This window comes from Mirounga angustirostris, unplaced genomic scaffold, assembly GCF_029215605.1.
Source record: "Mirounga angustirostris isolate CCGP_5_RB_7025 unplaced genomic scaffold, mMirAng1.0.hap1 SCAF_3, whole genome shotgun sequence".
In the NCBI taxonomy this organism is placed as follows: Eukaryota; Metazoa; Chordata; class Mammalia; order Carnivora; family Phocidae; genus Mirounga; species Mirounga angustirostris.
The window spans coordinates 76,303,488-76,364,435 of record NW_026991711.1 but is presented as its reverse complement, the minus strand read 5'-3'; the positions used below and the strand labels follow the sequence as shown (position 1 = coordinate 76,364,435).

Genomic DNA, 60,948 nt, shown 5'->3' with positions numbered 1-60,948 from the left:
TCAAGTCATGATCTCCAGGTCCTGAGATCAAGCCCCATGTTGGGCTCCCTGCTCAGTGAGGAATCTGCTTCTCTCTCTCCCTCTGCCTGCCACTCCCCCTGCTTGTGCTCTCTCCCTCTCTCTGTTAAATAAATAAATAAATAAATAAATAAATAAATAAATAAATAAATAAATAACAATTCTGAGAATAAGAATTAATCCAAATTATATCTTCTAAATAAAAAAGATTTTGTCGAAGATGGCGGAGGAGTAGGAGACCTGGATTTCGTCTCCTCTCAGGAATTCAGCTGGATAGGGATCAAACCATTCTGAACACCTACAAACTCAACAGGAGATCGAAGAAAAGAAGAGCAACAACTGTCTCAGCAGAAAAGCGACCACTTTCTGGAAGGTAGGACGTGCGGAGAAGTGAATCCGAGGCGATATTCGGGAGGATAGACGGCGGGGGAGGGGCCTCCGTCGGCCGCTTCTGGCAAGTGATAGAGCCGCGGAGCACAAAATCGGAACTTAAAAGTCAGCTCCGCCGAGGGACGTCACTCTGGTGGCTCAGCGGGGGGTGGAACCCTCCGGGACAGTGTGGTCTCAGGACCCTCGGGGTCACAGAAAGACCGGGGGTGCCTGAGGGCAGCAGAGCTCCCAGGTAACGCAGCAGGGAAGCCGGCTGCAGAGGCGGAGCCCAGGCGCGGGCTCTCAGCTGGGGTTGCCATTAACCGCGATCCGCGGCCCAGTCGGGCCCCTGCTCCTCCAGCAGGGACCCAACAAGCGGCAGATCCGGGGAGACTCACCTTCCTCCCCCGGGAGGAGCCGCGCGGGAGTGCACCGCAGGGATCTGCTGGGTTTGGAGACTCCAGACCGGGTCCGGTGCCAGAGATAGAAAGGCGTGGTCACAGGCCGGTTGAGCACGGAGTGCAGCTGCAGACCGGGGAGACGGGAGTGACTGGCGGCTTTTCTCTGGGGGCTCACTGAGGAGCGGGCCCGAGTTCTCGGCTCCTCCGGGGCGGAGATTGGGAGGCCGCCATTTTCACTCTCCGCCTCCAAAGCTGTACGGAAAGCTCGCAGGGAACAAAAGCCCCGGAGAGCAAACCCGAGCAGATTACTTAGCCGGGAGGGGGCAAGGGCGGGGCTATTCCGCCTCCGGCAGAGACATTTGGAAACCACGGCAACAGGCCCCTCCCCAGAAGATCAGCGAGAACAGCCAGCCAAGACCAAGTTTACCGATCAATGAGACAGCAGAACTCCAGCGCTAAGGGACTACTGCACATAGAATTCACGGCTTTTTTACCATGATTCCTTAGTCTTTTAAAGTTAATTTTTTTTTAACTGTCTTTTTGTCTTTTTATTTCTTTTTGAATTTTTCTTTTTCCCTTTTTCAAACAACATCTTATCAATCCCTTTTTTTAAAAAAAACATTTTTATTTTTCATTTTTAGAGTCATATTCTATCCCTTCATAGTAGTTACCCATATTTTTGGCTTATATATATAAGTTGTTCTCTCTTTAAAATTTTGAGATAGTTTCTTCTAACAGATTAAAATATACCCTAAATCTCTAGTATATGGTGTTCTCTATTCCCCTGCCTGATCACATCCTCTCCCTTTTTTTTTCTTTTTCTTTTTTCTTTTTTTAAATCCTCTTTCTTTTTTCAAACAACTTCTTATCAATTCCTTTTATAAAATTTTTTATAATTTCCATTTTTACAGTCATTTTCCATCCCTTCATCATATCAACCCTTATTTTTGTACATATATAAGTTTTTCTTTCTTTAAAATTTTGGGAGACACTTTCTTCTAAAAGACCAAAACACACCCCAAATCTAGTGTGTGGCACTGATCTATATACCATATAGATCATATTTGATCACATTCTGGTTTTTCTTTTGTTGTTGTTCTTTTGTTTTGTTTGTTGTTGTTTTTATCTTTATCTTTTTCTTTTTTTTTCTTTTTTTTTTTTCTCTCTTTCCCCTTCTTATCCCACTGCTTCAGGTCTTTTCTGATTTGTTTAGAGTATATTTTCTGGGGACGTGGTTACTCTGCTAGCATTTTGTTCTCTCATTAATCTATTCTCCTCTGCACAAAATGACGAGACGGAAAAAATCACCTCAACAAAAAGAACAAGAGGCAGTACCGACTGCCAGGGACCTACTCAATACAGACATTAGTACGATGTCAGATCTAGAGTTCAGAATCATCACTTTAAAGATACTAGCTGGGCTTGAAAAAAATATGGAAGTTATTAGAGAAACTCTTTCTGGAGAAGTAAAAGAGCTAAAATCCAACCAAGTAGAAATCAAAAAGGCTATTAATGAGGTGCAATCAAAAATGGGGGCACTAACTGCTAGAATAAATGAGGCAGAAGAGAGAATCAGTAATATAGAAGATGAAATGCTGGAAAATAAAGAAGCTGAGAAAAAGAGAGATAAACAACTACTGGATCATGAGGGCAGAATTCGAGAGATAAGTGATACCATAAGACGAAACAACATTAGAATAATTGGGATCCCAGAAGAAGAAGAAAGAGAGAGGGGGGCAGAAGGTATAATGGAGCAAATTATAGCAGAGAACTTCCCTAATTTGGGGAAAGAAACAGGCATGAAAATCCAGGAAGCACAGAGAACCCCTCTCAAAATCAAAAAAAATAGGTCAACTCCCCGACATCTAATAGTAAAACTTACAAGTCTCACAGACAAAGAGAAAATCCTGAAAGCAGCTCGGGAGAAGAGATATGTAACCTACAATGGTAGAAACATTAGATTGGCAACAGACCTATCCACAGAGACCTGGCAGGCCAGAAAGGACTGGCAGGATATATTCAGAGCACTAAATGAGAAAAATATGCAGCCAAGAATACTCTATCCAGCTAGGCTGTCATTGAAAATTGAAGGAGAGATAAAAAGTTTCCAGGACAAAAAAAAACTAAAGGAATTTGCAAACACAAAACCAGCCCTACAGGAAATCTTGAAAGGGGTCCTCTAAGCAAAGAGAGACCCTAAAAGCAACATAGACCAGAAAGGAACACAGACAATATATGGTAACAGTCACCTTACAGGCAATACAATGGCACTAAATTCCTATCTTTCAATAGTTACCTTGAATGTAAATGGGCTAAATGCCCCAATCAAAAGACACAGGCTAACAGACTGGATTAAAAAACAAGATCCATCGATATGCTATCTGCAAGAGACTCATTTTAGACCCAAAGACACCCCCAGATTGAAAGTGAGGGGGTGGAAAACCATTTACCATGCTAATGGACACCAAAAGAAAGCTGGGGTGGCAATCCTTATATCAGACAAATTAGATTTTAAACCAAAGACTGTAATAAGAGATGAGGAAGGACACTATATCATACTTAAAGGATCTATCCAACAAGAAGATCTAACAATTGTAAATATCTATGCCCCTAACATGGGAGCAGCCAATTATATAAGGCAATTAATAACAAAAGCAAAGAAACACATCAACAACAATACAATAATAGTGGGGGACTTTAACATCCCCCTCACTGAAATGGACAGATCATCTAAGCAAAAGATCAACAAGGAAATAAAGACTTTAAATGACACACTGGACCAAATGGACTTCACAGACATATTCAGAACATTCCACCCCAAAGCAACGGAATACACATTCTTCTCTACTGCCCATGGAACATTCTCCAGAATCGACCACATCCTAGGTCATAAATCAGGTCTCAACCGGTACCAAAAGATTGGGATCATTCCCTGCCTATTTTCAGACCACAATGCTTTGAAACTAGAACTCAATCCCAAGAGGAAAGTCGGAAAGAACTCAAATACATGGAGGCTAAAGAGCATCCTACTGAAGAATGAATGGGTCAACCAGGAAATTAAAGAAGAATTAAAAAAATACATGGAAACTAATGAAAATGAAAACACAACTGTTCAAAATCTTTGGGATGCAGCAAAGGCAGTCCTAAGAGGAAAGTATATAGCAATACAAGCCTTTCTCAAGAAACAAGAAAGGTCTCAAGTACACAACCTAACCCTACACCTAAAGGAGCTGGAGAAAGAACAGCAAATAAAGCCTAAACCCAGCAGGAGAAGAGAAATCATAAAGATCAGAGCAGAAATCAATGAAATAGAAACTAAAAGAACAGTAGAACAGATCAACGAAACTAGGAGCTGGTTCTTTGAAAGAATTAACAAGATTGATAAACCCCTGGCCAGACTTATCAAAAAGAGAAGAGAAATGACCCAAATCAACAAAATCATGAATGAAAGAGGAGAGATCACAACCAACACCAAAGAAATACAAACAATTATAAGAACATATTATGAGCAACTCTATGCCAGCAAATTAGATAACCTGGAAGAGATGGATGCATTCCTAGAGATGTATCAACTACCAAAACTGAACCAGGATGAAATAGAAAACCTGAACAGACCTATAACCACTAAGGAAATTGAAGCAGTCATCAAAAATCTCCCAAAAAACAAAAGCCCAGGGCCAGATGGCTTCCCAGGGGAATTCTACCAAACATTTCAAGAAGAATTAATACCTATTCTTCTGAAACTGTTCCAAAAAATTGAAACGGAAGGAAAACTTCCAAACTCATTTTATGAGGCCAGCATTACCTTGATCCCCAAACCAGACAAAGACCCCATCAAAAAGGAGAATTACAGACCAATATCCCTGATGAACATGGATGCAAAAATTCTCACCAAAATACTAGCCAATAGGATCCAACAGTACATTAAAAGGATTATTCACCATGACCAAGTGGGATTTATCCCTGGGCTGCAAGGTTGGTTCAACATCCGCAAATCAATCAATGTGATACAGTACATTAACAAAGGAAAGAACAAGAATCATATGATCCTCTCGATAGATGCCGAAAAAGCTTTTGACAAAGTACAGCATCCTTTCTTGATCAAAACTCTTCAGAGTATAGGGATAGAGGGTACATACCTCAATATCATAAAAGCCATCTATGAAAAACCTACAGCAAATATTATTCTCAATGGGGAAAAACTGAGAGCTTTCCCCCTAAGGTCAGGAACGCGGCAGGGATGTCCACTATCACCACTGCTATTCAACATAGTATTGGAAGTCCTAGCCACAGCAATCAGACAACAAAAAGAAATCAAAGGCATCCAAATTGGCAAAGAAGAAGTCAAACTCTCACTCTTTGCAGATGATATGATACTTTATGTGGAAAACCCAAAAGACTCCACCCCAAAACTGCTAGAACTCATACAGGAATTCAGTAAAGTGGCAGGATATAAAATCAATGCACAGAAGTCAGTGGCATTCCTATACACCAACAACAAGACAGAAGAAAGAGAAATTAAGGAGTCGATCCCATTTACAATTGCACCCAAAACCATAAGATACCTAGGAATAAATCTAACCAAAGAGACAAAGGATCTGTACTCAGAAAACTATAAAATACTCATGAAAGAAATTGAGGAAGACACAAAGAAATGGAAAAACGTTCCATGCTCATGGATTGGAAGAACAAATATTGTGAAGATGTCAATGCTACCTAGAGCAATCTACACATTCAATGCAATCCCCATCAAAATACCATCCACTTTTTTCAAAGAAATGGAACAAATAATCCTAAAATTTGTATGGAACCAGAAAAGACCCCGCATAGCCAGAGGAATATTGAAAAAGAAAAGCAAAGCCGGTGGCATCACAATTCCGGACTTCAAGCTCTATTACAAAGCTGTCATCATCAAGACAGCATGGTACTGGCACAAAAACAGACACATCGATCAATGGAACAGAATAGAGAGCCCAGAAATGGACCCTCAACTCTATGGTCAACTAATCTTCGACAAAGCGGGAAAGAATGTCCAATGGAACAAAGACAGTCTCTTCAACAAATGGTGTTGGGAAAATTGGATAGACACATGCAGAAGAATGAAACTGGACCACTTCCTTACACCACACACAAAAATAGACTCCAAATGGTTGAAAGACCTCAATGTGAGACAGGAGTCCATCAAAATCCTAAAGGAGAACACAGGCAACAACCTCTTTGACCTCAGCCGAAGCAACTTCTTCCTAGAAACATCGCCAAAGGCAAGGGAAGCAAGGGCAAAAATGAACTATTGGGACTTCATCAAGATAAGAAGCTTTTGCAAAGCAAAGGAAACAGTTAACAAAACCAAAAGACAACCGACAGAATGGGAGAAGATATTTGCAAATGACATATCAGATAAAGGGCTAGTATCCAAAATCTATAAAGAACTCATCAAACTCAACACCCAAAGAACAAAGAATCCAATTAAGAAATGGGCAGAAGACATGAACAGACATTTTTCCAAAGAAGACATCCAAATGGCCAACAGACACATGAAAAAGTGCTCAATATCGCTCGGCATCAGGGAAATCCAAATCAAAACCTCAATGAGATATCACCTCACACCAGTCAGAATGGCTAAAATGAACAAGTCAGGAAACGACAGATGTTGGCGGGGATGCGGAGAAAGGGGAACCCTCCTACACTGTTGGTGGGAATGCAAGCTGGTGCAGCCACTCTGGAAAACTGTATGGAGGTTCCTCAAAAAGTTGAAAATAGAGCTACCATATGATCCAGCAATTGCACTACTGGGTATTTACCCCAAAGATACAAAAGTAGGGATCCGAAGGGCTACGTGCACCCCGATGTTTATAGCAGCAATGTCCACAATAGCCAAACTGTGGAAAGAGCCAAGATGTCCATCGACAGATGAATGGATAAAGAAGATGTGGTATATATATACAATGGAATATTATGCAGCCATCAAAAGGAATGAGATCTTGCCATTTGCAACGACGTGGATGGAACTGGAGGGTATTATGTTGAGTGAAATAAGTCAAACAGAGAAAGACATGTATCATATGATCTCACTGATATGAGGAATTCTTAATCGCAGGAAACAAACTGAGTGTTGTTGGAGTGGGGGGTGGGGTGGGAGGGATGGGGGGACTGGGTGATAGACACTGGGGAGTGTATGTGCTCTGGTAAGCGCTGTGAATTGTGCAAGACTGTTGAATCTCAGATCTGTACCTCTGAAACAAATAATGCAATATATGTTAAGAAAAAAAAAAAAAAGAAGAAGAAGAAGAAGGTAGCGGGAGGGGAAGAATGAAGCGGGGGAAATCGGAGGGGTAGACGAACCATGAGAGACGATGGACTCTGAAAAACAAACAGGGTTCTAGAGGGGAGGGGGGTGGGAGGATGGGTTAGCCTGGTGGTGGGTATTTAGGAGGGCACATTCTGCATGGAGCACTGGGTGTTGTGCACAAACAATGAATCATGGAACACTTCATCTAAAACTAATGTTGTAATGTAAGGGGATTAACATAAGAATAAAAAAATTAAAAAAAAAAAAAAAAAAAAAAAAGATTTTGTCAATTAAAATGTCATTTTTAAGTATAACCATAAAATATAAATGTATCGTACAACACAGACTTTATATAAATGTTTGTAATAAAATATGAAATTCCAAGGGAAATCTAGAATTAGTTATACTTGAATAGAGACCCTCCAGGCTTTGTCTTCAGCCTGCACAGTTTCTCAGCTCATGATATTCTGCTTCTGTGGAAGCGTTAGAAATAGAAGTGTGGATTTCAGTGGAACACTGCACCTTCATGCTTATTAACCTCACTCATTGAGTTTCCATATCTAATTCCAGTTTCCCAATATCTTTTAAAACACATACTCTGAAATCTACAACATTAATTAGCTTTATATCACCTGGCATGTTTGGTAAAATTGCTACACAACGTAGAAACCTGTGGCAAATTATTATGACCTTCCTACAGATGGGCAATGATAAATTCATCACAAAACAATCTTCGAATAGTTTTTCCTACATAACTCTGAACCCTAATGAAAGTGCTATCATCAAACACATATATTTCTCTCAATGATAACAGGATACAATGACTTTGCCCAATATATCACCAAGGCCAAGATACAGTCTTTCTCCTGATCCCTCCGCGGAGCTGTCAGTCTAAAAATTTTGTCAAAGGGGAAAGTATATTAACATGACATGGCATGCTCTTGATGAACCCATGCTGGGTCCTAGGGATAACTGTGTCCTTCTCTAACAGCTCCTTAATTCTCTCTAGTAGTACAATCTTCAGTTTTAATATCACTTCTATAATTAACATCTAACCCCCAATTTAGAATTCCAAAAACTATTATTCCCTTTTGGGCACTGAAATATTTGTACATGTGCATCTCTCCAGGACTTGTCTTCTCCTCTAACTGTTCCAAAATTACCCCCTGGGAAAAGGTAGAGAATAGGCAATGTGCTTGATGATACTGTAACAGCATCATAGGATGACAGTTGGGAGCTACATTTGTGGTGAACACAGCATAATGTATAGACTTGTTGAATCACTATGTTCTACACCGGAAACTAATATAACATTGTGTGTCAACTATACTCAAATTTTAAAATTAATAAAAAGAAAAAAAGAACTTACCCCCTGTGATTAACGATTGTATATGCACGTGGATGAGAGAAGACGGTGTGTTGCCTGGAACACCAGTTTCCCCAACACCAGTCACTGAAGAGTCATCCTCATGATTTTGTTCCTATTTGAGATACAACATACCACTTTGGGGATCTTTGGCCTATTTGTGTGCCACCTATTTGATCATTACTTAAGATTTTTCCTTAATTAGTCTCTACCTAAATAAGTGTATTATGAAAGGAAACTCCCTGTTCACAACATAAATGGAAACCTAGTACCATGGGCCACAAATAGAGGGTAACTCTAAAGATAAATAAAATGAATACAAAATGAAAGGAATCTTTCAAAATTCTGGTCAGATCCAAGTGCCTACAAAATCACTGAGTCTTTGGGGCGCCTGGGTGGCTCAGTTGGTTAAGCGACTGCCTTCGGCTCAGGTCATGATCCTGGAGTCCCGGGATCGAGTCCCGCATCGGGCTCCCTGCTCGGCAGGGAGTCTGCTTCTCCCTCTGACTCTCCCCCCTCTCATGTGCTCTCTCTCATTCTCTCTCTCAAATAAATAAGTAAAATCTTTAAAAAAAAAAAAATCACTGAGTCTTTGACCTGCTCGCTCTTCATTAAAAAGAGGGTTAGGAAATGTATGAGGACATTTAAAGCCTTTAACAATTTCATTTAGAAAGTTGGAAGATTGAAAATTAAGTATCCACTTCAAGAATTTAGAAAAAAAGGTAATGGGATAAAGCCCCCCAAAATAGGAAATAATGATGAGAGCAGAATTAATGAAATGGAAAACAAAGACACAGAGGAAATTATCAGCAGAGTTCTTTATATATTTTTTTAAGATTTTATTTATTTATTTGAGAGAGAGAGAGCACAAGAGAGCACAGCGGGGTGGGGAGGGCAGAAGGAGAGAGAGAAACAGGCTACCTGCTGAGCAGGGGTGCTGGATCCCAGGACCCTGAGGTCAGGACCTGAGCTAAAGGCAGACGCTTAACTGACTGAGCCACCCAGGCACCCCAGGAGAGTTCTTTAAAAAGACACATTGGCAAACTTGTGGCAACGCTGATCAAGATAAAACAAAGTTACCCACACAAAGAGAGTGCTGGTAGTGAGACATTAGAAATTTAGGAATTAGAAAATAAAAGATTAATTAAAAAGATAACAGATTATAAAACCTTTCAGGTAATGAATGTTTAAATTTTGGACATGGACAAATTCCTGGAAAAATATAAAGTACGAAAATTAATTCAAGAACTAAATCCATCCTGTGAAATAGATTCAATCGCTGGTATTGAAAATCTCACAGAGAAAGAACGAGGCTGGCCAGTTTCACTGGTGAGCTGTACCAAACGTTCACTAAACAGCTAATTCTAATATCTTACAGATTCTCCCAGAGAACATAAAAACAGACAGTATGTCCAAGTAATTTCATGAGGCTGATTATATTTCCAAATTAAATGATCGACACCAAATTAGGACAACATGAAAAAGCAAAATCCCTGGCCAATCTCACTCATGGACATGGATGCAAAAATTCAAAATACGTATTAGCAAGTTGCATCCAGCAGTGTGTAATAAACATAATACCTTACGACCAAATTGATTGGATTTATCAGAGGATAAAATTCAATAGCCATTAATGATAAAAAAATTAAAAAGGGAAAGGAAACAAAAAAACTTTTAGTCAATGAGAAGTAGATGAGAACTTCACTAAAGTGCAGACATACTTCCCTGTCTTCATTTCTAGTCCACATTTTACTGGAGGTGCCAGCCAGTGCAAGACAGCAAAAGGGGGAGAAGAATGAGGAATGAGGGGAGCAAGAGAGGAAACAAAACGTCACTATTCACACACGGAATATTAAAAAAAAAATTTTAGACAAATTACCAAAGTTAGTAATAGAGTGTATCAAGATTACTGATATAAGTTCAATTGCATTTCTACATACTAGCAAGTTTGGTTTTTTTTTAAAGGAGCTCTTTTAAATGATAGCCATTTACGATAGCCAGAAAAAAAATAAGTTACCTTGGAATAGTTATAATGAAAAAACTTGTACAAAACATTTAGGAAGAAAAATCTATAAACCTGAACAAAAAACATTATAGAGGTTCTTTAAAAAACAGAGATGATGAACATGATGAAAAGGAAGGCTCCATATCATTGAAATGTCAACTCTCCTCAAACTGATCTTCTCATTCAAAGGAATTCCCAATAACTTTTTAAAATAAAACTTGACAAGCTGATCCTCAGAGTTTCATGGAAGAACAAAGGAACAAGAATTTCTTTAAAAAGACACTCCTTCAGAACAGTAAGGGAAAAGACTTGCTTTTCTAGATACTGAATCTTAATGTAAACCTATTATAAGTTAGTAGGGCATTCACACAAGAACAATCAGAATAAAAAGCTTAGCAACAGAGCAGGGCATTCATAGAAACTCGGTACGTGACAGAGGTGTTTGTAGAATTCAGTGGGGAAAGAGGACCATTCAGAAAATATTACTGGGATAAGCGGTTATCTCCATAGAAACAAACTGTATCTGTACCTTCCACGGTGCACAAATATCCAAGCCAGACATAAGTGAGAAAATCAAACCTTAAAGTTTTTAGAAAGAAACATAACACAATATCTTTATGACCTCAGAGTAAAGAAGAATTCTTTAAAGAACAAATAGACGCCACTAACCATAAGACAAAAGATGATTACAGGGCGCCTGGGTGGCTCAGTTGGTTAAGCGACTGCCTTCAGCTCAGGTCATGATCCTGGAGTCCCGGGATCGAGTCCCGCATCGGGCTCCCTGCTCGGCAGGGAGTCTGCTTCATCCTCTGACCCTATCCCCTCTCATGTGTTCTCTCTCTCATTCTCTCTCTCTCAAATAAATAAATAAAATTTAAAAAAAAAAAGATGATTACAGTCAAACCACATTAAAATTAAGAACTGCTGTTCACCTAAGACAAGCTACAAAAATCAGGAGAACATATTTGCCTCACAGATAATTGACAAAAGTCTGTGTCCAGAATACATAAAGAACTCTTGAAAATAAAAAAAGAAACAACCTTAAAAAAGTAGGCAAAGGACTCTAATTTATAGTCTTTTGTATGCACAGTATTTCCCTTTGAAAATAATAAAAATTAAATTTGTACTATAAATTGTATCTCGTACATAGGATAATATTGAAAATAGGTTTATAAAATGAAGAATATAAAATGACATCTTTGCTTAAAATAGTCTTTAATAGCTTTCATTTATTATTATAATAGCTGTTCATTAAGAATGAGGTACAGATGGGAAAAATAGAGTCTAGGTAATAAGGTTTTTTACAAGAGGAGGGAAGGAGAGGAAGAGAGGAGGAGGGAGGGGAGGCAAGTAGAGAAGAGATTTGTAAAAGGGATCATATTTTCACTGCATAATCTCTTTTTTGTTGTTGTTGTTGCCTATTTGAGAAGCATCTTTTCCTTTCCTAAACACCAACCATCCCCTGTTTTCAGGGCATGTGTCTTCCACCTTGTGAAACGCTCCATGAAAACCTACTTCCCAAGCATTCCAAAGTATTCCTTAGAGTTGCAAGGATCCACAGGGTACCCATAAGCCCTTCTTAATTAATTAAAAATTCTGCGTGTGGTATTTAAATGACAGTACCTTACATTTCTGTAGTCCTTTACAATTCCATATATGGTGTCATGCGATCCTTAAGACTACTTGATAAAAGAGGTAGACCAGATAGTTTCTCCATTTTACAGGCTGAGATTGAAGCTCAAAAATTTAAAGCATGTGCCCAAGCATAAGGGGCCATAGAAGGGTACAGGGTGACAAAAGTCTCCAGGGCTGGTCTATGGCAAATGTTGTAAATGTTAGTTTATACATATGTAAATGTTAATCTTTGTAATTTCGAGCTCTGCAGTGGCAACGTTGAAGGGGAGAGATTGTGCATACCATCACTGTGTCTCTTGGGGCCACTAGGGCCCTACAAGGTCACAGTGAGGAAGTGACACAGCTCCAACACAAGCTCTAGACCCTCAGTTCGAGAGGTTTCTCCAGTAAACCAGACTGCTTCTCATGATATTGAAACGTATGGCGCACATCAGCATTCACATATATCAAGCAGCATTTATCATATATTCTTTTCTTTATTCTCATGATGACTTTGTACTAATCCAAGATCAAAATATACAGGCAAAAGAAATATTTTTTTAAAGATTTTATTTATTTATTCATAAGAGACAGAGAGAGAGGCAGAGGGAGAAGCAGGCTCCCCGCCTAGCAGGGAGCCTGATGAGGGACTCGATCCCAGGACCCTGGGATCATGACCTGAGCCGAAGGCAGACGCTTAACCATCTGAGCCACCCAGGCACCCCAGGCAAAAGAAATATTAAAATGTCTTTTTGGGGGACGGCTGGGTGGCTCAGTTAGTTAAGTGTCTGCCTTCAGCTCAGGTCATGATCCTGGGGTCCTGGGATGGAGCCCCACATTGGGCTCCCTGCTCATGGTGGGGTTCTGCTTCTCCCTCTCCCTCGGCCCCTCCCCCCCATTTGTGTGCTCTCTCTCACTCTCTCTCAAATAAGTAAATAAAATCTTTTTAAAAAAAGTTTTTATTCCCAATTCATGATTGTGCATGCGCGTGCACACACATCTTTATTCAATTCAACAAATATCTATATCTTGGGGTGCCATAATCCCGCATTTTAAATATGCAGATATATGAACACATCTCTGCTTGTAATTAAATATATATTTAGTTCTTTTTCACATTCATCGTTTTAAACTACAGAAATGCTTTTAGTTCCTTACTGATTGTAAGATTAACATCATATAGGATTTTTATACTTATATGTTTAAAGTTTCTCTTGCATAGAAATCTTTATCTGATAATGAATCCATTTTTGAGTGCTTCAGTATATCACACATTTACTTTTATAAATCCTCAACAAGGACATTGCAGGGAAGAGAAAGGTTAGTAGTCTTTTTTGTGGCATCAATCATGATTGAATAGCAGTCAAATGCAATTTAAAATATAAGAAATGTGAGCAAACTATACTAATACATTTAAGACAGTTCCTCAAGACAATGGTATGATAAAGTCTGGTATTTTTTACTGCTTTTATGATAATGTTGTATTAATGTAGCTCATTGACACAGCCAAGAAAATTAGTATATCCTTAATTTTGTATACAATTGAAATGTCAGTGATAGTAAAATTATAATGCAGTATAGTCGGGTTATCTTATAGAGATATGGTATTTTTAATTTGTTGAAGTGATTCCATAGACATTATATTAGTTCAGTTTCATAAAAGACTGGTAATTCGGTAGGAAATGGTTAATCCTATTTCACAGATAAGGAAATTGGGGTTCAGAAGGTCAAGTGACATCCATGCGGGGACTTAAACACAGGTTCTTTGACCTCTATCTCTTTGCTTCTTCACCTAACACAATGCAGGCAATCAAATAGTATTTCCTTCTCTCCCTATACCTTCCCCAAAAGGGAGGAAAGCTACTTCCACCGTATGGTGTTGGGGGTTGTGTGGTACAATGAAGACCACAACTGGAGACTCGGGTAATGTCTCCGTGCCTCATCTGTGAAACGGGGCTAGCCTGCCCCATCCATGTGTAGAGTCATCATAAAGACCCCCCAAACTATGTCTACAAGTACTTAATAAACTGCAGATAATTTTTGCAAACATTGGATGTCACTCTTCCTATTCACGTAATATTCTTTAACACATGAAGTGACACGAAGCGCATTCATGATACTCTCTGCCCACTGATTCAGGGCCTTGTCTCAGGCCCCCGGGGGCCGGAACTATCGGTGTTCTGTACTGGCGATTCGGGAACAGGGCTTGGACATCCATCCCCGCCAGCAGTGGGATCCGTTCATTTGGCTTGGAAACCTGAGGTCGCTGCCCGTGGCTAATACAGGCACAGTGTGCCATTCAGTGACCTCTTCGCCTGCCCGGCAAAAATACCCTATTTTGGCAACCCGGGTTTTCCCCACAGTGGGTGAATTTGGCAGTAAATATGATCTCGTGTAAGGAGTGGGGAAGAAATGTACCAGCCCCACTTACTCACTGAGCTGAAACTCTCTTTGAGTTCCACTGCTTGAGACACAAACAGCCCAGAGACTCAGGGTGTAAACCATGACGCTTGTGTAAATAAGTGGTGGCATCCCCTAAGCCAAAAGCTGTCCTTTGGTAGGCAGGCAGGGAGCAGCATGGGAAGACGAAGGGATCTCTAAGGCAGAAGAAAGGAGACTTCACCAGAAAGAAAGAGGACAGAAGAAACGTCCCAGGAACCAGAACAGACACCTAGCCGTCACCCACGGGGAATGAAAAGGAAGGTCTTTCTGGCGGGGATGAGATAAAAATATAATCAGGAGTTCCCCCTGATCTGTTATCTTCAATATGGTGTCCCTTCTTTTTGGTCTGTGTGATCATTTAATTGCAGAACTGCATGCTTTCTGAGGAAGACACAAAGAAATGGAAAAACCTTCCATGCTCATGGATTGGAAGAACAAATACTGTGAAGATGTCAATGCTACCTAGAGCAATCTACACATTCAATGCAATCCCCATCAAAATACCATCCACTTTTTTCAAAGAAATGGAACAAATCATCCTAAAATTTGTATGGAACCAGAAAAGACCCCACATAGCCAGAGGAATGTTGAAAAAGAAAAGCAAAGCCGGCGGCATCACAATTCCGGACTTCCAGCTCTATTAAAAAGCTGTCATCGTCAAGACAGCATGGTGCTGGCACAAAAACAGACACATAGATCAATGGAACAGAATAGAGAGCCCAGAAATGGACCCTCAACTCTATGGTCAACTCATCTTTGACAAAGCAGGAAAGAATGTCCAATGGAAAAAAGACAGTCTCTTCAACAAATGGTGTTGGGAAAATTGGATAGCCACATGCAGAAGAATGAAACTGGACCATTTCCTTACACCACACACAAAAATAGACTCCAAATGGTTGAAAGACCTTAATGTGAGACAGGAGTCCATCAACATCCTAAAGGAGAACACAGGCAGCAACCTCTTTGACCTCAGCCGCAGCAACTTCTTCCTAGAAACATCGCCAAAGGCAAGGGAAGCAAGGGCAAAAATGAACTATTGGGACTTCATCAAGATAAAAAGCTTTTGCAAAGCAAAGGAAACAGTCAACAAAACCAAAAGACAACCGACAGAATGGGAGAAGATATTTGCAAATGACATATCAGATAAAGGACTGGTATCCAAAATCTATAAAGAACTCATCAAACTCAACACCCAAAGAACAAAGAATCCAATCAATAAATGGGCAGAAGACATGAACAGACATTTTTCCAAAGAAGACATCCAAATGGCCAACAGACACATGAAAAAGTGCTCAATATCACTCGGCATCAGGGAAATCCAAATCAAAACCTCAATGAGATACCACCTCACACCAGTCAGAATGGCTAAAATTAACAAGTCAGGAAACGACAGATGTTGGCGGGGATGCAGAGAAAGGGGAACCCTCCTACACTGTTGGTGGGAATGCAAGCTGGTGCAGCCACTCTGGAAAACACTATGGAGGTTCCTCAAAAAGTTGAAAATAGAGCTACCATATGATCCAGCAATTGCACTACTGGGTATTTACCCCAAAGATACAAATGTAGGGATCCGAAAGGGTACGTGCACCCCGATGTTTATAGCAGCAATGTCCACAATAGCCAAACTGTGGAAAGAGCCAAGATGTCCATCGACAGATGAATGGATAAAGAAGATGTGGTATATATATACAATGGAATATTATGCAGCCATCAAAAGGAATGAGATCTTGCCATTTGCAACGATGTGGATGGAACTGGAGGGTATTATGTTGAGCGAAATAAGTCAAACAGAGAAAGACATGTATCATATGATCTCACTGATATGAGGAATTCTTAATCGCAGGAAACAAACTGAGGGTTGCTGGAGTGGGGGGTGGGGTGGGAGGGATGGGGTGACTGGGTGATAGACACTGGGGAGGGTATGTGCTGTAGTAAGTGCTGTGAATTGTGCAAGACTGTGGAATCACAGATCTGTACCTCTGAAACAAATAATGCAATATATGTTAAGGAAAAAAAAGAAGAAGAAGAAGGTAGCGGGAGGGGAAGAATGAAGCAGGGGAAATCGGAGGGGTAGACGAACCATGAGAGACGATGGACTCTGAAAAACAAACTGAGGGTTCTAGAGGGGAGGGGGGTGGGAGGATGGGTTAGCCTGGTGGTGGGTATGGAGGAGGGCACATTCTGCATGGAGCACTGGGTGTTATGCACAAACAATGAATCATGGAACACTACATCTAAAACTGATGATGTAATGTATGGGGATTAACATAAGAATAAAAAAAACTGCATGCTTTCTGCAGAGACTTAGAAGGAGTAAAACCCCTCCTTGGGGTGGGGGGGAAGGGGCCCATGGCCCGGGGGAAGCAACGATGTCATGGGTGACCTCTCCCCCTTCCCACTGCTCTCCGTGCTGCTAGGAAGCACAGGCGCAGCCTCTGCAGCTTTACCCGTCCTCAGAGCTTTCGTTTCCCTAGAAACAAGTCTTTCAACCCATTTACAGCCTCTAGCAATCTCGTGAGAATGGCATACACATTCGTCTAAAAACGGGATTTAAAAATCAACATTACTTTCTCATAGGTAGCTAAATCCTCTGGGATGCGGTAAAAATTTACCCTTGAAAGTCCCTAACATTACAACAGGGAGCCAAGTACAGACAGATTTTGGGCCCACAGAAAACCTTGACTGGAATTACCCTCAGAAAAAATTGCCTTGCCCTCCTTAATGTCAGAACAAAACATGAGTCAGCAAAGACTTTAAAATGGCATCTTTGCAAAATGGAGAAGTCAGATTAATTCACCCTATAAATCAATAGAGCAAAATTAAGATGTTAAGACATAGCAAGAATTGTGAATGTCATTAATGACAGAACTGTATTGGCACAATCTGTTGTAGAAAAGGTCATGGTCACTACAGCCCTCATTTGACCCCAACTATGCACCCCTCTGATTGAAGGGGCACATAAATGCACTTTGTAGAACACCAAAAATAAAGTTAAAGATGAGTGATACTTAATGGGTTGGTTGTACGTGTGCGTGTGTGTGTATGTGCGCAATTAAAGATTTCCATGTAAAATGTACAACAGAGAAGATATATTTCAGATTTAAAATAAGAAAAGATATACATTATTCCCTCAGCATTCCAAATCTCCTCTGTGTTATACAAATCTTCCTCTTCTACTTTGCTGAATGGTCCTCAGGAATGTCTTGTTCATCTTTGACTCTCCTACTCGGTCAAATTCAGGGCCATGGATACAGAAAGTATTCAATAAAGATTGAATAATTGAGTCACTTTGGCCAATTTCCAGGTAATAAAAAGACACATATTTCTATAGCACAGCTTGGATCGAATTGATGGAGACCCTGCTTTAAGTCTTGTCAACTACCAGAACTCCTTGTCTAAGGCACAGGCTTGGGAGGGCTGGAACTGGAATAGGAGCTCCTCAGGGTCTTGGGTTTACCTTTAAAATCTCAATTTGGCTTCAAAGATCACATTTTACACAAAAATAAGAGATCATATAGATGAATTATATGGTATATGAATTATATATCTCAAAAAAGCTTTTAAAAACCAATAGATGAAACATAGATTATATGATTAAAATACATCTCATTTCATATTATCTAATATTATCATCTGGCTTTTTGAAGGGAAAAATAATATTCACTCATTCACTTAAAAACCAACTTTTTTTCAAGGAGCCTGCCATGGAAAATCACACAGAGACTTTACTTACCTGTCATCTGCTCTCTGAGGTGGGGATTATTAACCCACGATCAGTCCCATTTAAGAAGGAGAAAACTAAGTTTCCAAGAGGTGAAGTATCAGGGCTAGTATGATGTACAGTCAGTTTTCAAAACCAAATTTATCTGACTCCAAACAAATATATTTAAAATCTTGCATATTTTTTTTCATTCATTAACAAGGTCTCTGGGGAATATGAGGTGTGTTGGACATAATATGATCTTCAGAATCAGGATTTTCTTAGAAAGGTCACTTAGCTTAAAACATTTAATAAAAGCATCAATACATAATACTAGGGAGATGTTTGCATATTATGAAAAACTGATAAAGGTTGGATTTAATTTATGTTTTAAGCTTAAAAACCTAACAAATTAACATCTTCATGCTCAAAGTAAATGATTATCTAATTTATCAGTTAAGGTTCTGTTTATATAGGGGTGTTAGATTTGGCAAATAAAAATATGCCTAGTTAAGTTTGAATTTCAAATAAATAACAAATAATTTTTTTAGTATGTGTTGATTTTATGCAATATTTCCTGTAATATATCTGGTAACCCTATTAGGACTTTTTTTAGTGATTAAATTTATTGTTGCATTAAAAACAAGGAGAAAGGGCTAAACCTTTATTACTATGTAAATTAATGCACAAATTCCAAATACTTGAGAAACTCAAATACATATGCCTCTCTAGCATTTACTACTTGAATGAAATAAGGAGATCTATGAAGTTCAAGTGATCACCCATATTATTTGGGTGTCTTTGACTTTTTAAAAAATGTTATAGTTTCAGGACACATGAAAAGGGGTATGTGGCTTGCAGAGCCCACATTTTCTAATTTTCTAATCCAGAGGAGAATGTTTAAATCAAATGTTTGTCTGGATTCAATGTTACTTTAACGAGACCATAGATGACCTCTTCCAAAAGCAAGAACCCAGGTGGCTTGGGTTTCATGTCACCATAAAATCTAAGTGCCCTGAGAGTGGACACCGAGGCACAGGGACCAGAGCTCAGGGTTTGGAGGCTGAGGACTCATCGAGGTTCAGCAAGAAAAGCGAACTTGGATATCATCTACTCAACCTCCCCTTTTGACAAATAAGAAATAGCTGGGGCTCTCCTCTCTCTTTATTTTACACTTTATAATCTGCAAAATGTCATTGCCTATTCCGCAAGATTATTGTGGGAATGATAACAGACGACAGGGTGTGAAAGCACATCATTTGACCAAATAATTGTTAGAAACCAAGGATAGCCCCAGAGACTGGCTCTATTAATTATGTACCCAGCACTCGAAGGAAACTTAAGGAGTATCTACTTCATACCTCTTACTCAGAGATGAAGTTAGTGACTTTCCAGTCAGCGCAAAGAGAAGCCGAAGCGGAGCTAGCATCCCCCCCTTAATTCCCACCCAGTGCTTCTGCCAATTTCATCCCATTCCCCCTTGGGCATATGCACAGTGGCTCCATCCTAGGTGTCAAAGTCGGACACGATGTGCTGAGCGTAGAACTTAAGGAAAGAAAAGGTGGTGAGGAGAAAGGAGAAAAGCACATAAAATAGAAACTAAAATAGTAACAGGATTGGCCATACAAAAAGCAAATTGCTCCCCAGGTTGTCCAAGATCAGAATAGCAATGGGAATTGTCCTGGTTTCCAATTCGGCAGACTTTGCATCAGTCACATTTAGCGGTCCTCACTTGAGCGCATGGCAGGACAGCCAATATCCTCATCACTTCTGCCATCACAAAGGATTTAGTAGGAGCTGTGCAAAGAGAGTTGGATTTCCCTTCTCCAGTAGAACGCTCTTGTGGCAACATGGCAATGGTGTTACTTTTATAGGTAAGAGATCCTTAGCAAGTACTGAATATATGTTTTATATTTAATTAGAGCTTGTTAAGATGCCCTTGGTCAAAAGATCATTTCAGAATTCCTTCCTTTAGGAAAATGGAATGAGAAACCACTTTAGCCTTCTTCCCCAGGGATGGGGGAATAGGAAGGTGGGGAGACTGAATGGAAAAAGTCAAAACTCCTGCTAAATAGCAATGTTGTGCCAAGTTCTGGGCTGGTGCGTTCATTTGCATTACCTCATTCCAACCCCATGACAGCTATGTGAAAAACAACGGCCAACATCTCTAGCATAGGAAGGAACTGAGACTCTCAGAAGTCAAGTGAGTTTTCAGTGGTTGCAGAACTAAGATGTGGCAGCGCTGAGTGAGATTAGAACCTAAAGCTTCTGAGAACAAATCCAGCATAAAGCAACATTACGCTAGATGCTTCTGATGTAAGCGAACCTTGGTCTCAAAAAGCTATGATCAGGCGTTTCTTCCTATCATGGGAAGAATAGAAAACACCACCTTAATCATGGAAAGGATCTTACAAAACAAGCAAGATACAAGGAAAAGATGGGAATATGGAACATCCGGCTTGGTATGTTTGAAAGGGAGACTGAAGGAGCCTCAATCTCCAGAGAGAAGAAGAGGGAAATTGGCCAGCCCAAAAGCCAGAGAAGGTAAGGAGAGGACGAAGTAAGACTTTGCATCAGGGTTGGGGAAAGAAAGCTGGTTAGTCATAAGCAAAACCACTGGGACATCATAATCCTGCATTAACCTGGTATGTACCTGGTTATCAATGGGTAACTTTAAAAAACAATATAGGAGATTCACTTTTCAAATGACAAAATGGGATTAGGTGTCAATTATTTTTTATTTGCATTGGTAGAGAAATAAAGAGCTTCCTTTCCACATAACTTCAGGGCAGCTCGTGCTTGGGAAACACATGGAATTAACCTGCATTCACTTTTACTTACACAGAGCAGGCTACAATTAAAACCAAAACAATTAGGATGTTAGAAACAAATCCAGCAGTCTTTACTGAGGTAGTAACCTTGTTTTAAGGAAGAGAACAAGACAGAGATTCTTGTTAAAACTGGGATATACTCTTTCTAAGAATGTAATGATCACTTATTAGAATGAAATTGAATAACGAAGTAAAAGGCTTTTAACTAAAAGCAGGATTTTCAAATATCATTGTATAAGAGAACTATAATATGTGGAATCATTTAAGGGCGTGCTGTTTGAAATGAGGACAATCACCATAAATTAAACTATAAGCCACTTTGAGAATCCCGCTTTCTTATTCAACAGGGCTCTTAACCCCACACTCGGTATTACAGCAAGAGATCCATTGTGACCAAACCCTGCAACCGAGGGTGGACATTAAAATGACAAAGCCGGGTGGTGCGAGCATTTCGACCACAGCGGATCTCTCTAGTAACACTGTGACTGGCGCCTCACCCACAAACCCGCAGGCTGCTAGCCCAAACTGTACATTTTTTTTAAAAGAACCCATTACTCACAGCGGCAGGACGCGTTAGAGAAGATTCTCCATCGTCTATGGAAGGCGGGTATCTTAGGAAAGTGGTCAATGATCTCCGCGAACAACTGCAGAGGACTGAGCGACCTGGTTCCAGCCCAGCTCTCAGAGGGCTGAATAACCAATCAAACCGCGGGCCGGCCGATTTCCATAAGCTTCTTCCCTTTCCCTTCCCGTTAGTTATCCAGCTGGATCCTCAGATACTTACCGGTAGCTGTCAGCGTCCATCTGGGCGCCTTTGTTTTCCTTTTGTCACATCAGCAGCTTCCATCGTGACTGCCACCGCAGCCGCACTGGCTCCGGACTGGATGCCGATGCCGCAGTCAGCAGCAACCCCCCCCCCACCCCCGCCACCCCCAGCAGCCTTTTTTTTTTTCTTTTCTTTTTAAAGAGATAGGACCATCATCAACCTTAGGTTTTAATAACGCTGCAGAATGAGCATGTTTGCTCAAGTGGTGCAAAATGACAGCAAGTGCGGTTTCTATTCTCACCAAATTGCAAAGATGAATTTCAGGACGTAGGCATGGTAACAAAAGACTGGCTCTGTTAAACACTAGCCGTGTGACCTTAGACAAGTCACTCGTGGGTCTCATTTTAGTTCATGGAAAATGAGGAGTTGTGACCAGGCGATGATCAGTCTGGAAATCCTATCATTAACTACAATTAAATACAAGGACATCAGCCACATACTCACTGATAAAATACAGTAATACACTATGTGTGCATTGCAGGTTACTGCTCACAAAGTGCTTTTTGTATTTTGTTTGGATTTGGGTATGAAGTTCCACGGTTTAAAAGAAAAAACATTTACCCAAAATGTTTTGTAAATTGTGAAATGTTGTACAGCTGTAAAATGTTCTAAGTTTTCATTGTTACTGTCAGTTTAGTAATAATAATATTTTAACAATAAATTAAATAGAGTTCTACCTTCTTGAAGCTTCCTACACATGGGGGATGTGAAATACCAAGAGTCTAGTTTCATAAATAGCTTTTCCCCTGGTGCCCTTGGGTGCGCCATATTCCTCATAGCCTCCTAGTAGGCCTGCCTACGCCAATAGAAACCTAGAACGGAGGCTTATCTAGAACTACTTCTAGAATTTGAAGCTCCTGGTTGCTTTATGAGCAAAATACCTAACTCAGCTCTGCCAACTCCAGACCTGAAAAGGCTAAACTGTTCTCTCCTGGGAAGACCAACGCGGGCCCAGAATGTCAGCAACCACTCCAGAAGCCGTGCACCTGCCTCTCTGTAGCGTGGGCCTCCGTGGGGCTGCCACTTAAAACACCAAATCTAATTTCCTTTGTGTCCTAGATGCACAGATTCAGATACATATATCGTCCTAAGAAATAGTAGGGAAATGTCTTATTCTGATAAAATCAACAAGGGAGAAATAATGTCCTGAGGACCTTCTATCTGATCCTCACCAAGGGGAGGCCACCAGCAGTCTGGCCCTTAGTGGTATGCCCCCATGGGGGTGAGCTTTGCCCCTCCAGAGGTGCCTCAATTCTAACAGCACCACTTTGGTCGTCACCACATTAATAAAGCCCACATCTATGGAGCGCTGGCGCCCGGGTAGGCACAGGGGACTGAGAGACGAATCTTCGGTTTCTTCTTCACACAACATGATCATCTACATACTTACAACTTTGAACCATTAGGCCCCCAGGGGGGTAGATGTTATAAACTGTAAGTATTTATAATAACCCATTCGTCCACCTTCCAAGGAAAATGGGTTCCTAATGAGATCATTTTGTTTCGTTCAGTGTAGCCGTGCTGGGAGGCAGGCAGCAGAAACAAAACAATAATGACAGTACAGTTTTGTGCTAATTAGACGGAAAATGTGTGTTTATTTCAGAAAATACGAGAAATATAACTCATAATCCTACCGTGTGAAATAGCTGTTTTTTATCTTTTGATATATTTGCTATTTGCATACATATGATATATATATATAAGTTTTATATCTGGTTTTCCCACTTAACATTATATTGAAAATATTTTCCTCCTCCATTCTTTGAAGACCTACTTTTTAATTATACTGTAGTGTATTCAACCAGTTCCCTACTGTTGGTCCTTTAGATTGACATATATTATTTTCAGGAAGGTTATACTGTTTTGCCCACCTACACACACCACATGAAAGTGCCCCAGTGACATACTGGTTATGTAGAAATGGCCAAATGACACAGAGGTTAACACGTCGGTTCCTTCCTGAGCAGGGCACATGGCATGCCTTTGTGCTGTTACAGGGATTTGCACACATGCACATGTGGCTCCATGAGAAGCGCAGCCCTTGGCCTCACCACTGTCCAGACACACTAGCTCACTCAAGAAGCCGTACGGGGTCACTTCAATCTGTGGTACTATTTATGGTTTTGAAAATTGTTGTCAAAAGGTTTAGACTTTGTCCTAAAAATGATCAGAAACCAAAGGTTTCTAGATAATCAGTGAATCACAAATCTTCCATGTTCTGGTAAAAGATTGACTGTTGAGGTACACAGTTTAGATGTCAGCACATCGTTCCTCACCTTAAGCTGACCCTAGCAAATGGTGTGAGAGAGTATTATCTAGTATGTCCCTTGCCCAGAACAAGAAGACTTAGCCACTTTTCTAGAGCTTTTAAAGAGCTGGCACCACCAGCTCTCTGGCTTCTTCTCCTGGATGACTCCCAGCCATGGCTCTCGCCAGGGCCCACTCTTCCTTTCCAGCCTCATCGTGTAGCCTGGAGTCCACGTGGCCTTTGTGACCCTCTTCCATAAAGCTTAAGAGTGTCAGATATTTATCAACTCAGAAATGGCCATTGTTCAACCGGAACAACGTCAGCTCAATCTCAGCATCTACTCATAATTCTAGAGTCTTAGCCTTAATATCTTCATCAGTTTCTGTAACTCCCTGTGTTTAATGCCAGAACTCTCTCAATCACAACAACTGCTTTTAGCAGTTTAGTAGGGCAGCCATGGATTCGACCCCTATAAACCAGTAAATGTCTAGGCAGAAAGCACCTGCGCTTCTTGACCTTCAGTTTCTCCTTCTGTGAAAGGGCGATATTACCTCCCAATACAGGAATACACAGTTCTTGGCATATAATAGGTATTCAAATTATAGAAGTTATTTGTTTTTTTACAATATATTTTCTGCTTTAAGTCTCTTTCCCCATTTGAGAAGTATAATTTTAAAGGTGAGAGCCAGACACTTGCCCTTAAAAGCCGCCTATATAACCTCAACTCAAGACTTTCAGAAAATCCCCAGCTACTTCTAAATGACATGGCTTAAGAAGGACATGTAGACTCTGAGTTATGAAAATATGGAAGGCAGAAGGTAACAACTCTCAGAACTATGACCTCATAATCATTGTGCCTCCTCACTAAAACCAAACAGGCAAGTAAAGGCATCTGCCATGTTGTAGATTTTTTTTAAATCCCCCACAGCGTCTAGCCCAGGGTGGGCATGTAGTAGGTGTGTGGCCAATGTTAGCTAACAGAAAACTTGGGGCAGAGGCCCCACTTCTTCCTTGAGCCAGAGGCCCCACTTCTTCCTTGGGCCAACTTTGTTTCCATATCCTGCTGTCATATTTAGGGGACCAGAATATGCCTCCCTAAAATATGTTATTTTGGCTTAAGGATTATTTTGCACTGAAAACAGTTGAGAAACAGCAGAAGAAAGCTCTTTATCCTCCTCTTAATCATCAGAGAGGAACACAGATATGTTATATACATAACATATCTTGCTAAAACCACCCTTATATGTCATTAGTGTCCCCATATAGTTTCCACAGTTTGCCACCCCTGAAAGCCTAAATCCTTTCTCCATTTTCTTGTCCCATCTCTCCAAACGTATTGTTCTTTGTGAAGACCCTATACAGAGCCCCAAGTTCTAACCACCCCTTTGAGTTACTGCTCATCGTTGAGTTCCTCTGGTGTTAATGCACATTGCACACATTATTAAAATGTGTGTGTTTCTCTCTTGTTAATCTGTATTTTGTCAGTTCAGTTTCCAGAGTCCTGTCTGCAGAACATAGAAGAATAGAAGAAAAGGGTTTCCTTTTCCCTTGCCTACAGTTATAGACTTTCCACTGGTTCTCTGAACTATTTTCTAAGAAGTCAGTCCCTAGACCTTAGCTCTGACAACATTCCCTGCAGTTTTCCAGTCCTGTGGTGTTCCGAAAAAAGCAGGCTTCCTGAGGCACAGACACGTAGACCAACATCTCACTACACAGCTTCCTTGCAAGTAGCTTTCTGTACAAAGGCAAGGTGGTGTTCCTCTGTCTTTGCTTCACAATGTAACAACATTACAATGGAGCATTGCAGACTGGGTACATCTTAATTACAAGGTACCCAATTCTGCCACAGGATGCAGTGTAGGCAAAATAACAATCAATTTTTAAGATGATGCTTAAAGTCATCCTGGTCACCTAAGAAAAAAAATTGCACACCAGTTTACAGGATCATCAACTCACTATAAAAGGAATACTGTCATCAATAACCTAAACCTCACTGAGACCACAAAACAGAGTCTAAACAGGTAGGAGTTGTCTCAGATGAGCCTCCCTGCTCCCACATTTTAAAAAGGGACTCCTGGGTGGCTCAGTTGATTAAGCATCTGCTTTCAGCTCAGGTCATCATCCCAGGGTCCTGCCTTGGGCTCTCTGTTCAGCAGGGAGCCTGCTTCTCCCTCTCCCTCTGCCTGCCACTCCCCCTGCTTGTGCTCTCTCTCTCTGACAAATAAATAAAATCTTTAAAAAAAAAAAAAGAAAAAAGAAAACCTTGGGGGCGCCTGGGTGTCTCAATCAGTTACGTATCTGCCTTTGGCTCAGGTCCTGATCTTAGGGTCCTGGGATAGAGCTCCACATCCATCTGGGCTCCCTGCTGAGCAGGGAGCCTGCTTCTCCCTCTCCCTCTGCCCCTTCCCCTGTTCATGCTCCCTCTGTCTCTCTCAAACACATAAATAAAATCTTAAAAAAAAAAAAAGAAAGAAAACCTTGAAAACCATCGCGTTTAAAATATGTAAAAATCAACCATCCTACCATTCAGGGAAAAAAAAACAACACTTGGTATTTTAGTGGATATAAATCATTCCACATTATTTCCTGTAACAATTTATTAATTTATCTCGTGGCTTCTATGTACAAGGCCCTTTCCACCTGCTACAGTAATAAGTGGCAGAAAACCAGGCAGGGGCCCTTCTATGAGGAGCTTACACTGCAATGGGGAGAGACCAAATAGACACAAACACGTAGATGCCAAGCGGTTAAATAAATGTTACCAAGGAAATTAAGTACCGTAGGAGGGTAGTAATGGCGTTGGAGAGGTGCTACTTTATTTTTTTAAAAGATTTTATTTATTTATTTGAGAGAGAGAAAGTGTGTACAAGTGGGGCGGCAGAAGGAGAGGGAGAAGCAGACTTCCCTCTGAGCAGGAAGCCCGATGAGCAGTTCTCTCCCAGAACTGCGGGATCACAACCCAACCTGAAGGAAGATGCTTATCCAACTGAGCCACCCAAGGAACCCTAGAGAGGTGCTACTTTTGACAGAGAAGGAATCCAATCAAAAGTTATGTACCAGACATTCATTATATGCCAGAGTTAGGAAATATAGAATTTTCAGGTTTAGAACCAGAGCTACAATTCTTAATTTAATAAGATTAAAGTCAATAATAACTAAAGGAAAACATTTTAAAAAAGATAGCCACTCAACATATTCATATATTTTTCTTTTTTTTCTTTGATACTCAAAGTTAGTTTATTTTTAATTGCACAAGTCACATATAATTGCATTCTTCTTGGACATGATCTGAACACTGCAGCTAAAATGAATTTTCCATTATAGCTAGCCCATCCTCCATTTCTCATCTCAGAATAAGTAACCATTATCATATGTCTCCTTCCAGAGTGAATCTTTCAATCATGCATGCTCATACAGACATAGCAACAGATTGTATCGAATCTTCAGAAGAACATAAATTATACTTTCCTTCCAGCAACTTGCTTTTTGCACCTAATAATCTATCAGTAAATATTCTGTTTCCATGCCAGTACCCTGATCTTTCTATCAAATGCTATTCCATAGTTAGGACACATCACAGTGTATTTAACTCTTCCATTTTGATAGATATTAAAGTGACTTCCAATTTGCATTATTAAAAAATAAAACTACTTGCCTCTTTGTGTCCATGGGACTCAGGCAGGTAAGATGCAGCAGAATTGCTGGATCATAGAATCTAAATTTTAGACAGTTGGTTAGTTATTTTAAAGAGAGAGAAAGTGCAACAGGGAAGGGCAGAGGGAGAGAGAGAATTTTAAGCAGTCTCCACACCCAGCATGGAGCCCAACTAGGGACTTGATCTCACAACCTTGAGATCATGACCCTGAGATCATGACCTGAGCCAAAATCAAGAGTCGATGCTTTACCGACTGAGCCACCCAGGCGCCCCTAAATTTTAATATATACTGTCTAATGACTCTAGCATTTACAGTGCTTGTACTGGAGGCGCCTGGGTGGTTCAGTCAGTTAAGCATCTGCCTTCGGCTCAGGTCATGATCTCAGGGTTCTGGGATCGAGCCCCTCGACAGGCTCCCTGCTCAGCAGGAGAGTCTGCTTCTCCCTCTCTCTCTGACCCTCCCCCTGCTTGTGTGCACGCTCTCTCTCTCTCAAATAAATAAAATCTTTAAATAAAAAAATAAAGTGCTTGTATTGGTTCAAACTTCCACCAGAGATGTACCCTTTGCAAAATTAAAGCCACAATATACTTACCATTTAAGACCGTATTTTCGCCCACATAACAAAACACCATGAACAATTTTCTATGTATTTAAGTGTCTTTTTAAAAGATAATTTTTAATGGAGGTGTTTTATTCTATCTCAGTTGTGTTAAACTGCTTTTTTTTCTAAATTGATTTCCCTACTGTTGGATATTCCAGATATATCCAATTGCAGCTATAATCTTCATATGCTTTTGGGATCATTTCTTTATGCCACATTCTTTGAAGTTAATAATGGGCCAGAGAGGATGGACATGTTTAAAGCGTCTTACATAAGACTTGCCAAATTGCCCTCCAGAAGACTTCACCAGTTGATATTCCCACCAGAAGGTAAGAGTAACCACAGGTACGTTTGATGAGCCTCCCAGGTGTCCATCAGGATTTACATGGTACGAGAAATCACAAAGGACTTTATGAAGGTGCTGAACTGCTCACTATGGACGGGTCCCGCACCACAATATGGGACAATGTGGCAGAATGGGTGAGTGAATGTGCTATCTATGGTCAAGCCCTGGCTTCCCAATGCCCACTGTGGGCCCTAGAAACACGACTTGATGTCTTCATGCCTCAGCTTCTTCGAGGGTAAAATAGGAATGTTAATAACACCCTCGTGGGCATTTGTGTGGAATAAATGAACCTATGTATACAAAGCTTTTAGCACAGCATCTGATTCAGCTGTCTCATAAATATTAGCAAGAAATTATTACAGCTTTGCTGTTTTCCATAGTGTCCAATGCCTGCAGTATAAAGTCCAGTATTCATTTGTTCAACATGCTTATTGAGTAATTCCTATGAATCAGACAGGGATAAATAAGTATCCTTGCCCATGTGACAAATCTATTTGAAAATTTATTAGGAAGAATATCCACTACAAGAAACACTGTCTCTTGTGAACAATAGCAATTATATACACATGCATTTGCCTTCTTGCCTTTGTTCTTGGGAAGTTCAGAGCAAAATTTAATGCTCTATTATGATAATACTGATACTATTGGTCTATTGATTTAGTATATTGATTTATTTCTCATTCTGATACTTTTCTCATTTTACGTTTCATGATCATTGGCCTTGCTTGGAGTAGCTTTTATATAGATATATAACTGTATACTTAAACACCTGTACATTCTAAGTTATGAAAAAGGAAACTTTTTTTTTTAAGATTTTATTTATTTATTTGAGAGACTGAATGAGAGAGAGAAAGAGCACATGAGAGCGGGGAGGGTCAGAGGGAGAAGCAGACTCCTTGCTGAGCAGGGAGCCCGATGCGGGACTCGATCCCGGGACTCCAGGATCATGACCTGAGCCGAAGGCAGTTGCTTAACCAACTGAGCCACCCAGGCACCCAGGAAACTTTTCATTTAAACAGCTATAGAGCTTTCAGAAAAAGGACCAAAAGCAGAAAGTATAACAAAGCACAAACAACAAAGAATTCTAAATAAAAGGAGCCAGAACTGATTTTTGTGATGGGTATCTATATACTTTTAGAAAAGACAAAAAAAACGGGTTGGGGGGCTTGAAACTCCTGACCTTTGGTTTCCTGGGCACCTGAGCCAGTAAGTGGTGGAAACTGATTTAAGCAGGAACGGAAACTCACATTCATTTTGTATCTGCAGAGTTCCAGGCACTACGTTGGTTAATCTAATGCTTGGTCTTCACAAAAGTAGTCCTTCGGGGTAGGTATTATTCCCCAACTAGATGAAGAAGCTGATGTCTAGAGTGATTCATGCCCAGGTCTCTGAAATTGCCACCCCCATTCTCAGTAAGGAGCAACATGCTGGCATCTCCTGTCACACCCGGGGCTGGGCAAGAAGAAAGACAGGGGCAGGGCTCTCTTCAAGAGGCCTAAAGCTGAGTAATCCTCTTACTGGCTTAAAAGAAGTAGGATGTGTAATATTTTTTTTATATAAGGAATATGGACAAATATAGATATCATATCAGAATATAGTAATATGAGACATAAAGATGTACATGCTGTGGTCCATAAAACCCACAGCTAGAATTTATCCTGATTAATTTAACAAAACTAAACTCTATAGACATAAAGATATTTTTGCAGCATTATCTGTATTCGGTACAGCTTAAATGAACATAGAGTAAATTACGAAATGATATAGTCATCAAAATAAAATAAAAAGAGAACCTAGGAAAAGCTACATAACTTACAGTTCCCACTACCAAATAAAAACATCGGTTGCCTTGCTCAAAATTATTAAGAATTTCAAGATGTTGACCACAGATCATTAAACCAGGTCCAGGGCCCTTCTGAGCATGGGATCCAGTGGGACTTCATGAAGCTGACCTTGATAGAAACACAGAAAATGTTTACAATATGTTACACAGGAAACAAAATACGTGAAGCAAATGCACCACAACTGTAATTGCATAGAACATATATGCACATGCAAAAAGTTTGGGAATTAACTCCCCTGACAGTTGCCCTGCCATCCTCACTCAGGTCAGCCCAGTGTGGCCTGGGGTCCCAGGAAGAGACGGCATGCCAGTGCCATTCCACATATGGCTGCCAGGTTTGTGACCATAATTGTCCTGAGCTATCTTAGTCATCAGGAGCCTACCTAGTCCAGGTTCTTATCTGAAATGCTACCTGAAGAATTCTTTTCACTCATGTCCAGTAACACAACAACCAAAAAATTGGTTGAGAATGGTTAGGCACAAACTATAAAATCAACAAAGCTGATTTATAAGATATAAACTTAAAATACCTCAAGAAAATGTCTCAGTCCTGGTCCTGATCCTCCTGGAGCGGTGTTGTCAAGTGATCCTCATGAGTGAGTCTCATGCAGTTTTTTGCCTTGTACCACCTGTGTCCAGGCTTCCCTGGGCCTTTATGTTCACCACAAAGCTTTGGCCCCATGGCGTCTGCAGGGGGACAAAGCTAACCAGTAGAGGGTATGGTGATGGGTCCCTGACCGGGTGAGCTCGTGTGCAGACCTGCTGCCACTCACAGGATGTGAACAGGGCCTGGGAGCCTGTCGGGCCACTTACCCAGAACATTCACCAAGAACGAGCAGAGCCAGGGAGGAAAACCAAACACATGGTCTGTTGGGAGGGTCGTAAAACAAGACTGAATTGTGCGTGAGACTCTGGGGGCACATATTTTTGCCAGGCAGCAAGGCTAGTACCCTGGGGGTTCATTGAACAAAGTCTTCAATACAGGGTGAGAGGGGTCAGTATTTCAGACCAGACCAGCCATCCCCAGAACATTCTGCAGGACTGCTTTCTCCTCAGATGTTGACCATTCCATGCTTTAAGAGCCTGAAAAAATAGGAACTGCCAATAGCTACACAGTTGGAGACTGATTTGGACTTTGAAGGCGATTTAATTTTTACCACATGACATTTCACAAGGTGAACGCAACACAACCAAGTGTGTGGACCCAGCCCAGCTGCTTCCTAACAGCCGACAGTGTGCTCACTGCTCTGTTCGAACACAAGTATTAACAAGCTTGCCCAATTTGCAAGAAAATGCAGAGCCAGAACTCAGACCCTCGTCTGGGCAAACTGCATCTACCAAAATCAGCCACCATCTCTGCCCATGGATTTTGGACACTGTGTCATCTCTCAGAGTCTCAAGCTCTTCTCTAATGATTGCTTATGGAATATTCCCATTCTCTTTCCCTGCAGTGGGCATCCATTGAAGTGAGACATTCAAGATCTATTTAGGCTCTCTGCCTTCCCACAGCTGACACCCGTCCAGCTGACTGAACTGAGTCACTACCCACTGAACGGCCATCATGGCCAACCAACTCCTTCCAGGCCTCTCTCTCCCACCATCCCCTCATCTGGCGTGTGCGTGGCCCTCCCTGGTAAAACTAGTTGGCTTTTCCTGGAAGCCACTTCCAGATTTCACAGCCACATCATAAACACTTACCACTTAATCCTTAGGTCTGCAGTCACATAAATTGGATTTTCCACCTTTCATTAAGAAACTGCTGACTCAGAAACAGGATAACTTTCTACTACACGCTTTTGAGAAATCTTCATATATCTCACTTTAGGCTTCTTCAGGCTCACCATTGTAGACTCATAGGATCGCAAATCTTTTAATATTATGGACATAAATATGAGGCACAGAGAGGTGGACTGACTTCCTATGGGTAACACAGTTAATAAGTATCGAATAATAAGTATCCAAAGAGCTCTAATTGGAACCTTTTCTTTTATTACTCCAGGATGCACCCCCCCACACACACACACACATACCTTCAATGTAGTGAAATAGACAATGTTAGGTATTCACTGTAAACTCTATTGTCCAGATTTACCTGAAACACTCTATAGTGTTCCTTTTGTTGTTGTTTTTAAACTGAGCTAACACTAAGTTTCCAATGTAGTTGCATACAGTTTTGCAAAATAGTTCTCACATTTTTTAAAATTTTCTCTGTATCCTTGTTTATCCCCTTGATTTGTTTCTAGTTATGTTATATCCTGGTAGTTTGGATGAGGTAAAAAATCAAGAATGACAAATGATCCTTGAAACCCACTTCTAAGCAAATGGTCACTGATGACACAGAATAATGATATGGGGCAAGATTTGGGGGCTGCAGAATATAAACGGTAGAAGGAGGACCAACTGCTTTCCTAGAGGCAGGACTGGGTGTTTTGTTTTTACATTGTTGATTTTCACTTGTTCATTGTTGATTTTCATCTTTTCCAATAAGGTCCTTGTTTTTCTCCCACCAAGCATTCTGAAAATTTGGCTATTTTCTGCCTTTAATTATATAAGCAGTTCTCTTTACAAACTTAAATGGCATACCTAAATGTCTGTTGCTCAATGTGTCAACTTTAAGATAGATGTCAACAGTAGACTATCCGCTGTAAGAAATGGATAAATTACATCACTTTCCCTCCATTTTTCAGGAAAATGGTGTCCCTGCTGTGTGGGGGGGGGGGGGGGAGAGGAGGAAGCAGAGGATTTAGTGATCCCTGAGGGCCTCTCCTCCCATTGATTGCAAAATCAAAAAGGGTGATGACTCTTATCCTACACATGCAGGCTCAGATCCCTCAAAAACAAAGGTTTGAATAACTCCAAGGAGGAAAGAACCCCAGCTGTCGAGGAGGTGCTGGCTAAAGACAAAGAATCCAGACTAAGCAGCAAAGAAGGAAACTCTTAAATACAAGTTAGAGCCTCAGGACCAATCACAGAAACAGGGACTATAACCTCTACCCATATTTAGTATTAACACATAGGATACTGGTAGTAATGGACCTTACAATTAAATCCACAAGTGGCAGATCATAAAACAAGTTTAAGAGAACTTATAAAAGAAAGTATACCAGCCAGACATACAGGACCTGGGTCTGAGTGAATATATGAAAGAGTTTGGTTTGTCTCCCTTTACAAAAGGTGTGTCATTCTGGTCCTATGACCGATAATAGCATTATATAAGGAGAAAACGTTTCTTTTTGTGAACAGTACATATGGAACCTCCAAGCACACTCTTTCACATGCTGCTGGCTGGAGCCTCAGGTCCTGCCCACAGAGACCTCTCCATAAGGCTGTTTGGGGGTCCCTACCTTCTCCCAGAATAAGCAATCCAAGAAAAGGAGGAAGCCACAATGCCCTCTGTGTCCTAATTTCAGAAGTGATACACCATCTTGATCAATCTACTCGTTGGACACAAGCCACCAAATACAGCCCACGTTAAGCAGAATGGCTCACCTTTTGAAGGGAGGCAGGTCCAAGAATTTGCGAACGTATTTCAAAACCACTGCACAGTATGTGATCTGGACATGCTTTCTTTCTTTTTATCCATCCAGCATCTCACCAACATGCCTACCTGGGGATGCGCTCACTGTGGGGAATACTTCCATCCTGAACCCTGGCAGCTAGGACATGGGCCCATCCCTAAACTCTGGCTATTCAAATCTATGCTCTGGGATTTGAGCCTTGAGGGAGTGTTTCACAGACTTGGGGATCGTTGAGGAAGTGGTTTCCTGTGATGAAACCCTGGATCTTCCCCCCTACCCAGCTGTCCTTCCTTTGTCCCTGTCTGTTTTCTGAGTCTTCTCAACAGTGAAATGAGCTACCCAGTATCTTCCAATAATTTTATTTTCTGCCTGTTGGTCAAACTCAGCTGGTCTTGCTTGACACATGCTCTTAACAAATACAAATGTATTAAAGTCCCAGCAAAATAATCTACTCAGAGCCCCACCGGAGAACCAAGGGCAATGAAATGCCTCAACACACTTACCACTAGACCCTGTGTATATGTTTGTTTACTTGTATGTGTGCATATCCATCTGAATGCCAGCTCTATAAAAGACAGTCTTATCAGTTTTATATCTTTTGAAAAATAACTTTATATTTTGAACTCATTTATGAATCGCAAGAAGCTGCAAAAAAAAAGTGGTAGAGAGAATTCCTGTGTACACTTCATCAGCTTCCCAAATGATAACATCTGCGTAAGTGTAGTGCATACTCAAAATCAAGGAACATGGCATTATTATCATTGGTATTGTACTATCAACTCAAATGCAGATCTTTTTCTTCTCTTTTTAATTGAAGTATAATTAACATACAGTGTTATATCAGTTTCGGGTGTATAATATAGTGATCCAACAATCCTATACATTACTCTGTGCTCATCATGATAAGTGTACACTTAATCCCCTTCACCTATTTCACCCATCCCCCACACCCCTCCCTTCTGGTAACCATCAGTTTGTTCTCTGTACTTAAGACTCTGCTTTTGGGGATGCCTGGGTGGCTCAGTTGGTTAAGCATCTGCCTTCGGCTCAGGTCGTGATCCCAGGGGTCCTGGGAGTCTGCTTCTCCATCTGCCTGCCCCTCCCCCTGCTTGTGCTCTCTCTCTCTCTCTCTCTCTGTCAAATAAATAAAATCTTTAAAAAAAAAAGTCTGTTTTTTGTCTGCCTCTTTTTCCTTTGTTCATATGTTTTGTTTTTTAAATTGCACATATGAGTGAAATCATATGATATTTGTCTTTTTCTGACTTATTACCCTCTGTCTTTCTCTGACTTATACCCTCTAGATCCATCCATGTTGTTGCAAACGGCAAGATTTCATTCTTTTTTATGGCTGAGCAGTATTCCATATATACTACATGAAAAGATGCTCAATATCACTCATCATCAGAGAAATGCAAATCAAAACCACAATGAGATATCACCTTACATCTGTCAGAATGGCTAGAATCAAGAAGACTGGAAAACCCAGTGTTGCTGAGGATGTGGTGAAAAAGGAACCCTGGGCACTGTTGGTGAGAATGTAAATTGGTGCAGCCACAGTGGAGAACAGTACCGAGGCTCCTCAAAAAATTAAAAATACAATTACCATATGATCCAGCAATTCCATTACTGGGTATTTATTTACCTAAAGAAAATAAAAACAGTAATTTAAAAAGATATATGCACCCTATGTTTATTGCAGCATTATTTGCAATAGCCAAGATATGGAAGCAGCCCGTGTCCATCCATAGATGAATGGAAAAACAAGATGTGTTTTCATATCTTCAGGACCTGTTCATAGTGCTTAGCACATGGTAAACACCCAACCAATTCTTGCTGAATGAACAAATAGGTGAATAAGTGAATCAATTATAGCAGTACTTGGTGAAATTAAGTAGACACTTTTAATACCAAGTTGTAGGATGCAACCCCATATGAAGAAAGAGGAAGGGAAAAAAAGAAGGGGGGCAGGAGGGGTCATGGAATGTAAGGTGGTGGGGACAAGAAGTGAGATTTTTTGAGCAGCCTCCAAAGAAGTGATAAATTTTACGGATGTTTTCCTATTGGATGCACTGTGACGATCCCTTCAAAAAACCCTATAATAGGGGCACCTGGGTGGCTCAGTTGGTTAAGCAACTGCCTTCGGCTCAGGTCATGATCCTGGAGTCCCGGGATCGAGTCCCGCATCGGGCTCCCTGCTCGGCGGGGAGTCTGCTTTTCCCTCTGACCCTCCCCCTCTCATGTGCTCTCTCTCTCTCTCTCTCATTCTCTCTCTTTCAAATAAATAAATAAAATCTTTAAAAAAAAAACCCTACAATAATATTCTACATTATTCTTTGAAGTCATATTTGACTTCAAAGGCTTAGAAGTCATATTTGAATTTCATTTAAGCACATCCACAAATAGAGATGATCCTCAAGGCATTCCAGATATATTTGGAGTACGTTAACTTACTAACAATTCTTGACACCGTAACTTCATTGGAGAAGAATATAAAATGAAGGAGAGGGGACATGCAACATACACTGACTCACTGGACAGTTATGGACGGAAGTGGTGCAGGGCTGTAATGGAAGGAGAGGCCTGCCCCAGCTCATCCTCATGGGTGGAGGCCTGTGGGGGTAGCAGTAAGACACAAAGGGATCCCAAGAGACACGTAAAGACCGCAGATCACAATCGACTGTCACCCTATGACACTGGTGAAGTGAGCTGGGACCCACGAAAGAGCAGGGAAGAATTTGCAATTGGGAAGAACAGAAGGAAGTTAAAATTAGGTTCATTAAGTCATAGATATCAGATTCCATTCTTTTTACGATTGCAGACCCACCAGGAAATTATCCCAAACTGAAAACTGCATGAAGTGAGTTGAATGAGAGCCCCCCTCCCCCTGCAAAAAAAGCTGCATTCTCCAGAATCTGTGATTCAACCTTACTTGGAAAAGGGGTCTTACAGATATAATTTAAGATCTTGAGATGAGTTCACCCTGGATTATTTGGATGGACCCTAAATCCAATGACAAGTGTCCTTGCAAGAGACAGAAGAGGAGGTGACACAGACACAGAGGAAAAGTCCATGGGGAGATAAAAGCAAAGATGGGCATGATGATCTACAAGGAACAGCTGGAACCACCAGCAGGTAGAAGAGCAAGGAAGGATTCCCCTAGAGCCTTCGGCAGGGGCATGTCTCTGCTGACACCCGGATATGGAACTTCTGGCCTCCAAAACTTGTGGCCTTCACACGGCCTCCAAGTGAGAAAATAAATGTCTGTCACTTTAAGTCACAAAGTCTGCGGTAATTTGTGATGGCAGCCCTAGGAAACAAATACACGGCATGAGAACAAACATTGTCAGGTTTGAAAATGTGGGCTAGTAGAGCTTTCAAGACATTGAGTAATACCATCTGTATCAGTCAGGGTTCAACCAGTCCCGTAGGAGATAATGAGATCTGTTGGGACGAACTGGCTTGTGCAATCGTAGGGGCTGGCTAGGACAGTCCGAAACGTGGAGGGCAGGCTGGCGCCCTTGGCACACATGAATACGGCTGTCCTCAGGTTGACTTCTTCTTCCTCAGCTCAGCTCTTAAGGCCTTTTCCACGGAGTGCTCAAGGCCCACCCAGATTACCTAGGACAATACTCCCTTACTTAATGTCAGCTGACTTTGGACTTTATCACATCTACAAAATACCCTCAGAGCATCACCTAGATTGGTGTTTGGTTGAATAACTGGGGATGGTAGCCTCTTCACGTTGACACATAGGCAAAACCACCACACCTTCTCTGAGCTACTACTTCATGGGCCGTTGTGCTGGAAGTGTGTACCCTCAAGTTGGTCCCATGTTTTCTAGTCCAGAAGTGACCGCTCCCAACAACAGTTCTGACCATGACTCATCGTCCCCATAGCAGCAGACCTAGAATCCAATACAGAGCAAAACGTGGTTAAGGATAGAGATGGTCTGTCAAGAAACATCTGACAAAGCTGTAAATTGAAAAAATGAACGTAGAAATAATCTTCTGGTTCTTTTCACCTCCCACTAGAGTGGGCTTTTCAACTACAAAATGAAAAGGTCATTTTTCCGCTCTCACTTCCGCCTCGCGGGGAAAACAGTCTTGTGTAACTGATACCCTGGATCCACAGACAACATAACATTTTTATTTCAGAGCTAAAAATAAAGAGTTGTTGCCGGGAGGAAGGGGTCAGGTAGAGTCGACTCCTGCCAGGGTTCTCTGTGTAAAATTTAGACAAGAGGTTGCAAGTTGGCAGCAGTAAGTCTGGTGATGAGAGCCAAGCCAGCGAGGAAGGCAGACAGAAAACTGGGGACAGCCAGGCCCTGAATAGTGTCACTGAGCGCCCAGACCAGTGCCCACCACTGTCTACCCACAGATCGCTGCTTGTGTGGGAAAAACACTGAGATCTGCTTGGGACTTGCCGATTTCTGTGAGTTTTCTCTTATTTGCAGAACAAGAAATGTGGCTGATGGGACAAAAACAGTATTTCCACAAAATCTGTCCTGCCTGCTTCATCAGGTTATTATGTGAATTAAATTTGCTAATGCATCTATAAACAAGATACTAAAATAAGGCCTTTTAACATCGTGCCCAGCAGGTGACAACTGCCCAAGAAAGGTGTGCTTATTTGTCCTAAATGATACCACAACACACATGAAGCAAATGGCTTACTTGTGAGGTTTGCTGGAAAAAAAGCTTAGGAAATCAAAATATTTGGATTTTTTGATTCAGGAAAACAAGAGTAAATTGTATTTTTCACAAAGAGGAGAGAACGTTAATGTTTGTAAATTTCCAATTTGCATCTAAATATACATTTCCACTTAATGACAGATTTTGAAAGATTTTCAGCAAGTCAAGGAGATATCCACAATGCCACGCTAACTCATCTAACTTGAAAAAGGCATAAGTTACTTGTACCAGCTCATTTGCTGCCTCACTTTGTGTGGACCAGGAAGAAGCTATGATCCATGAAATATGGAAACTAGAAAAAAATTATATTATGCCCCTAGTGAACCTTGGAAGGTCATCAAAGACCACCTCTCTGCATCAGGCCAGCCAAAATCTAAACCACCCATGGGAGATGAGTGCTTGCCTAGCCCGTCATGTCACCTGCTCCCCATTAATCAGGATGACATCTGGAGTCAAACGTGCCCTCTTGAATTCTGGAAAGCATTCTGGTGCATGATGACGGCGTTTTTCCTTGGATCATGAAAGTGAAATGTATTTAGTCAAGCTGTAATAGCACACTATGCCCTCATGTCGACCTCAGAAAGTTGTCCCCATTTTAGAGGGGGCAGGCGAAATAGGTGAAGGGGTTTAAGAAGAGGATTGAACTTCTAGTTTTAAAATAAGTAAGTCATAGGGATGTAACGTACAGCATAGAGAATAGAGTTAATATTGTAATAACTTTGTGTGGTGTGACGATAACTAGATTTATTGGGGGAATCATTTCATAGTATATGAAAGTATGGAATCACTATGATGGACACCTGAAACTAATAGGATATTGTGTGTCAATTAGACTTCAGTTAAAAAATAAAATAAAATAAATAAGACATCTCAAAACCCCTCCCCCTAAACCTTTACTGGTTTGTAAAGAATGGTTTGCCATAATAAGCAAACACTTTCACTTTACCACTTTTAGAAAGATCAACATTAACTGGAGGGTTATCATAGTGGTTAAGCACAGACTGTTCCTCGATTGAATGTCCAACTTCATCACATAGCTGTGTGGTCTTTTGCAAGTTACATGGGGGGATATATCAAAGGGGATATATTAATCATGTTTTTTTTATTCTGTATATTTTATGATGCTTTCACATCTTGAGGTCCTTGCTGGCCAGGGGAGTGACTGCCCCTTTCCGGGGGGCTAGCTAATTTCTAGAGTTAGCAAGCAACTGGACTGAGAGCATGCCTTTCATATGCAAACCGACCAGTCCAAAGCCCATATTCCCAAGCACCTCTTTTATCTGACTCTCTCACACCAAGCCAGTACTTCCCTGGCCCTGTATCATTCAAGGGCCGGGTCCTGAAGAACAGGAGACCACCTCTATAAAGCAAGGCCCACCAAAATTATTCAAGGTGTCCAATCCTAAATCTGCTTAAACTTGACAACACTTCTTTACCCATTCCTTCTTGTTCTCATAGAAACCACACTAAAGACTCTGGGCCATGCTTTCTCCTTCATACTCCGCGTCTTGATGCTGGTACTTCTCTATGTGGCCCTATGTGGGCCACCTCCTCTTAGAAACTGTAAGGTATAAAACTTCTTCCAGTGTCATCCCTCTCTCTGTTGTCACTTGGTCACCTCTATAAATTAAGCCCTGGGTACAAATGAAACAGGATGATATTGAAGTTTCCCACCTCTAAAGCCAGTATGAACATCAAGCAACTGAATGCTTGTAAAGCATACAGAATAGCACTGGTGCTTTGTATGGCCATCATGGGTTAGCTGTTCCTAACTGGGCCATATTGCTCCCTGTCTTCCGATGGAGAGCCTGGCGTGGCTCCTCGCCACCAGTGCCCTGGCGAGGTTCCTCTCATTCCCTGTCTTGTGATTAGAGCCTCCCTGCTTCCAACACCATGTCTTGCTGCACTGTCCTCCTTCAAACATACCTCTTCTTTCTGTCTGATTTCCAGACTCCTAAAAGTGTGCTGTCTGGTAGACCAAGACCAAGAGTACAGAGACCTGGCCCAGGAACTCATGTCCTCCTCTGCCCAGTGCACACATCTGTCCCAACGCGCCCTGATGATTCAGTCATGCGCCTCTCCAAGGTATCAACAAAGGTGTGGAATATATTACTCCCCACAGTAACATTTTGAACATAATAGCCATAACAGCTCCTAACAATACCTATTAGTCTCCTATGAGCCAGTGGTTTTGTCCCTTTCCCTTAAATCTTACTCCTTAGTACAATTCTTGGATATAAGTATCATTTTACAAGCAAGAAAACCATTGCACAGAGAATTTAAGCAATTGACCCAAAGTAATGACCACTGAGGGGCCGTGACAAATTTCAAATGCGTATCTACCTGACTCCTAGCCACCCCCTTATCACATCATTGTGCGAGCTTGCCTTTAACATTCTTGGGGTACTGTTTACCACTACTGTTAATACACGTGGTCATTCTCACCATCACTGTTGACTCTGTACTACTAGTCAACATCACAGGAGTTTTTATCTCTCCAGTTATCCCTCCCACCAGTGAAGAATCAAACTTCCAGCATAAGCAACCAGGGCCACTTCCATTTAAGACACTAGCAAACCAGGTTTCTTGTCGACCTTTCTTGCATAATTTACCTCTTCTCTAGCTCATACTGTTTATTGTAAAATCATTCATGCTTAAATATCATTTTTTTTCTCTAATAGAATAATTTTGGAAACAAAACAGCAACAACTCTCTATGTTTGAAACCAGGCTGAGGACTATTTGTTAGCCACTTCCCAAGAGGAAGAAATCTTTCCATTCTATCATATTTTCCAGTTAATTATCCAGTTCAATGATCAATTATCAATTGATAAATATTAATTATCCAAATAATTGTGGAAATTGACTGGTCTGATTTATTACCTGGATTTTCTAGGCAAAGCTATAAAACTCTATGGGTTTTCTAGGCATATTTATTCATTTTGTATAAAAGCAAAAATTATTTTATAATAATAAGACTGACTATAAGTTGATTAAAGCATTTTCACATATGGCCAGGGTTGGTGTTTGAACCTTTATTGAAGCAATTTATTTCATTTAGAAAATTATCCTACTCCATAGGAGCATTTAGGACCTCTGACCCAAGCCAAAAGCATTGAGTCGATGAATAAGCAGTTAAAATTCCAAGATAAGCCATAAAGACTCATTATGGTTAGAAAGGTCACAGAATTCTCATACATTTACATCAACATGGATGGGACTGGAGGAGATTATGCTAAGTGAAATAAGTCAAGCAGAGAAAGTCAATTATTATATGGTTTCACTTATTTGTGGAACATAAGGAATAGCATGGAGGACATTAGGAGAAGGAAGGGAAAAATGAAGGGAGGGAAATCGGAGGGAAAGATGAGCCATGAGAGACTAGGGACTCTGAGAAACAAACAGGGTTTTAGAGGGGAGGGGGGATTGGTTAGCCCAGTGATGGGTATTAAGAAGGGCAAGTACTGCATGGAGCACTGGGTGTTATACAAAAACAATGGATCGTGGATCACCACATCAAAAACCAGTGATGTATTGTATGGTAACTAACATAACATAATAAAATTAAAAAAAAAAAAAGAACTCTGATACAGGGATTTCTTTAATCTATTTTTTCCAAAAGAATAAAGCAAAGCTCAGAGATGTTGATGCGTTGTAAAGCTCATGGCCAGATGATGTGTAGTGTTGTCTTTAAATACAAACAACATGCTGTTAATAATACTTAGCATGAACAATGCTTCAACAACAACAGTCACTCAACTATATGAGGGCCTTCAATTGTGCCGGGGCTGTGCCAAGTCTTGGGATTAGCAACAGAAGAAACACATTGCTACATTGAAAGGATTAGAGTCTCGTGGGGGAGCCAGGCATGCAAAAGCTTAAAGTACAAGGTGATAATGATATATATGCTAGAGGGACCATTGAGGTGCCTGCCATGGGAGTATAGGCGGGGAACTCACTCTGTGTGAGTGGCTGAGAGCTGTCAGCAGGCAGTTATAACCCACTAAAGGGTCTACACGAATGAACGGGTCTACAGACTCTTACAGACAGATGGTACATTTTCCTTTTCACCTGTGTAAAATTCCAGCCCTGCAGGCTGTCAAACGTGTCTCTCCAGCACTCTCAATTGCCTACATCTTGCCACACTGACCTCTTCTCCTGCCCCCAAATGTCCTGCCTGGGCTCTCTTAGGCACATTCTCTCACATCTGCCCTTCTCCTTACACTCCCCTCTTACCCCATCTTGGTCTCAGAGGCCACGCATCAACCCCCACAGGAACAAATGGATCTCTCGAGACTCTTGGTCTGGGAAATCATCTCCAGCTCTTCCAAGACCATGTATGGGTGCCCTTTCTCTGCTTCCTTAGCTCCTCAGTGACCCGGCCCTCTCTTACGAAACTGCCCTAGACCTCAGGAATGGATTCAGGGACCATGCCACTGTGCCCAGGACAGATTCACCCTAAGCATTCAACAAGTAGGAATAACAGCAGTTTTTTGAAAATTGAGATCAAAATTCCATTTCCACTTAAACAGTTGCACAAACAGAATGGCATGTCCCTTGAACTCCATAATTCTTTATCTAAAATGCACATTGCAGGGGTGGGTGCACCTGGGTGGCTCAGTTGGTTAAGCTTCCAACTCTTAATTTCAGCTCAGGTCATGTTCTCAGGGTCATGAGATCGAGCCCCATGTCCAGCCGCAGGTTGAGCTCTGCACTGAGCGTAGAGCCTGCTTAAGATTCTCTCTCTTCCCATCTCACTCTGTCCCTCTCTACCCTTGCTCGAACTTGCATGTACTATCAATATAAATAAGTAAGTAAGTAAGTAAATAAATAAATAAATAAATAAATAAATAAATAAATAAATAAAATGCACATTGCCAGGGAATCCGGTTTATTCACATCAGTAAGCTAGCAGATGCTAAAACTCCCAAGTTCCCAAGTACGGCAGGATCTCTAGGGTGACTCTCAGTGTATTCAAGGGTATGTTCGGGTTTTTTATGTTCTCTAATAAACTTTGTGCTATATTAGGTATAGCATGTGTACAAGGCATTCAGATTTTTTTTCAAATTTTTTTATTCTTTTTGTTATTAACATATAAGGCATTCAGATATTAACCAACCTTTTTGTATGATGGCAGTAATGATTATGAAGTGAGACGAAATGTACTTGTCAACTGTGAATCAGTATACAAATGTGAGGGACCAGGAGCACCTGGACTCTGCCAGGCCTGGGACCCTTCAGGTGCACCTGTCTCTGGTTCATTCCAGACTGCTCCCCTCCTTCTCTCCAGGCCTAGCCTAACCTAGCTGAACACGCAGCAGTGACCAAGAAAACCACTCCCAACCCAAGAATGGCTCCAACTTCAGTAACAAACAATACTTAATGCAAACATCAAGGTCACTATAAGCTTGGCACACTCCCTTCTCCAGCTTGATGATTGCTTATATTTGGGACTTCCCAGCAACCCCCCACCCATCACCACTGGTGAGCTAGAAGCTTCTCCCAACATAATGGGGGGTGGGGGTGCATGGTGTTCATCATCGTTGTCATCAAGCACTAGCACAAAGAGGGGTAGCTCAGAACCCTGGCAGGAGCTTGTTTTCGAGCCCACTGCCTGAGCCGACTCCAGGCTCTGCCTCTCCCCGGCTGTGTAAGCTTGAACATGTTAACTAGCTTGTCCTGATTCTTCATCTGAAAAGTTCAACAATAATAAAACTTCTCTGTAAGAGTTTTTGTGAACACGAAGTGGGCCAACAATTTTGGGGATTAGAAAAGTGCCTAGCACACAGAAAGGACGCAATACATTCACTATTATGATTAGCACCATCATCAGCCCGTTGGTTTTCAGGAAACTAACTCAAACTAGTTTAGGCAGAAAGGGAAAATTCTGGCTTAGAAGTACAGAAACAGGAACTTGAAACGCCACAAGGCCTCTCTCTCTGTCCTTTGTCTCTGTTCCTCTCTTTGGCCGGGCTAATTCTCTTCACAAGAAGCATCGAATGAGGGAGACCCTCCCCACTGGGGCTCCTGGGTTGGTCCGGCCAATCCCGTGGACAGGACATGGGGTTTGAGGAAGGTGGTAGCTCTCACTCAAACCTGATGGAAAGGAGCTCCTTGCACAGAGATAAAGGAGTCATCTGTTACCACGCTCGCCGCCGGCTTCCACAGACACATTTGGGTAGAGTACAACCCCTTCCCTTACGGAACCCTTTTCTTTCTCATTCATTCATCCTCACACCTGTTTAAACATTTAATCACATGTCTGTAAGGTGCCAGGTGCTGTGCTTCGAGGTGGAATCAGAGATGAAAAAGACACAGCCTCTCAAGACTCTAGATTCCCTTTTATCCTTTCAGCCACCTTCTTGGCCAGAACAAATCCATTTTGTGAATAAAAAGAAATCACTTCTGCCCAGAGATTGATGCCCGGCCGTGCTCCCTCTGAAACAATGAAGACGGCAGTTGTGGCTCCACAGAGGCCACCTTGTCCCCGAGACAGCGACTTCTGAAGGCCCAGGAGCAGCTGCTTCTGCTCACGGGTGACAAGTGACATGATTCAGTGGATCCCTCCACAAATGACGGCGGGGCAAGTGTTGGTATAATCTCACCGTGAATGTTTGGAATGTGGAGGAGAGCCATGGGCGAAAACATGGAGCCCAGCTCTAGAACACACAAACGGGAGCCGGAGAGAAGCGTGTGAGGGGCCAGGCGGCAAAGCCAGCGTGAGTGAGGCCGACCCCCGGCCCCCCTTCCACGGCGTAACCCCAGTTCATCCTGGGCCGTGTCCTTCCCCCAGCTCAGCCTTCTGTGAACATTTCCCAGGTCCCCTGAACGTTTGTGTCCCACACAATTCACACACTGAAGCCCTAATCCCCCGTGGGATGGCATTTGGTGGGAGGTAGCTTTGAGAAGTGATTAGGTCACAAGCGCTCCAGCCTCACGATGGGATTAGTGCCCTTCTAAGAAGAGATGCGAGAGAAATGATCTCTCTGTCAGCCACGTGAGGACACAGCATGAAGGCTGCCATCCCCCAAACAGGAACTCACCCGGCACCCTGATCCCAGACTTCCCTCCGGAACCATGAGAAATACGTTTCTGTTGTTGAAGACTCCAGCGTGTGGCATTTGTCCTAACAGCCCGGGCTGACCAAGATGCGCCCCCTGGTGCCAAGGCTGCCGTGGGCTCTGGGGATGGAAGGAGAAGAAAGAGAAGTAAGAAGGGTCCCTGCCCAGAGGAGCGTAGACACCCCCTCGGCAGAAACTCACACGCTGGCAGGGACTGTGGTGCGTGCACAACCGGGTGCAATACCAAGTGCTGGGGGAACGGGACCCAGAAGGAGACCGTGACTTGGCCTCAGGGACTCAGGTGCCAATGAAAGATTGTGTGGAATTCTGAAGAGTGGCTCTTGTGCCCCCAAAGATTGTCCAAGTCCCATTCTAAAAAGTAATATTTATTTCATTAACATACAAGTTTTCCTATTTAATCTTCCTTTGGTTTCTAATCCAACTTCCAAATCTTATTCTACAGCCATGAATAGCACGACTCTGACAACTTCTTGAGATTGCCATAAAGAGCTCGAATTTATTTATAAATGTGAGATCTTCACTTTTTTTTAAGTGCTACAATTTAATAAACAAAATCTTCTTGAGTACTTCAATAGCTCCCACAAATCTAATAAACTTACAAATGTAATGATTCTTCTTTTTTTTTAAGATTTTAATTTATTTTTTGACAGAGAGAGGCACAGCGAGAGAGGGAACACAAGCAGGGGGAGCGGGAGAGGGAGAAGCAGGCTTCCCACAGACCAGGGAACCTGACGCGGGGCTCGATCCCAGGACCCTGGGATCATGACCTGAGCCGAAGGCAGACGCTTAACGACTGGGCCACCCAGGCGCCCTACAAATGCAATGATTCTTAAGTTGTCCTAAATGTATATCATTTTAGGAAAACTTCAGTATAAAACAGCAAGCCAAAGTGAACTCGTCAATAATATATTTTTAATAGAATCATAAGGTTCATCTGTTGCTTCAAAACACCAATTTCTTTTAAACATTACAAACCCTTAAAATGTCAAACTTACACAATTTATTTGCCAACACACAACTATAAATACCACATGGTTGATGGATTTCATTCCTTTAAATATTTCTATATCTCATTCACAACTTTCTCAGGATTAAAAGATGCTTACCCACTAAGAAGGCAATCCAACAATTTTGGAGGCAACTCTTCTGCTTGCTGAGGGTAGCAAAGGAGATGCGAGCTGAGCCTGAGCTCAGAGGCCTCACACATCCAGGCCCTTCTTTCTATGACCTTGACTACCAGGCTGAGCCACACAAAGATGGACTCTACACCTCACAGAAAGGGTACTCAGGAAGCCCACATTCTTGGACCTACATTTGACTCATCCCCTTACCTAATTATTTCAATCGCTCATGAAAGTCTACAACTGCCAATCAGGGTGTTAGATCACCTAGATTTTGTGTCTGATTTCCTAATTGGTTAAGATAGAATAACAAACACTAAGATAGAATAACAAACACTAACAAGGCCTTGTGGAGAGAGAGGCACCTGGGCTGCATTTAGAGGAACCTCCTCCCTCCATTGTTCTGGTGCCTCTTGCCTTCTTGCTGTTTGTGCCTTTCTCTAAGCGCTTTGCCTTTTTTTCTTTTTTCAGGGAATAGATGGCGCTATGATGTAGCTAAACCACTGATGAGGTAAGGGACTTAAAGTTTTAGTGTTTATTTAGTATTATTTAGAAATGATCATGAGTCCATGTAATTCAAAGGTTAGTTCTGAGAAAATGTGAGATACGGTGTAAAGGCATTTAATTACATTTGAAGCAATTTACAAATAAAATTATCTCCTTTTGCTGGAAGATCAAGGAAGGAAAAGGTCCAGGGAACAGAACAGACTGGAATTTCACACTTGGGTTCAGATTCTTTCTCCCTGACCCTAAGCAATTTCCTCAGTGCTCTGCATTTTGGTCTCCTCATCTATAATATGGTATTACTGACATATGATATATTTCATCAAGGTTAAATGTGTCCTGTAATAAATAATAATAATAATAATAATGCCTTCCTCACCAAGTTAATGAGATTAAATGTCATATGTGACGTGTCTACAATAAATGTGGTCTTAATGGTGGTACAAAAAAAGAGAAATAAGGCCACTTTCCAAGTGGCCTTATTCAGAGGTTTGATCATTCTTTCTACTATTCCCCTAGTTCCGTTTGACCTATTTTTGGCCAGGACAGTGTTTAATAAATAACTTCAACATTAAAAAAAAATTGTCAACATTTAAAGGTTGGAAGATTTCACTTATAGTCCAGATTTCTGGCTTCTCTTGACAACTGGAAGATCTGAGAACACATGACCCATATTTTCAAATGGCCAATGGTCAACACGTAGCCTGGGCTGGGAAGCAGATGCACCTCTTAAAATGCATTGTGTTGGCTATTGTGGACATTGCTGCTATGAACATTAGGGTGCATATGGCCCTTCTTTTCACTACATCTGTATCTTTGGGGTAAATACCTACTAGTGCAACTGCTGGATCATAGGGTAGCTCTATTTTTAATTTTTTGAGGAACCTCCGCACTGTTTTCCAAAGTTGCTGTACCAATTTGCACTCCCACCAACAGTGTAAGACGACGGTTCCCCTTTCTCCACAACCTCTCCAACATTTGTTGTTTCTTGCCTTGTCAATTTTTGCCATTCTAACTGGTGTAAGGTGGTATCTCAATGTGGTTTTGATTTGAGTTTCCTGATGGCTAATGATGATGAACATTTTTTCATGTGTCTGTTAGCCATTTGTATTCCTTCTTTGGAGAAGTATCTGTTCATGTCTTCTGCCCATTTTCTCACTGGATTATTTGTTTTTTGGATGTTGAATTTGAGAAGTTCTTTAGAGATCTTGGATATCAGCCCTTTGTCTGTAGTGTCATTTGCAAATATCTTCTCCCATTCTGTGGGTTGCCTGTTTGTTTTAGTGACTGTTTCCTTTGCTGTGCAGAAGCTTTTTATCTTGATGAAGTCCCAAAAGTTCATTTTCACTTTGGTTTCCCTTGCCTTTGGAGACATGTCTTGAAAGAAATTGCTGTGGCCAATGTCGAAGAGGTTACTGCCTATGTCCTCATCTAGGATTTGGATGGATTCCTATCTCACATTGAGGTCTTTCATCCATTTTGAGTTTATCTTTGTGTATAGTGTAAGAGAATGGTCGAGTTTCATTCTTCTGCATGTGGCTGTCCAATTTTCCCAGCACCATTTATTGACGAGACTTTTTTCCATTGCATATTTTTTTCCTGCTTTGTCGAAGATTATTTGACCATAGAGTTGAGGGTCCGTATCTGGGCTTCTGATCTGTTCCATTGGTCTATATGTCTGTTTTTGTGCCAGTACCATGCTGTCTTGGTGATCACAGCTTTGTAGTATAGCTTGAAATCAGGCAATGTGATGCCCCCAGCTTTGTTTTTCTTTTTCAACATTTCCTTGGTGATTCGGGGTCTTTTCTGATTCCATAAAAATTTTAGGATTGTTTGTTCCAGCACTTTGAAAAAGCCAAGATGCTCTTCAATAGATGAATGTATAAAGAAGATGTGGTCCATATATACAATGGAATATTACTCAGCCATCAGAAAGGATGAATACCCAACTTTTGCATCAACATGGATAGGACTGGAGGAGATTATGCTAAGTGAAATAAGTCAAGCAGAGAAAGTCAATTATCATATGGTTTCACTTATTTATGGAACATAAGGAATAGCATGGAGGACTTTAGGAGAAGGAAGGGAAAAATGAATGGGGAGAAATCAAAGGGAGAGACAAACCATGAGAGACTATGGACTCTGGGGAACAAACAGGATTTTAGAGGGGAGAGGGGTGGGGGGATGTGTTAGCCCGGTGATGGGTATTAAGGAGGGCACGTATTGCATGGAGCACTGGGTGTTATACACAAACAATGAATCATGGAACACTACATCAAAAACAAATTATGTACTGTATGGTGACTAACATAACATAATAAATAAATAAATATATTTTTTAATAAAAGGACTTCTGTGCCAAAGCCCTTATATGGAGCCCAGGTGAGCCAGGCTTGATGATAGAGAGCTGAACGATCCTTCAGCTCTTTAACCCAAGGAACACACTAGAGCAAGCCATGCTCACACTCCAAGTCTGGCCCTTCTGGATCTTATCACAACGTATGCTAGTAGAGACATGGAGAGTTGAACCCAAGAAAAAAGTGTTTTAATGTGTTTTTAAAAGAATAAAGCCAAATTCACTCAAAAAAATAAAAAATAAAAAATAAAAAAATAAATGGGTTGCATTGGCTTCACTTCACCACAATGTTCATCCAACCGATTTCTCTCACTCACATTTCGTGCCTGAGATGCATCTTGGAAATAAAGATAATATTTCAGGCAGAATGGCAGGCCAGTGGGTGTTTTTCTGCCATAGGGCAGGCCTTCGTGGAGGGGTATTGACACTGTCTAATAACATAGAAGGTTGTCAGGATGATAGAATTGCAGCCTTTTTAAAAACTATTCACTCTAATGTCCTGAATCTCCATGCCGGGCCACAGATTAGATCAGCGTGTACACAATGCTTTCTCTTCAACAGAATCACAGACTCCCTGGGATGAGAGGAACCTTCATGATGATCTGGTTGAGGACTCACGCATTGCTTGAAACCTCTCTACAACATCCTTGCCGGAGATTCCTGGTGACCTTCAACCAGCTTAGAGGGTCTCATCATCTCCAAAGGCAGCTATTCTGACTCTTGAGACCCTCTTCATAAATTGAACAGAAATCTGATGCCCCTATTATCACACCAAAGTTGTACAGCAGTAGAATCTTCAAATTACAGTCACAAACTCCATTCAATCCTCTGTGGGACTGAGTTATTATTGATATTATTGCTTCTTTACAAATGAGGAAATTGAGGCTCAGAGAAGTTGCATGGCTTAGCCAAAGTCACAGAACTGGTAAGTAGTGGCAAGAGGTGGTTTCCTGTTTCAAACGTCAATATTCTTTCTACAGAACCTTGGTCTAAGTTCTAGACTATGAAATAATACTGCACATCTAATTTCTCTTTTCTGTAATACACCTTCATATATTTGATCACAGATATGATGTCTACCACTATTTCTAATCAAATAGTCCCCTTCCCTTCAATCAAGATTCATTTGACAAGGTTTCTACTGTCCTCCCCATTCTCATTTCTCTTCTCTTAAATATATGTGTCCACTTGACCCAGCTGAGGGATGCCCATAAGCTGGTAAAACTTTATTTCTGAGTGTGTGTGAGTGTTTCCAGAAGAGATGAGCATTTGAGCTGGTAATCTGAGCAAAGAAGATGCCCTCACATATGTGGATGGGCATCATCCAATCCATTGAGGGCCTGAAGAGAATAAAGGCAGAGGAAGGTTGAATTTGCTCTCTGCAGACATTCATCTTCTCTTACCCTCAGACATTAGTGCTCTTGGTTCTCAAGCCCTCAGTCTAACATCTGGACTTACCCTATGGGCTTCCTGCTCATGAGGTCCTCAGACTCAGAATAAATTACACCACTGGCTTTCCTGATTCTCTAGCTTCCCCACTGCAGCTAGCAGAACTTTTCAGCCTCCATAATGCAATCAGCCAATTCCTATAATAAATAAATATCCATATCCATCCTATTGGTTCTGTTCCTCTGGAGAAACCCAACCAATATAACAATCAATTTTAAAGTTTTAGAGTTCAGATCTGAATATAATACTCAAGATCTGACCAGCACAAAGGAGAGCAGAGTTATCTTCTTCATCTTTCCGAATATTATACATTCTGGTAATTCATCCCAAGTGTACCTCAGTGTTTTTTGACTTCCACATCAGAATGTTAAGCTAAACGTATTTTTAGAGATCCTGGGCCCTATTTTATCCAGGACAGTCCCAGATTCTGCTTACTGTCTTGATTAAATTATTGGGGCACCTGGGTGGCTCAGTTGTTAAGCATCTCCTTTCAGCTCAGGTCATGACCCTGGGGTCCTGGGATCGAGCCCCTCGTTAGGCTCCCTGCTCGGCAGGAAGCCTGCTTCTCCCTCTCCCACTTCCCCTGCTTGTGTTCCCTCTCTCATGTCTCTCTCTGTCAAATAAATAAATGAAATATTTTTTAAATTTTTTAAAAAATTATTAATAATGCCCCTTTTTACTCTTAACTGCCCCACTTTGGGTGATTGATTGTATTGTCACCTTATCTATATGAAACATGGAGGCAACTACATCTTTCCTACAGATACTACTGTTAGGCTTGTCTTCCTGGGATAAATTTGGACCCAAGTTAAAAACCTTAAATCTGAGCTCCAGCACTCACCAGGTGTATAACCTGAGGCCACCTATTTGAGTTCTTGGAGTCTTGGTTTTCTCACCAGGGAAATAAGGACAAAAATGCTGACTTCATGAAGTTGTTGTGAGTGTGCAAAGCCCCTAGCTCAGCATTAGCCAGCTTCAAGAGATGTTTGCTCTCTTCCTTTGTTAAGGTAGAAAATGAGGCTGGTCTGACACACTGACCCTGTGGTCTATGAGCATGCTGGACTCTGCACTCATGCCCAGACCTCCTTGCTGTGGACTGTGTTTTGTGTTCCTGATGTTCCTTCTTTCTTTTGCCACTGCTGAGTTTTATTCTATTTAGCTCACTCCTTATTCCAAAAAAGAAAATGCGATCCTCTTTCTGAGCTAGCTAAGTGACTGAGAAACAAAATTTGGAAAGTGAAAAACAACAGCAAGGGAAAAAAAACATTTCAAGAATTCTAACTATGGTAGGAGATGGAAAACTCATTCTCTGATTTTGGAAACCCCTCCGTCATTTGACCCTAAGTTTCGGACTGAGCTCACCGTTTTGGCATGCTGCACCGTAGAACTCTGCCATGCTAGATTCTGAGTGGCTGCATTCTGACCAAATACCAGTAGAGATAAAGATTACTGTCACAGGGTTTAGTCCTGAAAATTCCAAAATGGCTTATTAGCTGTGGGACCTGGAATGAACTATCCAGCCCATCTGGACTTCAGTTTCCTTAGCTGTAAGACAGACATCAGACATCACAACAATACCACCACATCTAATGGCAGTGAGCACTGAAGTGACAACGCCTAGGGAAACCTTAGCATATAGTAAACTCTCAAAAAACAAAAACAAAAAAAATCAGTTGGAATTATCAGTGCTAAGGTTTTATTCAATTAAATGTGTCTTTGGAACACACTTTTTAGAATCTGTGTAAGCATTACTACAGCAACCTAATGCAATGCTGTAAGAAATGTAAGAAAGTGGAAATGGAAGTCATTGATCCCCACCTGTAACTATCCCCAGTTAGGTACCTTAAAATGCTGTTCACTTCCTTACCCCTTCCACTCCTCTCTCTCCACTTTACCTTCCTTCTCTTCAATGCAACAAGAGTCTAATTGGCTGCTAAGGAAGGTCCACAGAGAGTTGAAAAACAACAAGATATTGACATATATTAAATATCTCTCCCCAGGGACGCCTGGGTGGCTCAGTCAGTTAAGCATCTGCCTTCTGCTCAGGTCATGATCCCAGGGTCTGTGATGGAGACCCGCATCTGGCTCCCTGCTCAGAGGGGAGCCTGCTTCTCCCTCTCCTTCTGCCTCTCCCCCTGCTCATGCTCTTTCTTGCACGCGCGCTCTCTCTCTCAAATAAATAAATAAAATCTTAAAAATAAATAAATAAATAAATAAAACCTTAAAAATAAATAAATAAATAAATATCTCTCCCCAGACACTGATCAAATACAAAGTGCAAAACAGTGACTTTACCATGGAGGAACTGGCAGACACCAACTTGGCCATTTCATACATATTAGCATCATACATAATAGCATCATTAGACACCAACTTGGCCATTTCATACACATTAGCAAGGTTGACCTCTAAGAAGAACACAGCATAATTTCTGGTATTTACTCCCAGAACATGTAGACCAAGTCTAGCCATGCAAAAACATCAGCGAGAACCAAGTGAGATCATCCTACACAGTAGAGAACGTATACTTTTTTTAATTATTACTATGGATATATAATTGGCATATAACCTTGTTTTAGTTTAAGGTGTACATCCTAATGATTTGACATATGTATATATTGCAACATGATTACTACAGTAAGTTTAGTTCATTTCCATCACCTCACGCAGTTACAATTTTTTTCTTGTGATGAAAACTTTTTTTTAACGATTTTATTTATTTATTTGACAGAGAGACATAGAGAGAGCACAAGTAGGCAGAGCGGCAGACAGAGGGATAAGAAGAAGCAGGTTCCCCACTGAGCAGGGAGCCCGACATGGGGCTCGATCCCAGGACCCCGGGATCAAGACCTGAGCTGAAGGCAGACACTTAATGACTGAGCCACCCAGGCATCCCGAGATGAGAACTTTTAAGATCTACTTCAGGCCTGTACTTTTTAAGCCTCTCAAGGACACTCTTATGGGCTGAATTGCATCCCCCCAAAAATTCATATTGAAGTCCTAGCCTCCAGTACCACAAAATGTGACTGGATTTGAAGACAGGGTCTTCAAAGAGCTAACTGGGCAAAAATGAGGTTATTAGTGCCGGTCCTCATCCAATCTGATGGAGGTCCTTATAAGAAGAGGAGACCAGGACACAGACTCATCGGGAGGAGGCATGGGGAGAAAACGACCACCTATACCCTGAGGGGAAAGGCCTCAGAAGAAACCCACTCTGCCAAGACCTTGATTTCAGATTTCTGGCCTCCAGACCGATGAGGAAATACACTGTTGTTCAAGGCAGCCAGCTGCAGTACTGGGTTATGCTGCTGGCAACTAACAGTGCTCACAAACGAATACAGTCAAGACAGGGAAACACTGAGGATGTTCTAGATGGAAGGAAACTAAGGACACGCGACAGCTAAGTGCAAGATGCGATCCTGATTCTGGACCAGAAAGGACAAGAAGGAATGCACTTGAGATGAGAATGGGTCTGCGGCTCACACAATGCTGCATGGATGCCGATTTCCTGGTTGGGAGGGTTGTGCCTGTGGGAGAGTGCTCTAGTTTTAGGAAGGAGCATGCCTGCCCCAACAGGGGATGTATTTAGGGATGATGGGCACAGGGTGGGAACACATACAGATCTGAAAATAAAGAGAAAGAGCGAGGGAGCAAATGTGGTAAAATGCTAACCACGGGGAATGTGGGTCAAGGAAATATGCGATGCATATTCTTTATACTCTTCTCAAAGCTCTTCTAAAGATTTTAATTTTTTTTTTTAAGGTTGAAAACGTTACTTTGGGAACCCTTGTGCACAGTTGATGGGAATGCAAAGTGGTACAACTGCTGTGGAAATCGGGATGGAAGTTCCTCAACAACTCAAATATAGACTTCCCAGACGATCCCACAATTCCACTTCTGGGTAAGCAGAAACTAACATGGATTTTAGTACATTTGCATTCATAGCAGCATTATTCACAATGGCCAAAAGGGCAAAGCAACCCAAGTGCCCACTGATGACTGAATGGATAAACAAAATGTGATGTACACGTAGAATAAAATTCAGCCTTGAAAAGAAAGGCAGGCTACAATATGAATGAATCTTGAGGATATTATGCTAAATGAAATAAATCAGCCACAAAAGCACAAATGTTACGATTCCTTACATGACGCTCCTCTAGTTGTCACATTCAGAGACACTGAAGGTACCAGAATATGCCACCTCAAAATATGCCTCTCTGGCAATGGATCCTTTTGAGCTTAAAAGCCATTGAGAACCAGCAGATGCAAAAAAGCTCTAAAAACACGGGACTGCAATTTTCCTTTTGCAAAGGGAATTTGCATTTATAAAGGAAATTTCCATTTGTAAAAGATATCTTCTTTCCCAAACTGGGAAGAGGAAAACTGTTAACAAATCTTATCAATGGAGAAAGTAAGATCTGTATAACAAACCATACTACACAACCCTTGTTCACCAGGCTTCCTGGCTAACTTACCATAATATGCCTCTCCCATCAAGCTCCAAACCCATTTCCCTTTGTTTAGCCTACGATGGGCTGGAAGCCCAAGCTCGAACCACTGCTTTGGGGACTCATTGCTGGGGGCTCCCATGTGTCATGTGTGATGCACGTGTTAATAAACTTGTGTTTGTTTTTCTCTTGTTCATCTCTCTTTGGTGTTTTTATAGGGCTCCAGCTGGAAAATGTAGGAGTGAGAGTGGACTTAACCACCTCCATTTTGAGCTCAAACTTTCTAAGTGATTGGTTCTTCTTTCCAGCTTATCTCTGAACTCAGGCAAAGGACCCTGTGGGCAAAGCATCCCCTGATGGGAACCAAAACTAGCCCCTCAAGCAATAAGGACTGCCTTGAGCCAGCAAGACCCCACCCATGATTGACCCCAAGACAATGATCACTTGACCTTCACTGTTGAAGTCACCAACTTTTGTCCCATACTCACCAACCTTTGTCCACATTTTCCTTGCCCATACTCACCAACCTTTGTCCACATTTTCCTTGCATAAACCTGGAAGTATTTTTGGCTCTTTGGAAACAGTTTTTAAGATATTAGTCTACTGCCATCCCAGTGTTGACCTCACTGAAATAAATCCCTTTCTTATTTCACCACCACTTGTGTCTCTGACTTTGGATTTTGTCAGCAGTGAGTGGTCGAGCCTGGTCTGTTGGGGATCCCCAGAGCCAGGTGCTCCTGCACCCTTGGGTCCTGGCTACAGGAGGGTAGTAGGAAAAAGGAAATTTCTCCCCTTACAAAACTAAGTAGAATATTGCCAGGAGCTGGAAGAAGGGGGCAATGCAGAGTTGTTATCTAATGAGTACAGAATTTCAGTGCTGCAAGATGAAAAGTGTTCGGAGACTGACGGCATAATCTTGTGAAAGATCTTAACAATACTGAATTTACAAATAATTAAGATAGTAAATTTTTATGTTATGTGTACTTTAGCGATTTAAAATGTTTTAAAAGGGCGCCTGGGTGGCTCAGTAGGTTAAGTATCTGCGTTCAGCTCAGGTCATGATCCCAGAGTCCCAGGATTGAGTCCAGTATTGGGCTCCCTGCTCAGCGGGGAGTCTGCTTCTCTCTCTGACCCTCCCCCCTCTTATGCTCTCTCTCTCACTCTCTCTCTCAAATAAATAAAATCATTAAAAAAATAAATAAAATAAAATGTTTTAAAAGATATCTTGAACCTCTTCGACCTCAGCTGTAGCAATTTCCTGCCTTCATGTCTCCAAAGGCAAGGGAAACAAAAGCAAAAATGAACTATTGGGACTTCACCAAGATAAAAAGCTTCTGCACAGCAGAGGAACAGTCAACAAAACTAAAATGCAACCGACAGAATGGGAGAAGATATTTGCAAATGACAGGTAAAGGGCTAGTAACCAAGATCTATAAAGAACTTACCAAACTCAACACCCAAAAAACAAATAATCTAGTCAAGAAATAGGCAGAAGACATAAACAGATATTTCTCCAAAGAAGACATACAAATGGCCAACAGACACATGAAAAAATGCTCCACATCCCTTGGCATCAGGGAAATACAAATCAAAACTACCGTGAGATACCACCTCACACAGGTCAGAATGGCTAAAATTAACAAAACAGGAAACAACAGATGTTGGTGAGGATGCAGAGAAAGGGGAACCCTCCTACACTGTTGGTGGGAATGCAAGCTGGTGCAGCCACTCTGGAAAACAGTATGGACGTTCCTCAAGAAGTTCAAAATAGAGCTATCCTATGACCCACCAATTGTACTACTAGGTATTTACCCTAAAGATACAAATGTAGTGATCCGAAGGGGCACCTGAACCCCAATGTTTATAACAGCAATGTCCACAATAGCCAAACTGTGAAAAAAACCAAGATGTCCATTGACAGATGAATGGATAAAGAAGATGTGGTGTATATATATATACACAATGGAATATTACTCAGCCATCAGAAAGGATGAATACCTACCATTTACATTGATGTGGATGGAACTGGAGGGTATTATGCTGAGGGAAAGATAATTATCATAAGGTTTCACTCAGAGAAAGATAATTACCAGAGAAAGACAATTATATTCCACACTCAAATGTGGACTATAAGAAACAGCACAGAGGGTCATAGAAGAAGGGAGGGAAAACTGAATGGGAAGTAATCAGAGAGGGAGAAAAACCATGAGAGGCTCTTAACTATAGGAAACAAACTAAGGGTTGCTGGAGGAGAGGTGGGTGGGGAATGGGGTACTGGGTGATGGGCATTAAGGAGGGCATGTGATATGATGAACACTGGGTGTTATACGCAACTAATGAATTATTGAACACTCCATCTGAAACCAATGATGTACTGTATGGTGGCTAATTGAATTTAAATTTTAAAAAAATAAGTAAAAATAAAAAACAAAATAAAAGAGATCTTGACTATTACTTCTTTCTTTATATATCTGTCTTTTCCTCCTTAGCTAGAATATAAATCTCTTGGAGGCAGAAAATGTGTCTCAAATCCTGCATCTTTCAGAATCCAAAGCCAGGCCCCAGAAGCTGACCAGAACACATATGCTTATAAGGGAGTCCTACGAGGGAATGTCTGAACTTGCAGCTGCCTTGGAAGACCTGGGATATGGGGTTTCCTTACTTATTCTTAATGTTCCCCGGCATCTATCCCAGTGCCCTGTATATAGTAAGTGCTCAATAAATGTTCATTTATGACAATGATAAGGACCCAAAGGGTTCCGTAACCCTTTCTCGCTCTCCTAGTGGCAGGCATGGGGACAGAGCGGGCTCCGGCTGAGTGGCCTTTCTTCTCACGGTCTAGGAATGCGTCTGCGGCGCCGTATCCTGCAGAAGTTATGCAGACTTTGACTAGAAGCCAGTTCGTGTGCCTTTCTTCCCCACATGATGACTTAGGTAAATGCCTCGATTTTTACTAACTTTGTAAATTCAGGGTTTCACCAAAGGAATCCAGAAATGTCAGAACACCTTGAGATGCACAAGGGAACGGAAAATTCCTGGAGCTCCAGAGAGGTGGCATTTGTTATTTCATTTCAGCCTCACAGCAAAGCGCACCATGACACCAGGCTTCTCCCTGAGAAAACGCAAGGTCGCAGAGGTTAACTTTGCCACGGAGTCCCACCTGCTGGATGAGAGCCCTACTTTCTCCGGCACATCACGGGGCCTCCAGGGCTCAGCGGGGCCACTCTTCCCCACACGGCAGGTGAGTCCTCGGCTCGGGAAGCAGCCGGACCGGGAGATGGGGGCTGCATTTAAAAACCCTCAGCAGACAGTTAGTTGTCCCTGTGGGGAAGGCAGCACCCCTGGCACAGGGGGAGGAGTCATCCGAGTACTCGGTTCCCTAGGAAGAGATGATGATTCTCAGAAAGGCATCTGAGAATTCTTGGGAAGTAACTGACAAACACTCCATTTCCTACGATCCAAGAGAAAGTGGGGCTCCGTATTAGGATCGCTATCCCCAGACTGGTGACACCTAGAGCTTCTCAGTTATACCTGGCAACCGGTCTACTTGGCAATTCCGTGCTTTCTGGAATAGTCGGTTTATATATACACACGGGTCTTTGTAAACTTTGGCTACACTTTTGGCCTGCCCACATTTCCCCGGAGCCAGCTTGACGGCTTTACTTTCAACCACAGGGGGGCGCAACGGGATCATTAAAAAAAAAAATTTCCCCACCTCAAAGCTGCTGCGGAGGACATGGTTTTGGGAAAAGACCCACATTTGGGTTTGAGGGGTGGGGTTGGGTTTTGGTTTTTACAAAAGATTGTTATAAAATAAATGCATATGAAATTGTTCTAAACAGGAGCCTGTTCCAACCCCTTCATTTTGCAAATAAGAAAACTAATCCCCGAAAACTCCAGGCCTTCTGTTGCCCACAGTATACAGGTGGTTGGTGACCAAGTGTATCACTCCAGGCTTCTCCAGAGAATCTGACCATGACCCCGCTGGGGTCCAGTGGTTGAGCGGGGGCCCACTCACGACTCAGAAAGCACACAAGAAGGCTCAGGGGACAGGACCCCCCCACTGTGTGTTGCAGAGAACTGCCAAGGAAAAGTCAGCCTTGTTTCTAGACTTGAACTTCTGGCATAATGGGAGAAATTAGTGAGTACACCACACAGGAAGAGCAGATCATGGGAACACATGGAACCCAGAGGTGCTTAACTAATTGCAGCTGCGCCGTGCAATGTAAAGGGTGCCCAAGGGTGAGCTGAACGTGGCTGGCACCCACGGGCGCAGAGATCTCCCTGAGAGGGCTTCATAAACCTTGCCTTTGATTCATGGATAGCTCCTCCGCGTCCGCTGATGGTTGATGAAGAATGGGTCTGTCCTTGAGTGTCTGACAAAGCATCCAAGATAAGTGATCTTTAAGACAGGAGAGGATCATGAGAGGTGATGGGTGGTAGCGGTCCTCTTAGACAAAAACATCAAGGAATGGCTGCGGAGTCCTGTCCCAAATTGTAAATCCATCCTTGTGTTCAAGCGCTGAGTTTCTGTCTGTTGGTGGCAGAATGCAGTCGACTTCCAGTCTGAGCTCCTCCGGCAGCGCAGCATGTGGGAAGGCTCTGTATGTCCTTGGGGGCTCATGCTGTATGTCCTTGGGGGCTCATGCTGGAGGCTAATCCCCCCACTGGACGGAGCCCCAGACCGATTATCTGTGTTAGCACCTGTCCAACACTCAGAGACACATCCCCATTTTTCAATTTCATTCTATTTACACCTTTGTTCAATTTAGTCATGATCATTCTAACTTCATTACTGTTGTCTGTGTAATTTTATTAAATATCTGTTCTTAGATAATAACCTTGCGTACCTTTCCAGAGGAATGCAGTATGGAGGACCAAGAACGTGAGAGACTGAAGGTACTGGGAACGGGTAAGAAAAATGTCTGGTTACCAAATGTACTGCTTGCTCGGGCCTCAGGCGCCTTCATCAGTGTGGATGCCGTACCCACAGTTAACCTCGGAAGAAGCAAGTTCTCTGCTTCCCCAGTTTTTAAGGAGATACAGTGTTTCTTCTAGAGGCATAGAATCTAAAACAAAGATGATTTAGCGGGACAATAAAAGATAGTTATGCTTTATCATTTATAGAAACCCTGCCTTCCTCCAAAATGGTTTTGATATAGTTTACAACAAAAAGCATATGAGAAGCTTAATAAAAGAAGAACGGAGATGGGAACTAAGGATCA

The 60,948-nt window shown here is 41.6% G+C and overlaps 2 long non-coding RNA genes across 2 annotated transcripts; one reads left to right on the top strand and one right to left on the bottom strand.

The window, feature by feature from the left end:
- Nucleotides 1-537: 537 nt before the first annotated feature.
- Nucleotides 538-21,906, bottom strand: LOC135363756 (uncharacterized). The gene is made up of 3 exons (XR_010409814.1): nucleotides 21,820-21,906; nucleotides 8,447-8,558; nucleotides 538-912 (listed from the first exon to the last, which is right to left on the bottom strand). It is a non-coding gene; the product is annotated as an uncharacterized LOC135363756 (long non-coding RNA).
- On the top strand, nucleotides 20,400-36,011 carry LOC135363755 (uncharacterized). The gene is made up of 3 exons (XR_010409813.1): nucleotides 20,400-20,748; nucleotides 28,525-28,695; nucleotides 35,375-36,011. It is a non-coding gene; the product is annotated as an uncharacterized LOC135363755 (long non-coding RNA).
- Nucleotides 36,012-60,948: the final 24,937 nt, after the last annotated feature.